Below are 72,089 nucleotides of genomic sequence, written 5' to 3' on the forward strand. Positions count from 1 at the left end.
CATTATGCTAAATAGCAAATCCCGTATTGTTGAGGAATCATACAGGTTGTGAAAATGCTTGGAGTAACAACCTCTAAACTGTGGACTTTCTGATTAAATGCTAGCTGACCATGCCAGGAGAAGGATTTTCTAATTAGGCCAACTAGATGTCCTCGGGTTCAAATAAAGGTACACACATTTATTTCACATGGCCAATGACATCAAATTGCATACTAATGTAAATTGGAAATATCATAAAATTGTGTCCTCAAATTTTTAAAAAAATAATACATTTAGATAATCAGAACAGCCTTAGAAAATCCACACTAGATTTCCACTGGATATACATTTATTGTACATACATCCAATATATAGAATTTACAAATAATTGATTATTCTTAATTGTCCCTCCTAAATTAAATGGCAAACTAGTATAAACTTAGAATAGTAGAAACATGGAAAATAATTGTCTTTTCTGATGTTCCCGGATGCCAGTGGTTCTCAAAACTATAACAAAAAGTATTGGTGTCAAATACAAGATGCTGTTTTACAAAAATGTTGTGAGAAGAGTTGTCCATAGGAGTAGACGTACCAAATGTGTTTTTCAAAAGTTGTTATTTCTTGTAAAACTAATGTGGCTAAAATTTGTGACGGTTTACTTATTCCAGACACTATTCTATGAGCTTTTATATGCATTAATTTATTCATCCCTCAAAATAATTCCATAAATTAGACAATATTATTAATATTTGTGCAGTTAAGGCAGAGAACTATTAAGTAACTTTCCAAAGGCCAAACAGCTAGAACATTAATTAAATAGCATTAAAGCATAGACATTTGGCTCTGGAGTTCATCTTTTCAGCTAGTACAGTATAGTGACTCTATCATGGTGGGTAGCCAAGGCTGGCTTCCTGGACATATGCCCTGTGCAGTCACATAGGGTCCCATACTTAGAAGGGAACTGGACTTGGTTTAATACTCACATTGCTTAGTTCATACTTAGTTAATAACATCCATACCTGCATCATAGTCACACTGTTCTTGAGTCCATTAAGCAAGGGTATGGGAGATTGTGGAAGGAGGCTGGCTATCAACAGAATAGTCATGTTGTTCATATGCTTCGTATGATCCTGCTGTGAACCAGAATATTTTCTAGCTATTAATGCTGCATAACAAACTACCCTAAAATTTAGTAGCATGAAACAAATCTTATTTTAACTAATTTTTTGCCCCTGTCTCATTTCCTGATGTCTAGGACTTTGCTTGGAGACCCAATGCCTGGGAATGACGCTATAGCCAGGAGCAGGTATAATGTGGATGTGTCTTTACTTGTGTATCTGGTGATCCAAGCTAGATATTCACTGGAAATTCAGCTGAGGTCATTGAAGAAAGCACTTATGAATGGTCTCTCACTGTAGCCTGGGCTTCCTCAAAGCATACAGGCTTCAGAGTATTTATCCTTCTTACATCTGACTTCTTACAGACTTCTAACATAAGTGAGTGCTCCAAGACAACTAGGCAAAAACAGCTTAACTTTAAAAACATAGGTTCAGAGGTCACTAAGATTTATTTCTGCCGTACGCCATTGTTACGGAGCAGTGACCAACTAGCCCAAATTCAAGGGGAAAAGACAAAAGTCCTCCTTCTTAATAGAAGCAGGTATCTATTTCCTATAAACTCAGAAAAAGCAGGACTATCTATCCATGACATGTGTTGAAAAGTTTCTATATATTTGCTATGGATCTATTTGCAATGAATCTGTCTGTACAACGATTGTGATGTAAAACACTGACTTTTATTTTATTTTATTTTATTTTATTTTATTTTATTTTATTATTTTTTTTGAGATGGAGTCTCGCTCTGTCGGCCAGGCTGGAGTACAATGGTGCAATCTTGGCTCACTGCAACCTCCACCTCCCAGGCCCCTGCCCTCAGCCTCCTGAGTAGCTGGGATTACAGACTCAAGCCACCGTACCCAGCTAATTTTTGTATTTTTAGTTTTCATCATGTTGCCCAGGCTGGTCTTAAACTGCTGACCTCAGGTGATCCATCCGCCTCAGCCTCCTAAAGTGTTGGGATTACAGGCGTGAGCCACCGCTCCGGGCCAACACAGACTTTTCCATAGGATCGTAGCTGACGTTCAAAACTTAGCACAGCACTTGACACCTAATGGGTGCTGAATAAATATTTGCTGTGGTTGAAATAACATCTGCATTATCATTATCGTACTGAACAGTCATAAAGGAATAATACGAGAGGAGTTATATCTTGCCTATGGTTTATAAAGGTAATTAGAGGATCAGAAAATGTAAGGTTGATTAGCAGAGATCTTTCCAGTAATAACAGATTTAAATAAAATCACAGGAAATAGATAGTAATAGGGGAAATTGTTCTCTGAGATAGTATAGTGGAAATTGTAGTCAAGTAGAAAATTACGGATTTATTAAACAATTATATGACTTGTTTACAAAAGGCAAAAGAGAATTGACTTTCACTGGATCCAATTTCAGTTAATTCTATTTCTAAATGTAGGCAGATACAAAATACAAAATCTAAAAGAATCTTAGTAGGAGAAATGTTTATTATATGACTTCCAAAACGGATTTTCTATCTGTTGTTTTAAATGTAATAAATTAAACTCTCACAAAACTGAATTTAAAACTCAGTTTCATCAAGAATTCCTATGCATCATTTTATAAACATTTTTGGTTGTGTTATTTATGTCAAATTGGCAAATTCAGAAAATTTAGCCATATTTATGAAAACAAAGGAAAGAATTGAGACAAGTCTTTCAATTAAACATACAATCCAATTGACCGGGCTGTGATTGTCATTCCAGAAGCTACTATTGAGACATAATATTATGGTAATAATTCTAGGCATCTTTATAGCTTATCAAACAAGTAACACATAATTTCTATATTGCCCAACTCTCAATTTTACTTTCCATGAGATACTATTCCTATTCTGAGTTAAAAAAGGCAACTGAATTTTCTTTTCCAAATATGTATAACATTCAAAGAAAAACACAAACTTATTCTTCAGGCATAATCGTTTTGTCAGAAGTTAAATACAGAAGCACATCAGAATGTAGTAATTAAATTAGAGAACTCAGAAATCATTTACTTTTTTCCTTTGTTATATTCTTATGGATTGTTTATGATATATAATGCACACAGTTATGGGTATTATGGACACCACCATTGGTAACGTCCAGCCCTGACTTTACAATATTCTCTGAAAACAAATAAATCAATGGTTAGAATAAACGGAGAGGTGGATGATACAGTTTGATAATAATTCTAGGCCATGTTGGAGGGGCATTTTAACCAGACAGAGGGATTTAAAGAAAACTTCCTAGAGTATGTCAATTTGTGCTGAGACATAATTAATGTAAAAAAGGACTTTCTTGCTAACTGGTTCAGTGTTTTATGGTTGAGAACATTTTTAAAAAATTATGAAGATTCATAAATGATTGCAGAGCATTTTTTATGGAACTACTATAGATAACATACGTAACCACTGAAGTAGAAATTTTGAACAACAAAAAAGATGCAAAATTTAGCGTATAACATCTGCTTCTTCAATTTAAATCAGGTCTCCTTGACGAAAGCTTTAAACAGAATAGCACAACTGATCCCCAAATCTTTGCTGGTCTCAGTTCTGTGTGTTAAAAAGCTCATAGGGTATTGGATCTAAATAGAATTACATGGAAAATTTTTAAACATTTAGGTATTTTTTTCTGATTTTAATAGCAATGCATGATAATCATTTAAAATTTGTAACGTACTAATACAACACAAACAGCATACAGGAAAATGGTACTTAGACTTTTCCCACCTACGGTAGTAATGACTAACCATTGTATATAGTTAAACATATATGCTGTGCAATTTTTTTAAAAAATTAAAATTTCAAATTCCTGGACTCCCAATATTTTAGCAGTCTAATCTTATCTCACCAACTAATGGAGAAAAAGATCCTCATTTCCCTTTATTTCTGAGGCCACACCAACCTGTTAGTACAGATAGTACCCCCTTTGCCTTAATATCCTAATTATTCTGGCAGGTTAGTCCTTCTGAAACACAGGTTATTAGGCCAATTTATGAAGGTCTTCCAATTTTCCTGATCTTGGCTGTGCAGAGTTTCTCACACATTTATCTGCTCCAGCTTCTTTATATAAACACACTCTACATAACTCTGTGCTCTAGTCTCTGCAGTAGATACCTCCATAGACATGGCCTTTTTTCCATGGCAACAGCCATTGCTTTGCTTCCAGTTTACATCTGTAGCATGAACTGCCAGTGTTTTCTATAGAGAAATGAGGTTATTGCCTCTTTTCCAGTCAGTGTTGAACCTTGTCATCTTAACCTCAGTGTGGCTTATTATATATGAGGCTCTTCATTAAATAAAGAACCTTTGAATCTGGATGTATATTTTCTTTCATATTTTCTTTCCATAGATGTGGAAAGAAGAACTAAATATAATACATATTCCTGCTTCACCTTTCATCTTAGCTTGAGGTTCCTCTCCATAAATCCATTCCCCCTTCTGTCAACCCCAGATACACCAAGGGAAACTCCTTTGCAAATCCAATAAAGAAATTACATGCATGCACATTGAAGAAGAGAGAAGAGTATTCCTCTTCCAACTGAAACCCTGTTTAGGCTCAGTCTCAACAGCATGCTAAGCACAGAAAAAAACATTTCTAAAACAACGCAAGTATGTAATAATAAATGGGTAGAAAGCCATCAAAAAATAAACAAAAATCTTCCTAATGTTTTAAATTCTGAAATTGTTAGAAGCACTTTTATTAAACATCAAAAAGAGGAGATGACAAAGCAGGCTGCCTTTTCAAAAATAAGAAGTTGTACTAAGGTTGTTATACTGTGGGTAAAAAAACAAACATTGTTCTAGGTCTGAAAACTAAGGGAGTTCAGTAAGTTCATTATCAGTTCAGTTACATGTAAATAAATTAACATAAGTACAATTTCTAAATTATTTCTAGTTTCTACATATGTGTGCTTTGTGAATGTCCATAATTATCTAACACATACTTCATCAATCATCTACCTTTAACAGCATACAGTAAAGTAACAAATAAATTTTCCCAGAAGTCAAAAATAATTTCACAGAAAAAAAGAGTCTTATTTTTTGATTAAATGACAAGGAATCACAACAGAAAAGCCTTTCAATTATGATGGGGATCAAATCATAATACAATTTTAATTTGGTTTAAGACCTAATTAATTAAGCTGGGATTCTTTATTTAAACAACTAAGTTATACATTCAGTTTAAGGGTAAAAAAAAAATAAGAGATTTTTACCTACAGTACTTAGATGACTCAAGTAGATTATTACATAGTATTTGTTTGTTCAGCTTTGTTCTGTTTACCACAGGGCACTATATCCAGTAACTATGACCTTGATTCTCCCATAAAGGTTGGGATTAGGAATGAACCCTCTCACCAAATATAGAGTTGAAAGGACAGTGACTTCTCCTACTATAATATCTAATGAACAGGCATTGTTCTTTATGTCCTCATAACTCTGGATTCTGCTTGAGTTCTGCTAGAGTTTCAGTACTCAGAGGGGGAACATTCCCAACAAGGGGCCTAGAATGTTACCAGTATATTAGAAATTGAGATAATCCCTGTCCACTTAATGCTTATTGTTCCATTCAAAACATAACAAAGAAAACAAAAAGTAAAGGAGCTAGAGTTTTGGCAGGTATACGGCTCTAAATTTCATGAGGAAATCAAGTGACTGCTACAAAATAGAGCAAAAATAGTAAGAAGCTATTGAAGCTGAAATCCCACAGAGGTAAAATCCTCAAGGACTTGGATCTCTCAGGGAAGATTAGATCAATCTACAACGCGAAAAAAAAACAAAAACAAAAACAAAAAACACCAAAGCATCTGAGGTGGAGCCAAGACTAAAAGGAATGTGGAAAGTGATCAAGAAAGTGAACAATAAGTGGATATAATGCCTCAAAATCAATTGCAAAAGTGCAAAAGTGAGGAATGCAATATTTACTCATTTAACCCTATGTTGAATACATATTTTGTATATGTTAGCTATTTTACATATATTTGTGTATGTTAATTTTTTTCTTTTTGTACTTCTAATCTCCTGCTATATTCTATAATATGTGTGAGTGATGGTGAATTTTGTACTAGTAGTTCACAGATTGCAGAATACTGAGGTAGAATGAAGAGAGAATTATAGGAAGAAGAGATGGCACACAGAGATTATAGGCTTCGAGTTCAATAAGAAATTTCATAAGCTGGGGTTCTTCCCATTTGGGGATAGAATTAAGTTTTTAATAACAGAAGAGACTGTTTTGCTGTGGGTTCTTCACATTTGGGAATACAATTAAGTTTTTAATGATAGAAGAGACTGTTGTGTTAGGCAGAGGCATTATTGTTGCTCTTGCGATTGTTTATTGTGAGAATTTTGAGTATGGAATAAAAGCATATGCTGCTATTATATAGCTGATATAATAGACCATACATTTATTTTAATACATATGGCTGTCTATAATACTGAAAAACTCTGTATAAGTTTGAGAATTTTCTGGATTTCATTACTTTCTGCCTCCCTATGTTTGAGTCAGAAATATACTTTCCTTTCCTTTCTTTCAGGCCCCTGCTCTGAAACTCTATTAATCTGAACCATTTATAGCAACATCAAAAGAGATGCAAGAAATCAAATAAGTAGGCTTGTAGTTGAATGTCCTGTGATGAATGTGATGTCAAGTATAGCTGCTCAGAAGTGGGAGTGTCATCGGTTTTAGGAAGAGTATCTTGTAGGCCGACTTCTTGATGTTAACAGTGATATCCATGAACAGTGATGATTGTGCAAGGATCTTCTTTAAAGAGACCATCTCTCTAGATTGGACAAGTCTCCTGGCTGTGTAACTTCCTACTCTGGTCATTAGCCTTTTGGGAAATTCTAAGGGCTATCAAATATCCTTTCCAATTTTTTTTTCCAGCTAAAATTAGTTACTGATGTTCTCTCCTGTTTACAATTATGGACAATAGTCATTATTGGTTGTGTTTAGAAAATCTCTTATTAGAGCTCTGCAGATGTTCCCAAAGTAACAGAGCACAATGCTATATCTCATTTCTTAAATGAGGAATGTACAAAAACTGGAAACAAAAGAATCCATTATTTCCTCTTCTTCTATAGCAGTAAATATAAAATATACATTCATATATCAAGAAGTAATCATTCCTGTGAATGGAAGCCTTCATGTATCAAAGAGGGAGTCTCATTTAAACCTAATCCCAAATCACCCGACTTAATTTTAAATAAAATGTGTAAATGCCAATATTTTCAGAAAAAAATGGAAAGAAATTAAATTTTAAAATGTGTCTAAAAACCGTGTGAATCCTGAATGGCACTCTTTTCAAGACATGAAGTAATTTTAGATTTGAATGGCTGCTGCTGCAAGTCAAAAGCATCTAAGAAAACAACATAGGGTTCCTATTTCTCCACATCCTCTCCAGCACTTTTACACTGTTGGTGGGATTGTAAACTAGTTCAACCATTATGGAAAACAGTATGGCGATTCCTCAACGATCTAGAACTAGAAGTACCATATGACCCAGCCATCCCATTACTGGGTATGTACCCAAAGGATTATAAATCATGCTGCTATAAAGACACATGCACACGTATGTTTATTGTGGCACTATTCACAATAGCAAAGACTTGGAATCAACCCAAATGTCCATCAGTGACAGACTGGATTAAGAAAATGTGGCACATATACACCATGGAATACTATGCAGCCATAAAAGAGGATGAGTTTGTGTCCTTTGTAGGGACATGGATGCAGCTGGAAACCATCATTCTCAGCAAACTATCGCAAGAACAGAAAACCAAACACCGCATGTTCTCACTCATAGGTGGGAACTGAACAATGAGATCACTTGGACTTGGGAACGGGAACATCACACACCAGGGCCTATCATGGGGAGGGGGGAGTGGGGAGGGATTGCATTGGGAGTTATACCTGATGTAAATGACTAGTCGATGGGTGCTGACGAGTTGATGGGTGCAGCACGCCAACATGGCACAGGTATACATATGTAACAAACCTGCACGTTATGCACATGTACCCTAGAACTTAAAGTATAATAATAAAAAATAAAAATAAAAAATAAATAAATAAAAAAAGAAAACAACTTGGGGATAAAAAACAATCCCTTCTTACACAAGAAGAAGAAGAGAGAGAAAAAGGAGAAGAGTACCTGCAGCGATTCAACATAATTAGGTCTAGATAGTAATGCAGAACAAGTCTTAGCGTCTGAAAAAAACCAAAAGCATTGAAAAGAAACATAGAGAAAGATGGAGTGAAGTTGCATGGTTCCAGAGTTGCAAACACAGTGTGGCAATTTGCGGTGTTTCCTCTGTTGGAACAGGTGTGTCAAATGTGATCTGTAGCTGTAAAGAGGTATCCCAATAAAGATGCATTACTTTCCTGCTCTGCAAGGGACACAGTATATGGACACTCTTTCAGTGACTTGGTAACTCACAGAGACAATCAGTTTCCAGAAATTAAAATGTAGGTACTTAGCAAATTTCCTCATACAGAAATTTCCCACAAGAGTCAGGGCTAAAAGATTGGCAGACCATGAGATTTAGAGATAATTTGGATGAATCAGCAAATAAGAATCGGGGCTACATTTGCCTTGCATTCTGTATTTGGATCAGATTGTAGAGCTGTTCTAGGATATAAGATGTTTCTGAGAAGACTCCTCCTATTTTCTGAGTCAAAGGCAGTTCCCTAACAAAAATCCACCTCATGTCATTCAGTTTTCTTAAGGAATGTTAGGCGTTCAAAATACAAATCCAGACATCTATGCCTACGTCTCCTTTTTTTTTTTTTTTCCCCTTGAAAATCTTACCACACCAGTTCCAAAGGTCCAGGAAGATTTAATAGAGGATGAGGTGTTTGATTTTTTAAAAAATGAGTCACTTCTCTTGTCTATTAAAAAAGTAACAACATTTTTAAAAAGAAAATTCTATTATTCATGATTCTATGTGATATTACAGAGAGATGTTAATTTGCTTTTAAAGCATTTAAGTATTTGATTCCTTAAAACCTCTCTAAAGCTGCAAAATTGTACATTAGCATTGAGAAACATTTAAAGCAGTTTCATTTTCAATTTATATTCATATATGCAAGTATAGCTAAAGTAAATCTTTCAGCAGGATTTTGAGCTATTCTAGCAGTGTGGAGAAAAAACTCTTTCTGAGTTAGTGAGTTTCTTATTACATAGAAAGTAGCATATTATTTCGGTATTGTGAATTAGACAAAAATCCTGGACTCCCCTCAAAATGAGTTACTCTAGTGAGATTTAGAAGCATGTGGTCTCAAGATAGAACCAGCAATCTTATGGCGGCAACAATTGAAGACAAATGATTTTAAAAGTCTTTCTATTATTTTAATCCTCACCAAGAATATATTTAATAAACTCTTGATCTATGTGAGGCTCCATCTTAGATACCTTAGAAGAAATCAAAACGTCATTATTTCCACATCTAGGAAGAATATGAAATGAAATGGGTGTAAAAATAAAAATACATATTTGAGTGTGGAGTAAGCGAGTTAACATGTGGTGCCACAAAGAAAGTGTTGCCTGAGGTAGCAGAGGCTTCATGGAAATATCAGCATTTTATCTCTGCCAGAAGGCAGTAGATAGATGATTGATAGATAAGAGAGACCAGCTGTGTGTGTGCATGGGCGAAAGAGACAAAGAGAGAGATAGAAAGAGAGAGATATACAGAAAGGAAGATTTTAAAAATAATGAAAGATTGGAAAACACCCTCAACATACTTGATATAATCTTGTACATAATCCTTTGCATTCTGTCAGGATAGAAAAAGGTTTTGGTTTAGGAAATCTATGGGTTGAACATGAGTAGTATTCAGAGAGACAAACAGAAACAATCAGATTTATTACAAATGTACATAAGTAGCATTTGAATATATGAATTTACAATAAGGAATATTTATTTTGTTCCTCAGATAGAAACATTACGGGATTTTGAAAAGTATTCTCCAATATGTAGTTAGAGAATGATTTGAAAACTATATATACAAACTTAAATGGTCTATGTGTCCAATTAAAAAATTTGAACAGTTTGTTCTTTATCATTCCAATTGATCAAAATAGAAAAATATCTTGCCAGCTGTGGTGGCTAACGCCTGTAATCCCAGCACTTTGGGAGGCCCAGGTGGGCAAATCACCTGAGGTCAGGAGTTCAAGACCAGCCTGACCAAAAAAATTAATAATAATAGAAAAATATTATAAAAATATATTGCAGAGAAACAAACAAAAAACTGGCATTTGAAAAATGTTGGACTGTAGTGAACCACATATGTAAGTGAAATTCTTCCTGTTGTACATCTCGATTGTATCTATGAATGACAAGTAACATGACGCGTGTATCCATAATGACACATGTATCCATAAATGTACTGACAGAAATTTTAATAACAATGGGAAAAACTTCTGAATACAAAACTTAATATAACTTAAAGATATTTTCACTGAATTTTAAATATTTGCAATTCACAACCTATTTTTAATGTTAACATAATTAATGATATTTTATACAGTAAACTGAAGCTTTTTGCTGATTATTATAGAAGAAAATATTGGAGTATCTCATTTGTAATTAATTCTTGTATTGTCTTTTAAATATATTCTTTCAGTCAGGTAAATGGCACTGTTAAATACATAATTAAAGTAGCAAAGAAATCGTGGCTGATTATTTAAGAAATAAACTTACTGCTTAAGTATGAATTAAATCTACATATTTAGAGCAAAAATATGGTTACTTTACTATTTTTAATTGAGATTCCATATATAGTAAAGGAGCAAAAGTAGAAGCAAAAGGAAGCTAAATGCCACAGGAGAATTAAGTAGTGTCATCATTGTAAATAAGTGGCTATCATAATATATTTAATAATAGATTTGAAAGAAAATATATGCTGTTCATTTGGAAAGTTTTGTCAAATAAAAACTAAACACAAGCTATATTTATCACTTAATTTTACTCTCCTTTATATGTTCTGCAGTGCATGTCTGTTATATTTTCAGTTAAGCTGAGTGGCTCTTGACAGAAAACCTCCCATTAGTAGATTTATAGTGTTTAATTGTACTCTTGCAAAACTAAGAAACCCTCTCTGCAACGCCCTCCACTCCATCAAATTTGATAGAGGCAGATAGATAGATAGAGATGTGAGATATATAAATAGATAGTTTCAGTTTAAATGTATATATAACAGACATGAAGAACAATGAAATTATAATGAAATACTTTAAATCTATGACTTCCTTAGAGTTAATTTGGTTGTTGTCAGTAGTTTAATTAGTGGTTGTTTTATAAAAGACACTCTACAACATAAATAATTGAATATCCACCTGTACTACAGACAAATCACATTTCTTAAAAAATTCTGTAGATTTAAAATTTAGAAACTCTGCTTCATATAAAGGCTACTTTGGACAGAAATTTGTTTATGTATATAAACACACACAACTACATAAATATGCACATACACATACACATACACGTGAACGCACATATTTATTCCATTTTCTAATCCCATTCTTCTTCATCCCTTCCAAGAAGCAATAACTTTTGATAATCTATATGTGTAATATTAGTACACGTTTCATATTGTTTGCAGAAGAGAAAGAGGCACCAAATGCGACGGTGATCAGTCCAAAGCACTTATTAGAGGAATATACTTATGGAACACTACAGCTCATCCTCCCAACAGACCATGAAAAAGAAGAAAGTGCTACCTAGGTGTGACTACGGCAAGGGATCAGGGTATTCAGTTTGTAAAGGGGTAGTTAAGAAATTTTGCTCAGGGCTGCGGTTAGCTTCAGAGTTTGGGGCAAAAATCTAAATACCTTTATCAGTACCTGGGAACATTCAAACCACTGGCTTGGATGCAAACCTGCAGTGAAAAGCACAGCTGGCCTAGTCACAGAGCAGTTAAAGCACTCTGTGCTTCTCATTTGGGACAGTAAGAAAAGTGGAGGAACCTGGGAACCCCACATTTTATTATTTCTTTCAGAGATAAATTGTGAGTTATAAATAGTCCGACTTTCTCTAAATTTTTTAAAAATTATTTTCTCAAGCCTGTAATCCCAGCACTTTGGGAGGCCGAGACGGGTGGATCACGACGTCAGGAGATCGAGACCATCCTGGCTAACACGGTGAAACCCCGTCTCTACTAAAAAATACAAAAAACTAGCCGGGCGAGGTGGTGGGTGCCTGTAGTCCCAGCTACTCAGGAGGCTGAGGCAGGAGAATGGTGTAAACCCGGGATGCAGAGCTTGCAGTGAGCTGAGATCCAGCCACTGCACTGCAGCCTGGGTGACAGAGTGAGACTCTGTCTCAAAAAAAAAAAAAAAAAAAAATTATTTTCTTAAATATTAGTTTAGCTAACCACACTTTTAGCTAATTATTGAATATGTTATTCTATTACCTTCTTATATTTATGATTATTGATAAGAAGCATTCTGACACTCTAATTACCATTCCTTTGATGTATACCATTTTAATATATCTTTAATATTTTCTATTTGTCTTTCATGTATGAAATTTTTCTATATCTAGATATGCGTTTTTTTAACATACTTCCTTAATCTTAAAACATACCATCATTCGAGATATTATTACATTTGTGATTCTTTTTACTCTCTCCTTGTAGAATTCTTATTTGCTGTATGTCAGATAGATACTTTAATTCCATATTCCAAGTCTTTTAACTACATTTTATAATATGGTATATATTTTTATCTGTCTATGATGCATTTGGGTGATCTTTCAATTCACCAATTCTATTTTAAGCTGTATGTTATCATATTTTAATCAATCAAACATCTTTTTTATTTTATTAACCTTCTTTTATTGTTTTCATTTCAAGTTCATCTAGTATTTTTGGTGACTTTTCTTTCATCATTGTTCCCATACCACATTTAACTTTTAATCATTGTAAATATTATTTTAAAATGTTATTTCAAACTTTTTTTTTTCAGCCCGTGGTACACTATTTTATGTCTCATGTATTTTTTTCAGTTTTTCAAATATCATACTCATTTAGGATTCAGACATTGTCCTCTGGAGCATGCAAAGCTTTGATAGTCAAGGCCCAAATAAGTTATATTACTGGATACAGGAATTGAATGATCTATTTTCCCTCCACCCAACAGCCTGGACTGTAATAAATAATAGTTTCTCTTGTGGGAAATGTGGGTTCTGTTAAGAAACAAAAACAGTAGGATTCAGGTGGATGATAATAAAAATGTCCACTTATATAAAATTTTGTTTGATTTCTAGAATCAATTCTGTTTTCTTTTGATAACAGCCCCAATTTTCATATGTGGATGTATTTTATCCATTATTAGGCCAGACACAGATGTAGAACACATGATCCAGACTAAGCCAGCTATTCTCCTGTCCACACTGACTGATTCGAGTTTGGCTTGTGATCTAAGCCAGATGATCATCATGGATATTAGGAAGTCTTGGGAAATTTATTCTTTTCTGGTGCATTCACATTTTAAAGAATGTAGTCATAAGAAGTAAGAGCAGGATCGATTGTGAAAAAAGAGAAGCTAATAAATCCACGGTGAGAATGTCATTTCTGGATATATAAATTGAACCAAGCCATATGGAAATTAAACCTGTCCCTGCCCGGTTACAGGAATCTGTAGTCGCCTTCATGCTTCAACTACTTCAAATAGTGATTTTATTAATTGCAAAAAAAGTAGGGAAGGAGATCCCAAACTGCTATGATCTACTACATTTTAAAATATAAAACCATTTTTCATGGGTTAGCCTCTTGAATTCAGGTGATGATATTTTCTGATATTGTAATTTGGGGCACATTACTTCTTTTAACCTCAAGTTCTCTATTTTAAATTGAAATAAAATAGGAATGTGTTGGAGGAATAAAACAAACCAGTTTTCTAACTGTAAATATTAAATATGGATGATAGGAAACCCATGAAATCCTCCAGTAGACAGTAGGAATTGTGGGAGTGGAAATAATGATGGTGTAAGTTGTCAGTTTTATACAATATTTAAAATAAAAACTGTAAATGAGATTAAGTTGGCACAATATATCTTCCTAAAAGAAAAGAGGACACATTTTTCAGAAGTCACAGGCCAATTATTCTGCATTTTACATTATGACATGTCTGTTATCATAATGCCTCACATCAATTAAGGATCCATCTACCTACAAATGATCAGAAAACAAATAATTACCAAATTTAGAACACAGGCAGAAATAAAGGAGGTAATTTAACACTAAGAAAGAACAGTATGTGAGATAGAAATAATAAGAGTGCAGTTTATTATCATAAACTGATTTTGAGAGTTTCAACAAAATGGAGTGTACATCTCTGGAAAATTTACCAGGAAAGCATAATAAAATGAGAAAAAAAATAAGCCATTTTGGGAGAAAAGTATTTGCAAAAGACGTATCTGATAAAGACTATCATCCAAAATATACACGGAATTCTTGAAACTCAACAATAAGAAAACAAATATCCCAATTTCAAGAAATAGGCAAAAGATCTGAACATAACCACCTGAGGAAGATATACAAATGACTTGTAAACATATAAAAAGATATTCAATGTCATCTGACATTAGGAAATTTCAAATTAAAACAACAGCGTGATGCCACAACACACCTGTTAGAAAGGCCAAAATTCAAAATAATGAAAACATTAGGGATAAAAGACTACACACTGGGTCCAGTGTACACTGCTCAGGTGATGGGTACACACTGTATTTTTAGGGCAGTAAAACTATTTTCTGAGAAATGGTAATGGTGATTATATGTCATCGTGTATTTGTCAAAATCCATAGAAAATATACCAAGAGTAAACCTTAATGTAAACTTTTGAGTTTAGGTAATAATATGTCAATATAGATTCATTCATTGTAACAATATACCACTGTGGTATGTGATGTCAATGTTGAGGGTGGTTGTGGAAGTGTAGGACAGAAAGTGAATGAAGACTTGTTGTACTTTCTACTCATTTTTTCTGATAATCTAAAACTTATCTAAAATAATAAAGTTTTTTTAAAAAGAAATAAGCCAGGCCAGGCATGGCGGCTCACGCCTGTAATCCCAGCACTTTGGGAGGCCAAGGCGGGCAGATCATGAGGTCAGGAGTTCGAGACCATTCTGGCTAACATGGTGAAACCCCATCTCTACTAAAAGTACAAAAAATTAGCCAGATGTGGTGGCGGGCACCTGTAGTCCCTGCTACTCAAGAGGCTGAGGCAGGAGAATGGCATGAACCCGGGAGGTGGAGCTTGCAGTGAGCCGAGATCGCGCCACTGCACTCCAGGGTGGGAAACAGAGTGAGACTCCATCTCAAACAAAACAAAACAAAACAAAACAAAAAAACCAAACCAAACCATTTCTTTTGGCAATTACAACCTCCTCCAAGGAATTTTGTGAAATATAGGAAAGCTGTGAGAAACAAAATACAATGGATTAAAGATTAAATTTAAAATATTGGTGATATTTTTTCATTAACGACTAATGCCTTCGACTCACTATTTTACTAACATTCACATTTTTCTTTGAACAGTCCTTCAAGTTTACTGTTGCTGATGTTGATTTTTTCTTAAAGTTTTGTTTAAAACATCAAATGCTGGCAAAGGCAGGAAGAAAAAGAGTCACTCATAAATTGCTGGTAGGAATGTAAAATGGCATAGTCATTCAATAAAAGAGTATGGCAATTTCTTCCAAAAACTAAACATAGACTTACCATAGCTCCCAGCAAATACTTGGGCATTTGCCCCAGAGAAATAAAAAATTATATATATTTCACACAGAAACCTGTACAAACATGTTCATAGCAACTTTATTAATTATAACCCCAAACCAAAACAACCCAAATCCCATTCCATGCATAAATGACCAAACACATATCTATACCATGGAATAGTATACAGCAATGAAACGAAATGCAATCTTAATACATGCAACAACTTAGATGAATCTCAACAGAAACGTGCTGAAGGAAAAAAAAAAAAAGCCAGTCTCAAAAGTTTGCACACTGTATGATCTCATCCGTATAGCTTTTTTTTTTTCAGGAGTCTCACATTGTCACCCAGACTGGAGTGCAGTGGCAAGATATCATCTCACTGCAACCTCTGCCTCTCCGGTTCAAATGAACCCCCTGCTTCAGGCTCCCAAGTAGCTAGGACCACAGATGCACTACCTGACCCTGCTAATTTTTTATATTTTTGGTAGAGACAGGTTTTTGTCATGTTCCCCAGGCTGGTCTCCAACTCCTGAGCTCAAGCTATCTGCCCAACTTGGCCTCCCAAAGTACTAGGATTACCAGTGTCAGTCATGATGCCCAGCTTGCCTAGCATTTTTGAAATAACAAAATTATAGACATGAGAAAAATATTAGTAGTTGTCAGGCCTTGCAGCGGTGTTGAAGAAGAAGAGTATAGCTATAAAAGGGTAGCAGAAGGAATCCTTCTGATGGACCTGTTCTGTATCTTGACTGGTCATGGTCACATCTAAAGGTGAGGTAAAACTGCATAGATCTAGCTAACCACACACACAGACACAAATGAATGCATGAAAAAGGCATTAAATCTAACCAAGATTAATGGAATATATTAATATAAATAAACTGTGGTGATACTGCATTGTAGATATGCAAAACATCACTGCTGGGGGAAACTGGATGAAGGAAATAGAGGATATAGCTGTATTAATTGTTACATTTCCTTGGAAACCTAAAATTATGTAAGTAAATATTGCTATTTTTTCTATCCATAGCCTCTTAACAAATTTAAATATGTGTCTGAAGGTAATTATATGTTTGGGGTTTATATACAGTTGCATTGCATTTATTTTCCACTTTGCACACTTTTCCATTTGCACACTTTTCCACTGGTTTTCCACCTTTCCAAAAAGCTTTGAGATAAAAAAAATGTTTTCTCCACAAACAAATCAATCATTAATTTTGGGTGCAGAAACTATTTCAACTGTCATTGTTTTACATCTCTTCCTATATTACTTACCTTCCATCTGGCAATATTTTTCCATGAATGATGAATAGTTTTTAGAGTTTCGTTGTGTATGGAGTTGCTCGTACTGAATTATCTCAGTTTTGACTTCATCTTGAGTAACAATGTTAATGTGTATGAATTCTACATTGGGCTATGTTTGTCAACATTTCTAAGAAATTACTTCAATTTATCTGTCTTCTAATGTTTCTAGTTCCATTTAAGCTGTCATTCTCAGTCAACTTTTTGTTCCTTTGAGGATAATCTTTTTGGTGCCCATGTTAGTAGTTTTCTAGATTTGTTCTTTGTTTTCCTCTTTTAATCAGATTTACTATCATATGCTCAAATGTAATATTCTTTTAATTTAGATGTTTTGATCTTATTATAATGGCAGCAATACATGGATATTTTATCGATATTGAAAGGTTATGAGCTTCTATACTTTAAAATATATTGTTTTTATTGTATTCTCTTTCTTGCTATTCAGACACCAGTTCGACTTTGCAGACTTTATGTCAGCTTTGGTTAGGCTATAGAACAGTTAAAAAATGATCCAAAATATATGGTTTACAAAAACTATTTTATCTTTCCTGTTAATATCAGCCACTTGCTAGCTATAGTACTACTCCATGTATATTCTTCATTCTGGTAGCCAATCTGAAGGATCCTCTGTCTCTGGAAAATGCTCTTCTTATGTCAGAGGGTAAAGAAAAATTGCAGAGCCACGTCCTATCTCTTCAAACTTCTGGTTAGGAATAAGAAATATTAATTCTGATCAAATTCTATTGGCCAAAGTCAGTTACAAACCAAGTTTACATATAAGATCAGAAAGCATAATCTCATCAAAAGAAGGCCTATAAATTAACCATCAAAAATAATACTACTGACCACTCACCTTCACATAATACCTTTACATCTTTTATCTTTTCATTTTTTTCTTTTTGGAAATGGGGTCTTCCTGCATCACCCAGGCTGCAGTGCAATGGCGAGATCATGGCTCACTGTAGCCTTGAACCTCCTGGGCTCAAGCGATCCTCCCAGCTCTAGGACTACAGGTACATGCGACCACACCTGGATAATTGTTATTTTTTATTATTATTATTTTTGTAAAGACTGGGTCTCACTGTGTTTCCTAGGCTGGTCTCAAATTCCTGGGTTCAAGTGGTCCTCCCTTCTTGGCCTCCCAATGTGTTGGGATTACAGGTGTGAGCCACTGAAGCTGGCCACTTGTCTTATTTTTTTTGTTTTTCCATGCTTCTTTATTAATATTTTGACTAAGTTAATTTAGTAATTCTCTTATCAACTATATCTAGTATGCTGTTAATCATATCCTTTGAATTAATAATTTGACTACTATATATATACTCCAGTTCTAGAATTCTATTTAATTTTGTTCTCACCTAATAGGTCACTTATTTTTTTCCAGTTCTCAGCCAAATTGTTCAAGCCTGAATTCATCTCTTTGAACATGTTCAACATAGTTTCTACCATCTGTCTCTGATAATTCCTCTAACTGAGGTTCTGTGCATCTGTTTCTGTTGTTTGCTATTTCTGCATGTTTTCAATTCATATCTCTTCTCCTTATGTGGATGCCTATCTTTACGTATGTGATGGACTCTGGACTTAAAAGAAAAAGAATGAGTTCATGTACTTTGCAGGGACATGGATGAAGTTGGAAACCATCATTTTCAGCAAGCTAACACAGGAACAGAAAACCAAACAATGAGTGTTGTCACTCATAAGTGGGAGTTAAACAAGGAGGACATATGGGCACAGGGAGGGGAACATCACACATTGGGCCTGTCAGAGGGTTAGGGGCAACAGGAGGGACAGCATTAGAAGAAATACCTAATGTAGATGATGGGTTGATGGGAGCAGCAAACCACAATGGCGCATGTATTCCTATGTAACAAATCTGCACATTCTGCAAATGTATCCCAGAACTTAAAGCATAATAAAAAATGTTTTTAAAGAAATAATTTTAAAACACGAATGGTGTAATTTTTCTCAAGATGTTTGCTTCTATCAGGTTTATGGGGAAATAGTAACATAAGATCATTCAAATCCAAATTCAGAGTATACGACTTTTGTGCGAATGACTACTGAGAGGACCCAAAGCTGGACAGCAGTTCCCAAGAGGGTTGGTTTACTTCATTATTTTATCTTATCCTGAGGGTGCATCCCTCTACCCTTCACTCTTACTTTACCCTGGTCTCCAATTTTTGCTCCCTGATCCTACAAGTCTATCAAAAATATTGCTCGTATTCCCTGTGCTTATTTGGAATTAGTAAAGTCCCAGGAGTAAATGAGCTCTCTCAAGGCCAAACTTATGTCTATACAAAAAGTCTTATCTCGGTTTTCCCTACTGATTCTTATCTTCATTTGTAGCTTTTTGAATATTTTATATTTTTCTAAAATATTTTTCTGTATTTTTTGTTGTCTCCAATTGGAAAATTGATTTGAATTATATATTCTGACATACTAATTTATCAGGTTTGATCTGTCATATTGATTCATATAAAACATTTACTTGAGGTACTTTGGTGGCAACATTTAGTTTTTGTCTAAACTTGTTATCTAAAAATTGTATAGAGAGGTCAGGCACTGTGGTTCACACCTATAATCCCAGCATTTTTGTAGGCCAACGCAGGAAGATTGCTGGAGCCCAGGAATTCAAGACCAGCCTGGGCAACATGGAGAGACTCTGTCTCTACAAAATATTTAAAAAATTAACTGCATATGCCTGTAGTCTCAGCTACTTAGGAGGCTGAGGCAGGAAGATTTCTTGAGTCTGGGAGGTTGAGGCTGCAGCGAGCCATAATTTCACCAATGCTCTCCAGTCTGGGTGACAGATGAGACCCTATCTCAATATATAAAATAAAATGTTATATAGAATATTATCCCCCAGGCCGGGCGCGGTGGCTCAAGCCTATAATTCCAGCACTTTGGGAGGCCGAGACGGGCGGATCACGAGGTCAGGAGATCGAGACCATCCTGGCTAACACAGTGAAACCCCGTCTCTACTAAAAAAATACAAAAAAATACTAGCCGGGCGAGGTGGTGGGCGCCTGTAGTCCCAGCTACTCGGGAGGCTGAGGCAGGAGAATGGCGTGAACCCGGGATGCGGAGCTTGCAGTTAGCTGAGATCCGGCCACTGCACTGCAGCCTGGGTGATAGAGCGAGACTCCGTCTCAAAAAAAAAGAAGAATATTATCCCCCAAATTACAATCTTCTTCATATAGATAAACTCTACAGTTTCAACTTGTAGCCATCTCAGCCTCCAGAAAATGCAGTCTTAGCGTGTTCATTATCAAGGAGTTTATTGCTCTTTTTTTTAAGTTTCCTCTCCTGCTCTTGGATTCTCGACATTCCTTCCTCTCAGAAGCTAGGATGACTTTAGAGTTCTTTTTTTTTTTTTTTAATTTTCTCAGGGATCGGAGTGCTGTATTATCCATTATACAATGCCTGAAAACAACACTTTCATATACAGCCAGCTCCCAACTTAAACTTAAATTTTTTTTAACTTTATGATGCTGTGAAAGCTTTATGATGCTCTGAAATCAATGATGATGTTTCACATTAAGTAGAAACCGTAATTTGAATTTGAATTCAAAATTCTTTATAATAATTTTATTATAAAATAGGCTTTGTTTTAGAGGATTTTCCTCAACTGTAAACTATTATAAGTGTTCTGAGCATGTTTAAGGTAGGCTAGGCTAAACTATGATGCTTGGTAAATTAGGTGTATTAAATGCATTTTTGATTTACAATATTTTCAACTCACAATAAATTTGTCAGGACGTAATCTTATTGAAAGTTGAAGAGCATCTGTAGTTTGTTCAATTTTCTAGCTATTTCTGACTTGAGATTAAATTCAATGTTAGTTACGTCATCCTGGCAATTTTTTCCCATTAAAAAAAAGGTATTGCTTTGACTATTTAAATTGTAGGAAATTTTTATCTGGTTTGAATATAAATTGTCAGAAATATACATGCACAGATTTTCAGTCAATTTGTGGCTTCACATTAATTTTCTTAATGATATCTTTTCATCAGTAGATTTTTAGAACATGGATAAAATTCAGTGATAAATTGTGTATCTGTAATAAACTTAGTTTCATAATATATTGCCTGTTTGTTTGTTTGTTTTTCCTGCTGGACTACTGAAACCAAATAAGTCCACTTATCATTTTGGATATGTGATTTTTCCTGTTTTATACTTTCTAAAAATTAATATCATACATAGATTTGTACATATTTCTATTTTGCTCTTCAAAGTAAAGAACTCTTAAATCAGCGTCAATTTAGAAGGAAGATTCTGTAGATCTGCTGAGAATTTTGCTCTGTACTCAAAGGAGAAACTCAGTTTGACTAAACAGCCACTTAAGATATTTTTTGGATGTTTTTAAGTAAATAATTGTAATTAGAAACACCACTGATGCAATCCATCATAGGTATATTGATCTTCAATTATTAATAAAACTGCCTACATTGGCCAAATATAAGCAAGAAAAATATCTGTTTATGAGTGCATTACAGATGTATCTATATCATTAATTTCAGATCTGTCAAGAGTTCACAAATAAAGATGGCTTAGATTGCTACAGTTTTTTTTTTTTTAGTAAAAGTCAAAATGTCAAAACTGTAACAGAAAAAGAAACGAATCCAAAAGAGGAGCCAGATTTGTTCAGATTAAATACTTTCTACCTTTGAAATCTTTAAAGCAACTTGAAGCAAATATTTTTATAATGAAAAACTTTTGATTTTAAATTATAAATTATGTTTTTGATAAAACTTAAAACTAGATTTCAGCAGCTCTGGGCTCTTTGCTTAGATCTGCTACTTGATTTTTCCTGGATTGAATGAATTTTTTTATTTCAAAGCTTTCAGGGTTTCCATTTCAGTGTCTACTACTTTCAAAACTCTAAAATAAACATTGTAGAAAAAATAATAATCAAACTAAATTGTCTGCAACTTAAAAAGGAATTTGTGTTTCATGCAAGGCCAATTAAAGTAGAGAAAATTTGCTATGTTTTACTTAAAAAAAAAAAATACTTATTTTTAAGAGAATAGTCACTCTGTTTACTTGTCTTCATTTTGAAAATCTTAATGTATCCCCTGGTGTGGATGCTATGAATATCTTGGCCTTAATCTTTCAGTACTCATCTCTGCCAACTAAAGACTGTTTACTGGAAACACCTGTGACTCTGCCTGCCAGCTTTTTGCTACATGTGACAAGTTAAAGCTCCCTGAGAAATCCTTAACCCATGATGAACTGTGAGTTGATGAATAAATACCCTAGCTTACTTTGACCAAAGCTGAGAAAACTGAGAGACATGGTTTGCACTGTTTCCCAGAAATTCGCAAAGGTGACTTACTTGATAGTCCCCTCTTTGTTGGCTGCCTTGCCTTTCCTGTCTTACTTCTCCACTCTCGCCCTAGTGTTTAGGGATTACTTTCCCCCAAAATGACTTCCATTTGGATCTTTGTTTCAATCTTGACTTTCGAGGAAACTCAACCTAATTTTTTTTCAAAAATATATAACATCCTGTTTACCATGCAGACTTTGAACACAAAGTCCCATTTATTTCAACCCAATAAAATGATAGATAAAACTTTTTTAATACAGAAATTTTAAATCAGCCTTCTTAGAATTTCATCAGATTAGATAATTTATACACCTCAAGATATCAAGTTTATAGTTTTACCATGATAACAAGAAATAAATCTAAAGTATTAGATAATCATACATGTTTTATTTTCAAATGCAAAGCTTTATCTTTGGATTAAATTTCAAAACAGCAGAAGAGTGGATGATAACTTCTTAGTCTGTTTTCAGACCATGTAGATATTAATCTGAACAAAATATTTTCTCTACTGTTGTTGTAGTATAATTTTCATGAAACGGCTAATAAGGAGAAAAATTGTTTAAAATTGCTGGACATCCCCACTGCGTCATTGTTACCTCTGCCCAAAATGCCTCTAGGAAAAAGAGAAATCACTGTGTGTGTTTTCCTTCCAGTCCTTTTAATGGAAATATTCAGTATAGTAGATACCCCAACCAATTTTGCTCTGTATCCCACTTGCATGTGATTTGATTGTCATATTTCTTGAACAGATTTGGAGGTATTAATCAAGGAACATAGGCTAGGCACAGTGACTCATTCCTGTAATCCCAGCACTTTGGGAGGCTGAGGTGGGCAGATCATTTGAGATCAGCCATTTCAGAACAGCCTGGCTAACATGGTGAAACCCCGTATCTACTAAAAATACAAAAATTAGCCGCGTGTGGTGGTGGTGGGTGCTTGTAATCCCAGCTACTTGGGAGGCTGAGGCAGGAGAATCGTTTGAGCCCAGGAGGTGGAGGTTGCAGTAAGCTGAGATCCCGCCAGTGCACTCCAGCCTGGACAATAGAGCAAGACTACATCTTAAAAAAAAAAAAAAAAAAAAAACCACACACACAAGGAACATATTTAGAAGGTCTCTAATAGTGCTTTTCTGAGCTTTTATTTTATTTTATTTTATTCAGTATTTCCTCAGTAACAGATACAAATCCCTTGGTAACACATTTCCTTCTGTGTTTGTATTACTTGTGAGTAAAATAGGCTCAAGGGTTTTGCTACGTTGCAAAAATCAAACTTTTAAAATAACTAACATTCAACTCATCAATTTAGTAGGATTCCATTCTGGTTTTAGTTGAAAAAGTCAATGGATAATTATAAAAAACTTGTAGGGATTAATATAGGTACTATAAACTCAACCAACTTGGTGATATCATATGTGAGGGAAGTAGGCCTTTTGATTTTTTGGTGTTTAGGTTAGAATAAAACCTCTTGAAAGAAGAAATCTTGTTTGTATCACCTAACATTACTTCCCTATATGTTGAATAAATGAATGAAAGAAAGGATAAATGAATGAAAGTATGGCTTTTGTATGTAGATGGGATGAGGATGACCCCTAATTTCTTTTATTTTTTCCTTGTTTTTATTTTATTTACATATTTGTTTACATAAGCCCAAAGTTTCATTTTAGACTGATTTGTTACTTGTAGCTTCTATCCACTTCAGCCGCATTTCCATTTTTGTATTTTGAGTTTACAAGGTTTTAACTTTAAACTTTCTTCATGCTGTGATCTGAACTTCCTTCAAGTCAGATACATGCTGTGAACAAGTTGGTTTCTTTATTTGTAAAAATCATGTTAAAATCTTTATTATTTTTATTACTTATCTACATTCTACATTGCAATTTAATAGCCTGTACAAAGTAAATGCATGGGAATTTGAGATTATCCCACAAATAATTTTTGGAGAAAAATTTCTAAATTATTTATGAATAATTGCATGAAGAATAATGATAGAACTTTAAAAAGTTTAGAAAATTTAGCTTTGGGGAAAGTTGTTGCCCTACCTCATTATAACCTCTAAACTATTTTACTGTCTACTTCAAATATTTCAGGGTTTTTTTCACACCAAAAAAGGTGTTTTTTTTGTTGTTGTTAAGAACTTACAATGCAAAATATTTTAATCATTTATTTCATTTATAGTACCATTCATTGACTTCCAAATACAGTAAACTTCATTAAACTATGTGCATATATATCTGATTTTAAAATAATATATTTTCCTCTGACTAAAGACTTGCTTTTGAATTTTACTTTGATTCATGTTTTTAAATGCAACAGGGCACTCCAGTTGAAAGTTCTAATAAATTGTGAAATGTCAGATTTCTGAGACTTAACCTGTGTCTTTTTGATAACATTTTAAAAATGCTACAGATATATAATCTTGTGTATCTGTAAGCAGTGGCAATAGTAGATCCCTGCTCCACTGACACTCATAAGGTTCTCAGCTGCTGCCGTGTGAGCCAGTGTGGCAGGTCTTTTGTCAAGATGGCTGATTTAAACAGAATTAATCAAGTAGGCTTTGGCTCCTGCTCCAGGGATTAATTGTGGGCTTGGGTAAGCATCACGTGACTGACAGCTCTCAATCATAATGCATAATAAGAAAGTCATTTCCTGGTATCCCTCTTACTTCCTTTGAAAAGCTGCCCATATGCCAACTTGGAAACTTAATAATCAAAATCTTATCTTCATATCCATCATCGTGAAAAGCTTTAAGAGAGAATATTTTCTTATAGTTGCCCATTTTAATGGACTTCTTTAGGATCAAAACAATATGGTTGATTTTCTTATTTATAAGCTGTTTATATGACTATATCATAGCCTGGAGATTAACATAATAGCATTGCATGTTTCGTCACCTTTATAGATTAACACACACACAAACATATGTGTGTGTGTGTATATATGTTTATATACATAAACAGACAGATGGATATACAAGAGAGAGAATTGCTATTCTTCTTGGAAACATGCAAATTGATATAACGAGCCAAAGTTCATATGTTAGAACACTGAGACTAAAATTTGCAGTAGTTTATCCCCAGACCTTGTACTAGTCCATTCTCATGCTGCTGTGAAGAACTGCCTGAGACTGGGTCACATATAAAGAAAAGAGGTTTACTTGATTCACAGTTCTACAGGGCTGCGGGGTGGCCTCAGGAAACTTAAAATCATGGCAGAAGGGGAAGCAAACATCCTTCTTCACATGGCAGCAGGAAAGAGAAGTGCCAAACAAAGGAGGAAAAGCCCCTTATAAAACCATCAGATCTCATGAGAACTCACTCACTATCATGAGAACAGCTTGGGGGTAACTGCCCCCATGATTCAATTACATCCCACTGGGTTCTTCCCATGACATGTGGGGACTATGAGAACTATATTTCAAGATGAGATTTGGGTGGGGACACAACCAAACCATATTAGACCTGGAAGAAGAATCATATCTGTAAAAACTAACTTCAAACCTTGTTTCACTTCACCAAATCTCATGTAGGTAACCGAGTAGTAGAAGCTACATGTTTTTCAAACCTGCTTGTATTTTATGTGTGTGTGTGTGTGTGTGTATGTATGAATAACCAGCCCAAAATTGTTACCCAGGATGCACAAGAAGCTGCATATTTTAATGTACTTGTAGGAGAATAACAACTTTTAAACAGTTAAATGACTGTCCTTCAATGTGTGCAAATTCAAAAGGTATCAAATGACTGGCCTTCAATGTGTACAAATTCAAAAGGTATCTGTGGTAGAATTATCACCCCCAGGAAGGTTCCTTCCCTTAATCCTCACAACTGTGAAAAAGATGATATATGGTGCCAGTAAGTAAGTTAATTTACATAACAAAAGGACATTAATTGCAGGTAAAATTGAATTTACTGATCAGTTGACCTTAAAATAGATTATTCTTCTATTATCTAGGTGAGCCTAATGTAATCATTTGAGCCTTTTAATCACATGCAAAGAAGAGTAAATCATCAGAAGGTGGAATGAAAAAGATATGGCAGAAAAGGAAGGCAGACAAATTCAAAGCTCGGCAATGACTCCTTGACACTCTATTGCAAACCTGGAGGTGGAGGGGGCCAAGAGGAAACCATGAGAAATAATGCAAATAATCTCTAGGAGCAAAGATTGCTCCCCACTGACAGCCAGCAAAAGGCAGAGATCTTCGTCTTGTACTGCATTGAAATAAATTCTGCCAGCTGGATGATCTTGGAACAAGAAACTTTCCCAGAGCCTCCAGCAAGAAACTCAGTTCTGTTGAAATCCTGACTTTCGGCCTTCTAAGGCCCTAAGGAGAGGACCCACTATGCCATCCTGTGCCCAGATTTCTGACTCCTAAAAACGGTAAGATCATAAATATATGTTGTTTTAAGCTATGAAATGTTGTGGTAATTTTTCAAAGCATCAATAGAAAACTAATACAATATCTCCTGAAAATATTTCTTTTTAAAAAATTGAAATCCTTTACTACAGAGCTAGTATAGCTAAAGTATGTTATTTATAATTAATATTATATATAAATTAGGGCATAATAATACAGTTTATTTATTTGTAATTTTTTTGTTGCTGTTTTGCTTTCCCCCCGCCCCCCCACTGGATGACTAAGATATCTGTGAAGAAAATCTTGGTCTAGGCTAGGTGGAAAAGTTTCTTCCAAGGCCTATTACATAAAAATATATTTTCTATGAACCATTTCACTTATAATTTCAACAGAATTATTCACATTGAGATTTATAACAATTGCCTTAGGAGTAAAAGATAGGCCTAATTTTAATCAGTATTATAAAGATTTATTAAAGTTCTATTTTATAATTAGCAAATGCCTTTTTTTTTTTTGATGAAAATAACCAATGGAACATTTCTGCAAACGTTAAAATATTTTACAGTTGATGGAAACAGAAGTTGATCAGTTGATTTTTTAGGAAATGTTCCATTATTTTATAGATAATTGAAAAATAATTCAGAAAATAAAAAATAAGAGGTAGTATTTGTATTTCCACTACAATTTATCACTTGTTATCTATTGAGATATTAACCTTATAATCTTATTTTTCTTGTGTATGAAATATCTATATCTATCTCTCTCTCTCTCTCTTTATATATATATGTATAGCAATACCCATCTTACAGAGTTGTTTTGACAAATGGAAACAATATTAGTAAAGGTATGAAAACCTCTTATAAATATCAAGAAATTTCATAGAACCAACCCATATGATGGTACTTTTACTTGTACTACTAATTCTTGAGAAAATAAGTACTCAAAGACCTCTTACCCTCTGCAAAAGTCATCGGTTTCTATAGGGGTCTACTGTTGTGAACCACCGGGATCCAATTTTTACTTAGTAATTTTTTTTCACCAATGTATGGATAGAAATTGCTCAGTGGAACTAATTCTGTTCTTGATTATGAGAAATAAAATGTCTCAATATTTGGTTATATTTAGACACTCACTTTATATCCCTTTAAATATCCTAGATAAACTTTTTAATTTGAAAACGGAATTAGATCAATGAGGTCTACCAGATGTCTTTTTGATCAGTAAAAATAAGCCTTCTCTTATTTTGTGGTGATAAGTTACATTGAATTAGTAATGTGAATTCTGCCAATATGGAATTTAGTACTTCTGAAAAACAACCAGGAAATTATTTTTCAAAGTTTAGTTGAGACCATATAATCTCTCTTCCTCTCAGAACCCTCATATGCACAATACTTATAAAAATAAGAATGAACATTTCATCTGTCCATAATATAAAATAAGGCAAATGATATGGTATTATATTTACTACTGCCAAGGTAGATGGACTTCAACTGCTGAAAGTTTTAAATATTCTTTGTTTTGCCAGTACAGAAAAGTAGGTTGGTTTGTTTGGTATTTTCTAATTTTAATTTTAGATTTTCTGATCCAAATAAACTGTGCTGAATTGGGCTCGATTCAAAGACTAGATTTGTAAAAACTAGATTAAGTCAGATGGACATATAATTTTTTATTCACAACTTTTAGGTTGTGTTTTATTTTTTAGATGATGGGATTGGAGTCAGAAAATATTTACAAGTCAAGGTACTATGGGTATTACTGCATGATACTGGCTTTAAAATAATTAGCTGTGCCAACAAGATGGAATATGAATATAAGAAGGAAGAGAGAGGCTTGAATGAGAGACAATGTAATGAATGTTTTGCAGGAGGCTAAGTAGAAGATGATAAAAATCTGAATGAGGAGAAGCTTGTGGAGATGATAAAATGTGGTAGAATTTGCAACTTTTTGGAAGATAAAATGGGTAGGAGTTGAATATGTGAGATGAAAGTAGCATGTGTGAAGGAAAAAGTAAGAAATGCATTCCATTACTCTAAGTGGATAAGTTCTAAAATGGAGCTATCAAGGAGACAAAAAATACAAAAGAAGTAGATCTGAAGAAAAATGATGAGTTCTGTTCAGAGTATAAGGACTTAGAGAAAACTCTGTGGTATACAGACATGTACACCACATGATAATAACCATGAAAAAAGTTCTAAAACAAACATAGCAATTATTTGAAGAGAAAATTAATGTGTATGACACAGTTTGGATGTTTGTCTCCTCCAGTCTCATGTTGAAATGTGATCTTCATTATTGGAGGTGGGACCTGGAGGGAGGTGCTTAGGTCATGGGGGTGGATCCTTCATGAATGACTGGGTACCATCCTTGTGGTAATGAGTGAGTTCACATAAAAGTTAGTTGTTTAAAAGAGCCTGGCCCCTCTCTGGCCTTGCAAGTCATCTGCTCACTATTCGCCTTCTGCCGTGAGTAAACAATTCCTAAGGCCTCACCAGAAACTAGGCAGATGATGGTGCCATGCTTATATAGCCTGCAGAATCATGAGCCCAACAAACCTGTTTTCTTTATAAATTACTAGTCTTAGGTATTCTTTTATAGCAACGCAAAAATGACTAGTACAGTGTATTGTTTATTAGTAATGGAGGGAGAAATTGTTGTTGAGAGGAGAGTCAGGTGAGAATAAATCTACCACAGCTCTTTCCATGGTGATTATGTATTTGATTATTATCATAACCACTAGAAAGAACTTAAACTAAACTATATCTCAAGCACGTTTTCTCAGCTTGCCTGTTCAAATTCAACATATCTCAAACTAAATTTCTGATTCCATCCCAAAGCTCTTCTGCATGTTTAACATCCTCATTTCAGTTCATGGCAGGCAGCTGCTTCTTCCTTGTTGCTCAGGCCAAAATTTTGGAACCATTATTTACTCCCATTTTTCTCTCTCACCCAAGATCTAGTCCATTAGGAAATCAAGTTGACTCCACATTGAGTTTATCTATAATCAGTCTTCTTCTCACCACCCTCACTATTACTACCTTATTCTGAGCCACCATCTTCTTGTCTAGGCATTTGGAATAGCCTTGTTTTCCTGGCTTCTAAAATAATAAAGAAATGCTTCTATGATTGAAGTCAGATCATCTCACTGATATATTCAAAACTCTCCCAAAAATTATCACTGGAAGCAGGGCCAGAGTCCTTATAATGGCCCACAAAGCCCCATCTCTCTGACCTGTCTCAACCCCTTCTCTCATTTCATCTACTCTCTGCCTTAGTCATACTTGGATCCTTGCTTTCATTTTTCAGTTAAGTCATGTGTCTTAGTGCATTCCTACTACTACAACAAAATATTTTAGACTGGGCAATTTTTAAATAGTATAAATTTATTTCTGTTATCTCTATAGTTCTGGATGCTTGGAAATTTGAGATCAAGATCTGATGACTGGTAAAGGCTGGCTCTCTGATTCATAGCTGGCACCTTGTTGCAGCACCCTCACATGGAGGAAGAGCTGAAGGGCAAAAAGGATCTAAGAGACTTCCTCAAACACTTTTAAAAGGAGACTGATTACCTCCTAAAGGACCTATCTCTTAAAACTGTTATGCTGGGGATTAAGTTTCAACATGACATTTGGAATGACACTAACATTCGAAGCATAGCAGTATGCTTGCACCATAGGAAATTTGTACTGGCTTTTTCTACCTGGAACACTTTTTCTTCAGATATCAATATGGTTAACTCTCTCACCTCCTTACCCTTTGCTCACATGTCACCTTTCCAATACAGCCTACTTTGACCACCGCTTAGTGCTGAAAATTGACATTACCCCGGTCTCTATGCTGTCAACTTTATTTTCTCCATGACATCACGATCCATTTTATTTATGTTGCTTACAATTTATTGTCTGTCATTTTTACCAGAAAATAAGTAGACTCTCAGTAGTTATTTGTTAATTAATGCATACTGCTGGCTTCTCCAATAATTATTCTTAATGACTAATTATAATGTTCTATGTTTTGTCTTATTAATATAATTAACAATATGAAAATGAGTAAGTTTAGTATTATACAGTTACTAAGGAACTAGGAGAATGCTTTAATAACTATAATAATATAACAAAAATGATATAACAACTATTATACACTTATTAAAGCATTTTTCTACTTGTTATTTCAATTTTATTCCATCTGTATAATTTATTCTTATTGCCACATAGTGGACAAAAACTTGTCATTCCTTAAGGCTTTAATGCTGAAGTTATTATCTCTTAAACTTTATCTTTTATGGAAGTATTTCTTATGTATCACAAAATATTTCCCTGCTTCTCTCCTCTTCTTGGTACATTTTAAAAATTTTCTTCCCTTTCCCGTTCACCAAATGACTTGTTTTGGTCAAGGAAGTGTAAGGATAGTGTTGTGTGTCACTGAGTAGAAAAATTATAAGCCGTTGCTTGACTTGCCACTTTATCTTATTTTGTTTGCCACAACAGCAAGGCATATTCAACAGTGGCTGCTCCATCAGCCTGGGTACCAAGAAAAAACAATGTGAAAGAGAATCCTAGCCAATTAATAATCAATATACAACTTGAGTGGAAGAAAATATTAATGTTTTAACCACTAAGATTTTACAGTTAATTATTACTTCAACATAAGCTAGATCATAGTGGTTAATATTTCCTTTCATCTTGCCAATTACTTTATCTCCATATAATTTTCTCTTCAAATTTTTGACTGTATATCTTTCTCTACTGAATCTAAAACTTGCATTCAATATTTTAAACCGTATTTTTTAATGGATAAATTATTTATTTCCCCATTTGTGGTTTTATTTATTTATGCAACACTTATTAACTTGTGGATAAAATGGGCAAAACACTTTATGAGACAGTCATGTGGGATGCAAATAAAATCTGCAAATGTTAACTGTTTTAAATATTACAAAGAATAAGTGTAGAACATATAAGAACTATAAAGCAGTGATTTGACTTTTTCAAGGAGATCGGATAAAATTTTATGGTGGAATTAAAGATGGATTTGAGAAATGAATAAAGGATAAGTATTAACAGAATAAGAGGGAAAGAAAAGCATTAGAAGAGGGATATTTGTGAGTATGAGAAACCCAAAGACGAGAATAAACAGGACAAGAAAACAGATAAGCTTGATACAAAATGAGGTTAAAAATGTAAGGAACGTATAGCATATAGGACCTTCATATAGTCCCTGATGCGTATTGGTTTAATTTTAAAAGAAAAAAATCTCTTGAAAGATTATTAACTGGGAAGAAACACAGATATGTAATTGGAAAGTATTGCTGTGGCTGCATCAAGGAAAAGAGATTATAATTCAGCAAGAGTGAAGGCAAGTAGTCTGGTAAGTGCCTATGGTATTAATCCAAGTGAAAGGTGAAGGTGGCTTAGATCAGACTTATGTTACAGTTTTAATGAGAAGCAAATGGATTTTATGGGTATCAGGGAGACAGAATTCGCTTAGCCTTAGTGAGAGATGGTCCAATGGAGTGAAGGAGAAGGACTAGTTATGGTAATTTGCAGATTTCTAAATTGTATAAGTGAATGAAATGTGTTGCACTTCATTGAGATAAGGAAAATTAGAAAAGGTCCACATTAGGAGAGAAAGATAGTGAACTCCCAAGAATCTCACACACTTCTGAATTCTTGTAATTCTTTTTGAATTACATTTTTTTTTTTCAATTAGTGTATACAATCTTTATGGCCAGGGCTAGATGACTTATTTATTTATCCTAACATATACAGTGTATCAATAGATTCCTTGGTGTTTTGCTGTAATATGAAAGGAAGAGACAAGTGCACCAAGAATAAGTACTGCACAATTTCTAAATAAAGTAAGTGGTAAAAGGAATTATACAATGATACTTTACCAGGATGAGATCACCACGCTAGTGTTTAGCATTGGGCAAAGATAAGAGAATGTCATAATTGAAAGAAAAACTAAATTTTTCACTATCTTTCCTACCTGCTCTTTTCTGCTAAACAGAGTAGTTGCCATTCATAGAAATTGTTTATATTTATTATAACCATATATTGATATATTTTCTCCTAACTTGCATAAGAGGAAACTGATTACTTTTTAGGTAACCTGAGAACCACATTGTTCCCTGGCTATGGGGATAAAGGATGAAATTCAACCAATAGTAGTTTTTGTTGTTTTTTGTTTGTTTAGGGGGCTTTAAAAAATCACTATTCATCATGTAATGTCTGCCTTACAACACTTATTTGGTTGATTTTTTTCTCCTAACTATTTGATGAAATACCATGCATTTTATTGAAACATATGGTGATAGAGTACTCGAGTCTAAACATGGGCATCTGACAGATCTTGTTCCTTGCTGAGAAACAATTATTTCAATATAGCTTGACAACATGGCTTTTTCCCAGGCATTCTGTGCTTCATTTTTCCCCTGAAGTAAGCATGCTGTTAAGAAAATTTATTCACACAGGATCCTTTATTCAACCTACACAACCTACAGCCATAACAATAAACTTTCTTTCTCCTAAATCCCTCTCAGATTTCCCTCTAGTGACAATAACGATACACTGCATCTACCAATTCAATATTGTTTAAAATTTTAATGCTTGAGCTCATTCTTTTTTGTAATCATTACATCTTAATAGTTGAATGCATCTAGAGCATCTATTTTAGCTTGCTACATAAATGTCTTTCAATAATAATATTTGCTATTAATCTTATCCGTTTTATGTGCCAATATTTGTGTTTGTAGAATGATTTTGATCAATTATTTTGTCGGCTTTCTTTGAGCTTTATATCCAATGGCATTCTATGTTTTTCTTCAAAATATGTTTAATACCAGTTCATTCTATCCTCTCTATTCAATCAAGGAAATTGTATTTCAAAACTTGATTCAGGTTTATTTTTCTAACAGATTGAAATGTGTTTATCAAAATATTTCACACACTCTAAATGAAATATAAAAATTAAAGTTATCATTATTCTGTCAAATACTTCCACATGAAACTTTGGGTCTCTGATAGGTTATCGTGATTCATTTTGTTTGCTTGCATTATGCCTTAAGTAATGGATTCTTTTTCTCAATATATAATATTTTACCCACTTTAAATATGTTTCTCTGTATGTCTAAATTTATTCCCAAACCTCAATTTAACACTTATGTGGCAATATTCGATTCTGTGACATCTAATCCATATACGAGATTGGGAAGAAAACGTCTACTTTTCCCAATGTATTGAAAAACTGTTCCATCCTATCACATTTGTCTGGAGTCTTTTCTATTGTGTTTCCTCCACAACTACAAAGGTTTTAACTGGTGTTTCCTACACAACTACAAAAGTTTTAACCAGAACAGTGTATATAGTAGGTGTTCAGTCAACACATGAAACTGAACTGACCTGCATAAGAGTCTGTACAGTTTCCTTATGATGATGAAAATATACCCAAAATAAATTAATTTAGAGGATGTTTGCATGAGTATTATGACTGAAATACAGGTTATGTATGGAAGTAAAGAAACAACAGTGGATCATACCATCCCTTACTAATTATTATTCAGTGTCTCTGTGTTGATTGCTACAAACATATGTTATAAAACAATGCAGACATATTTCTTATATTTTGCAAGTATTCTCTCCAAGATGTTCATAAATTTATTAATATTATTAATTCCATGGATACAGACTAGGCCAGAGGAGGAGACCCTGATGGACAAATCTTTATTGCCAACTTCTATACCTAGAAGAGGCAGATATTTTATTTTAGGAATGCTATTTCAAGTCATGTTGGGACATGAAACCAATAAATGGATATTAGGGTTATGGTACTACTCAGTTTTCCAAAGTAATGAATGGATTGAAACACAGCTTTTCCTATCTAGGCTGGGCTTAAATAGGCAGCTCTGTTTAAGTCAAAGTAGCTGTTGTGCCTTTATTTCTTGCTGCATATTTCTGCATTTAATGTGGCCAAATAATTTTCTACAGGACCCAAGCACCTTCTGAGGATAGCAACTATAAGGTATGGGAGAAAATATGAAGACATTGAGGGGTGAACAAAAATTATCAGATTCTGGAGGGAAGTTACATCTTGGATAAAGGAAGAAGGAATATGGTTAGTTTCTTAATTTTCAGCTTTTAGTGAGAAGGCAAACTGAACTCGATACCAAACAACTAAAATTTTGATAGAAAACACTAAATAATTCTGGAATGAAGAATTATGGAACAGATATTAAGGCAACCCTTGCTATTGGAAAATTAGATGGCATTTCACAAAGCAGAGAAAACAAAGAGAGAGTCACAAATTCTGCATCTGAATGAAGAATGTGTGGGTAGACTTAAAGCGTGTCAAGTATGAACTAAGTGCCAAACAGAGACCAAGTTGCCACTCAAAAGATAGAAAATGCAGTGAGAGTTCAACCATGTTATTTTTCTACTAACACAAAATACAACACTCTTTGGGAGACTATAATTAGAATCTTTACACTTTAACATTTTATAGCAGTTGAAGAATGGATACTACTTGATCTTCAGATTTACTAATTGCTACAGTAGTCAAGAAAATGTTTCACTTGCATAAGGATATAAAGTAAATCAAGGAAACAAACTAGATATTATAAATTGATCTTCGCCTTTATTATTTTAAGAAAAAATTCATTTTACAAAACAAAGTTATTTCAATCAATAATTGATTATACCATATGGAAAAAAATGAACATTAACAACTATGTTATACCATAAAAATTAATACGAAATGGATCGGAAACTTTAATGCAAAAGCTTTTAAAAGATATTAAAAAAACGTAGGTATTTGGGGGCAGACAAAAGTTCCTGAACAGGTTTTTAAAAGACAGAAACATAAAATTAAAAAAAAATACACTCCATCAAAACTAAGATCTTTGGTAAACATATCTCACAAATTGCCGGTACTAAGGATACAAGTTTTTTAAAATTTCCTAAAACAACCTCCTGTCTGCTTTCTCCCTTTATCTCCCTTGGCCTCTCAGAACATGTTCTTTATTCAGACTTTTTCATCTCGGGTAATAACTTTATTTGCCCATTTGTTCTAACCAAAACTTCTGGGGTCATTTATCACTTTTCTACATCCAATGTGAAATTCATCAGTAAATATATTTGCAGATGCCTTTCAATAAATTGAGAATATTGCCAGGTTCCGTAACTCATCCCTGTAATCCCAGGGATTACTTTGGGGGGCTGAGGCAAGAGAATTATTTGAGCCTAGGAGTTTGGAGACCAGCCTGGAAAACAAACTGAGACCCCGTTTCTCCAAAAAGCATTAAAATAAATGAGCCAGCCATGGCGTTATGTACCTGTCATCTCAGCTACTTGGAAGACTGAGGAGAGAGGATGGCTTGAGCCCAGGAGGTGAGGCTGCAGTGAGACATGATTGTGACACTGCACTCCAGTCTGGGCAAAAGAGCAAAGAGCAAGACCCTTTCTAAAAAAGAAAAAAAAAAAATTAAAAATTAAAATATTGCAGAGTACAACAACTTCACTAATACTACCATAATTGAAGCCGCCCTTTCCCCTAAACTGTTTATTCTAGGCTGGCAGAGTTAGATATGCATCCATGGAATGATCATACCATTCTTTGTTTAAAAATATCTAATCAATATTCATCACGCTGAGAATGTAAGCTCTTCAACAAGACCTGTGTGGCCCTATGTGATTCACTTCTGGGAAAAGAGACTTCTAGTTAGAGAGTATAGAATATGAAGAGGCTGAGAGACAAGAAGTATTATTTAATAATACTAGATATTATAAATTGATCTTCTTCACTTTTATTATTTTAAGAAAATCACCAAGAAATTCATTTTACAAAACAAAGTTATTTCAATCAATAATTGATTATACCATATGGAAAAAAATGAACATTAACAACTACATTATACCATAAAAATTATCATGAAATGGATCAGAAGATGCTGGATATTTCTGAAGGATACTGAAGAATTGTGTTATTGGAAAAAAATAGAGAAAATAATAAAAGATAAGGTTACCAGGTAAAAATATACTCTCTTAATGGCATTATGGATAAATAGATATTTTTAATTTTAATAAAGATATTTTACACATATTTTGATTATAGTTAATGTGTTATTTGTTCTGTTTAAAACATCTTTGCTCTGTAAAAATCATAAAGTTCTACTGTGTTTTCCTAAAACATTCACATTTATCTTTCATTCTGTAATATGTCCGAAATTACTTTTCGTTTTATTTAGGACATAAAGTAGGGCAAAGTTACTTCCTTTTTTTGTAAAAGAAAACATCTTATTGATGTATGGCAGAGCTATGATTTGTGTACATTAATTTTGTATCCTGAAACTTTGCTGAATTCATTTATCAGTTCTAGGAGCTTTTTGGAGGATTCTTTAGGGTTTTCTAGGTATATGATTAGATCATCAGCAAACAGCAACAGTTTGACTTTCTCTTTACCGATTTGGATGTATTTTATTTCTTGCTCTTGTGTAATTGCTGGAGCTAGGACTTCCAGTGCTATGTTGAATAGAAGTGGTGAGAGTGGGCATCCTTGTCGTGCTCCAGTTCTCAGAGGGAGTGTTTTCAATTTTTCCCTGTTTAGTATTATGTTGGCTGTGGGTTTGTCATAGCTGGCTTTGATTACTTTGAGGTATGTCCCTTGTATGCTGATTTTGCTGAGGATTTTAATAATAAAGAAATGTTTGATTTTGTCAAATACTTTTTCTACATCTATTGAGATGATCATGTGATTTTTGTTTTTAATTCTATTTATGTGGTGTGTCACATTTATTGACTTACATATGTTAAACCGTCCCTGCATCCCTGAGTATGAAACCCACTTGATCATTGTGGATTATCTTTTTGATATGCTGTCAGATTCTGATATCTAGTATTTTGTTAAGGATTTTTCCATCTATTTTCATCAAGGATATTAGTCTGCAGTTTTCTTTTTTTTTTTTTTGGTGTGTCCTTTCCTGGTTTTGGTATTGGGGTGATACTGGCTTCATAGGATGATTTAGTGAGGATTCCCTATTTCTCTATCTAGTGAAATAGTGTCAGTAGGATTGATTCTAACTCTTTGAATATCTGAGACAATTCAGCTGTGAATTCATCTAGTCCTGGACTTTTTTCTTGTTAGTCATTTTTTATTACCTTTTCAATCTTGCTGCTTGTTATTGGTCTGGGAATATACCTAACCAAGGAGGTGAAAGGCCTCTACATAGAAATCTAAAAAACACAGCTGAAAGAAATCATAGAAACAAAAACAATGAAAACACATCCCATGCTCATGAATAAGTAGAATCAATATTGTGAAAATGACCATACTTCCAAAAGCAATCTACAAATTCAATGCAATTTCCATCAAAATACTGCCATCATTCTTCACAGAACTAGAAAAAAACAATCCTAAAATGGATATGGAAGAAAATCAAAACAAACAAACAAACAAAAGAGATGGCATAGCCAAGCAGGACAGAGCAAAGAGAAGAAATCTGGAGGCATTAACATTACCTGTTTTCAAAGTATACTATAAGGCCGTAGTCACCAAGACAGCATGCTACTAATGTACAAATAGGCACATAGACCAATAGAACAGAATGGGGAACTCAGAAATAAACCCTAATACTTACAACCAACTGATCTTTGACAAAGCAAACAAAAGCAAAGTGGGGGAAAGGACACCTTATTCAACAAATGGTGCTGGGATAATTGGCTAATCACATGTAGGAGATTGAAACTGGATCCTCATCACACACCTTATACAAAAATCAACTCAAGATGGATCAAGGACTTAAATCTGAGACCTGAAATTATAAAAATTCTAGAAGATAACATCAGAAAACCCTTCTGTACATTGGTTTAGGCAAAGACTTCATAGCAAAGAACCTAAAAGCAAATGCAACAGAAACAAAGATTAATAGGTGGGATTTAATTAAACTAAGGGGCTTCTGAACAGAAAAAGGAACAGTCAGCAGAATACACAGACAACCCACAGAATGGGAAAAATCTTGACAATCTATACATCTGACAAAAGGACTAATATCCAGAATCCACAAGGAACTCAAATCAGCAAGTAAAAAACAAACAATTCCACCAAAAAGTGGGCTAAGGATGTGAATAGACAATTTTCTAAAGAAGATATACAAAGGGCCAACAAACATATGAAAAAATGCTCAACATTACTAATGATCAGGGCAATGCAAATCAAAACCACAATGAGATATCATCTTACTCCTGAAAGAATGGCCATAATCAAAAAATCAACAAATAATAGATACTGGCATGGATGTGGGGAAAAGGGAACATTTCTACACTGCTGTTGGGAATGTAAGCTAGTACAACCACTATGGAAAACTGGAGATTTCTTAAAGAGTTAAAAGTAGAACTACCATTTTATCCTTCAATCCCACTACTGGGTATCTACCCAGAGGAAAAGAAATCATTATACAAAATGACACTTGCACATGCATGTTTATAGCAACTCAATTCACGAAATATGGAACCAGCCCAAATGCCCATCAATAAACAAGTGGATAAAGAAATTGTTATAGATAGATAGATAAAGAGATAGATAGATAGATAGATAGTAGACATTATAGATATAGATATAGATGATGGAATAGTACACAGTCTTGAAAACAATTGATAGCATTTGCAGCAACCTAGATGTAACTGCAGATTATTATTCTAAATGAGGTAACTCAGGAATGGAAAACCAAACATTGTATGTTCTCACTCATAAGTGGGAGCTAAGCTATGACGATGCAAAATATAAGAATGATACATGAGAAGGGAGTGAAGGATAAAAGACTACAAATTGAGTTCAGCGTATACTGCTCCAGTGATGAGTGCAGCAAAATCTCACAAATCAGCACTAAAGAACTTACTCATATAACCAAATATCACCTTGTCCCCCAAAAACCTAAAAAAAAAAATCTTATAAAAGATGTAGAAGCCAAGAAAAAAAAGTAAAAGGAAAGAAAACATCTTATTGAGCAAGCATCATTTACAACAGCTCCCACTCATCTTTATGGAATATATTTGAAGATCCTCCAATGGATGTCTGAAACCACAGAATACCGAATCCTATATGTGTAATGTTTTCCCCCCCATATATACCTATGATAATGTTTAATGTACAAGTTAGGCACAGTAAGAGATTAACAACAATAACTAATCATGAACTAGATCAATTATAACAATATACTATTATACAAACTATGTTAATGTGGTCTTTCTCTTTGTCTCTCTTCTCTCTCTCTCTCTCAAAATATTTTATTGTATTCTACTGTTCTTGTGAGGATGTGAGGTGATAAAATGCCTCTGTGCTAAGATGAAGTGAGGTGAATGACAGAAGCATTTTGTCATAGTCTTAGGCTACTACTGTCCTTCTCTTAATATGTCAGAAGGAGGATTATCTGTTTTTGATAATCCTTGATCATCAAGCCAAAATGATATCTATGGTTGGATGTGAGAAACAGACTATGTTGATGACTGACAGGTTACAGGCAGGTAGCAGACACAGTGTAGATACACTGGACAAAGGGATAATTCATGTCCCGTGTGGTGTTGGGGTGATCAGACACAACACCAGGCTGTGGGGCTACAAAGTCTGGTGGAGTCAAAGGAATGAGAAAAGACAAGTTAAGAGTGCATAAGATGGGTCCAGGGGACCAACGCTGGTATGGAGGCTGCGAAGGCCCCGGGCTCTGGGAGCCCACACTATTTATTGATGATCAAACAACCAAGCAAGTGGTGTGAACATCCAGATGCGGGGGTAAACAGGTGGGGGCCTGAGGACATGGGGGTAGAAAGGTAGTGGTGCATCAAGCATAGCTCTGATGGTTTAGCATTTTCTTTGATGCATGTAGAATATGTTCTACTGCTTGAGATAATGGAGAACATGTTTTATGAGCCTGGGAGAGCAACCAACAAGACTGTGCACATTGCAGAGGCTATGAGGGGTTTTATGCCCTGAACCCTGGATTCCATCCAACACGAGGGGTCTTATGCCCTGAGCTTAGATTTGTGGTGTGGCAGGGCAGTCTTCCACCCTTTGGCACAGAGCTTGGTGTTCCAAAGGCCATGAAGGGCTTTAGACTGTGGACCCCGGACATCTTCCAAGACTCTTTTATATTATGACAGACAAGCCAGTCCTGCCTTAGTTCTTCTACCAACATGTGGAAAGCAAGACAGTGCAAGATTTCATCATATTACTTACAAGACTGTTAAATTTAAAACTTATAAATTTTTATTTCTGGAATTTTCCATTTAAGATTTTCAGACCCAGGTTGACTGCAGGTAACTGAAACTGAAAAGTGAAGCAGCCAGTTAGAAGGGACTTCTGTAATGAAAAGATCATCATTTTTCCACGGCACTGCAATACCACCTTTGTAATATCAGGTGAACAAATAGGTGTTAAGAAATATATAAATATGCATAGAGCTGAGTGCATTTCTGATCAGATCCTATCAATTAAAGGAATATTTTAAATTTTATTGGATCAACTAAGTTGTGAGATCAGGAATGGTAAAAAATGTATACAGATAAGTAGGATTGAGAAAGCTGGACACAATTGTTTTCTTTAGAAATTGCTTCTTTTCTTGGCTTTTAAATGGAATGACTGGGCAAATGCATGCTACCATTATTCATTGAATCTACAGTGTATATTTTATCTAATTTATTATTTATCAAATTAGCTACACTATACAATCAATGACATCTTACAAGTAAATAGTATTATTTTTCTTACTTATAGGTATATGAAATAATGGTGTAGCTTAAAATTGATCGTGTCAAAAATTTGATGACATACAGTTTATAATTCTTATCTCTCTGGCCAGAGATTACTAACTTGTACACATGACCCAAGATCGTTTAGAAACCAAAGATTGTCTCTCTCCAGCATGTGTACTAACTCATACAATGCATTAGTAAGTTGTGTTGTGCAACATTAGGTTGTCTTGGGAATAACATCAGAATCAGGCCATGCAAATGAACAATAGGCTATTTGAGAGAATGAGAGAAAACTGTAAGAGAATGTCAAAGATAAGAAATCATGAGACTCCTAAGAGAGTAATAGAGTGCAGCTTTTCTTTTTTTCTTAGAGGCTACTTGGCTCTGGTTCTCATGAAGCATGCCTCTATTTTAGTACTTATATTCTCAATATTACCTTCAATATTGTAGAAGAAAGTCTCTACACTTGAGTTAGCTTGAATAGGTTTCTCTATAATTTCAGGGGCACTGACTAACACAAAGTGTATTCGTATTTCCAATTTCAGTAGGTCTTATATTTAAGTAGGACAAAGGTATAAATTACTTTCAAGCATGACAAGGATATAATCTATGTCATTGCACAGTATTTTTTTCAATCTTTTGCTTATAAAATTAGTGTGGAAGATTCAAATATCAGTATATATGAATGTGTTACACTTTGTGCTTACTGTGCTTAAAGGGTCAACTGCATAAATCAGGTTGTCTGTAGTATATAGTGTTTATTTGCTTTTCCATTTGGCAAAATAAATCTTCGACTTTCAAATTTGTTATTGAATATATTTCATTAAATATCATAGTTTTAAAACTATTTTAGAGGTATATATAATCAATGATTCTATCTTATGAATAAGACAACTTATATATAAAACTGAATAAAATACTGAGGGATAGCTTTCTTAGTCCATGTATTATTTACAAATAAACCAGATATAAAATGATAAAAGACTTCCAAGGGCACAGAAATTTCTCTAAAGAAAATGCAAGTAATATGATTAAATGAACACAGCACATTAGCATACATTGTAGTTGATTTACTCTTTGTTATTTTCAACCCAGATTAGCCTCAGGGCCATATATTCAACCATGTGGGTATTATTTATTTGAATGACATGCTTTCCCCCAGTTGTACAGTTAGAAATTGAACATTAGCCCCAGGTTCCCTTGTAACTTTCACACTACTCACAAATTCCTATACAGTCTATCTCATACATATCTTTCTAATTCAACTATTTTACTCAACTCCAACTTTCCTTTCATCAGAGAAACAATATTTATTTTTAGTCCTACAATCTCAAAGATATTCTCAAAGATATTCAAACTATGTATTGCCAGAAAAATCTTTAAAAATTATAGATTGTATCCTGTAATTCTACTCCTTAAGATATTTTAATGGGACTCTCATTTTAATGAGGATAAAAATCTACAATATCCATCAAGACTTATAAAGCATTATATGATCTTCACTCTGTTTCCTTCCAATGATTATGTATTGTTATGTGCCTCCTTTGTTTTACTTTTCAACATATATGTTGCTTCCCCAAGGCTTCTTGCTTGGCTCCGCCATTCTGGGTTTGTCTCTATCGTGTGTGTTCCATGACACATTATATCCCCTAACTCCTTTGCTGTGTTGCACTTCTCTGCATCTTTACACTTGAAACTCTATATAATTTATTAAACACTACATTTTTATCACTTCTTGTATTGCCTGAAACCATACAAACATTAATTAAAGTTGCTTGAGTACATTAGTAAATAAATATCTCCTTTGCTTTAAAAAAATCTGTTTTGACTTAGGAAGACATATTTCTGATACAATAAATATTTGGAGAAATAAATTTGCTTCAGGTAATATTTATAAGGTACTTAAATGGTTTGTTTTCTCATACTGAGAGGTAATATTTTATAATAAAACCTACTCAAACATTGCATTGAATTGACTTGTGATCCCACCTTACTTTTCAACACCTTTTTAAAAATTAGCCTGGTATAAGGGATTATGCCAAATCAGAGTGGTCTTTGAGAAACTCAGTCAACAAAAGAGAATGCCATGAAAAGCACACTCATTGTCATTTCTAAGTCTTTGATTCCTTTACGTTGAAAGTATGTTGACTTTTGAGTAATTTTCAGAAAAGCTATTATTATTCAAGTGTATAACCAATAAAGACTGAGGGTATTTTTCCTTAGAAGAAAGTTGGAAATGAATTTTAATTGTGACTTAACACTTGCAACATTTTCTTTCCTCATGTTTGCTCCTCAGCTCCCCGTGCTGTCCGTAAAAATATGTCCTGTTTGCTATCATAACAATGGTTTAGCAACAAATGCTTTCAATAGAACACACCTCTTCAATTTCTAAAATTGTTCACTTTCCTGTGCTAATCTGTCTTAACTATAACAGCCTTAAAACATATCTTAATATCTGATAGAGAAAATCTAGCGGTGGTTTTCAGTAAAGTCTTGGCCATTTTTAGCCCTTTATTGTGAATTTTGATTAAATTTACTAAGCGCTACAGAAACAACAACAAACAACAGTTAAAATAGTCAGAAGACTTCTAAAATTAGAATTGCAATGAATGAAATCAATTTGGAGATCACGGACATTTTACGATAGCTAGTCTTTCTATTCAAGAAAATATGTCTGTCTTTTAATGACTCCCATATATTTTCATTTTTTTTCTCCAGAAAGTTTTCCACATATTTTATTAGATTTATTCCTAGAAATATTTTGTTCTTCCAAAATACATATTTCCGTAATAGGAATTACCTCATGTATGACTAGTAACTTTGATAATGGCACTAATAGAATATAGAAGTCAAGTTGATTCATTTTCTTCAACAGAAGCTAAACACAAACACAACTTAAAACAGAAGATCACTGAGGAAGATAGTAGTTATGAAAAGTCACAGTCCTCTCCTTGGCTCAGTTTTGCTTATTATTGTCGTTGTTATTATTATCAAGAGTGAAGATGTTAAGGAACTGTCTCACAGAGAGGGTCTTTCTATGAGAGAACCAGAAAACCCGTGTTACTGAGTGACAACAGGAGACAAAAGGGTGAAAAAAAATTGCAGCAGGCTATCAATGAGGGCACAAGTCAGTTATCACCTGTCTTAAATGTGATAAGAAATGTGACTGTGAGTAGAAGACATGATCACAGTGTGGCATGCAGCAGGGCTGAACTTGATGGCATTGGATTAGGTGCTCTGTAAAGCCAATAAGCAAGTCCTATGTGAAGCCATGTCAGCATTTTTTATTTACAGTTTATTAATTAATGAGGAAAGGGGCAAAAAATAAATAAATAAATAAAGAGAGAAATGATGTGAGCTAATGGAAAGAAACAAATTCCAGACAATAAGCCAGATCATCAATCTTTGGCAGCATGTTATTTTCCCAGTTGAGCTACTGATGAAGACAGCTTTCTCAGCTTGTCCCCCTGAAGAACAGCGACATTCTTCCTTAGATACCATTCATCAAGTAACATTTACCATTTAAAAATTATCTATACATATGCTATAATATTCCTTTAATAGGAAGAATGTGGCATGCCTTTTAAAATATGTTAATATTTTATTAGAATTGTCATTAATTTTCAGTGCTCTGTTTATAAAGTCGCAAGGGATTTGAATGATTGATCCTTGATCTTTTATTTTTCCCATAACCATATTCTTCTCTGGGAATAACACATGATTTTTCCAAAATATGAGGTTATTTAGGACCATGTATAAGAGTTGTATAAATTATAAACATGCCAATGTTATTTATCTATTTTTTAGAAACTCTATTTTATTTGTGTTTGTATATAGACACGAACTTGTTTGGTTTTGGTTTTGTGTCCTGCAAATTTGCTACATTCTAATAGTATATCTACTAATATTTGTAACATCATCTAGTCCTTATACATAGCTTATATTTGTGCCATGTAAACAATCATTTGCAAAAACACATTGATATCCCTGCTATTCCACCATTTTATACCCTGTCACCCTTTAATTGATATTACTTGCTAAATCTTCCATTAAAATAGTGAACATTAATGGTAATATGATATTAGAGGAAATGTTTTCATAATTTTAAATTTTAACAGTATATTAAGAATGTGTAGATTCTTCTTTATGATGTCAAGTAACTTCCTTTTTATTTTCAGTATTAGAATTTTGTTATAAATGTCTGTTTAATTTTAGGTAGTATTTCACTGAATCTATTGAGATAACCACATGATATTTCTCCTTTTTGAGATAAAATAGTATGTTTCTTCATATATCAGTTTTAATAACTTGTATTTTCAAAACTAATCTCCTAAGTTTTCAAATATATGCCATACTTCTCTGTTAGTCCAGCTCATGATACATTTAATGTCTGTGAACTTTATTTCCATTGTTCTTTCTAATATTATTTATTTTTGCTTTCTTTCGAACTCTTTTGTTTTAAGTAATCTGGCAGAATTTTTTTCTTTTTAAGAATTTTACCAGTCTTTTCAGTCCACCATATTTTTCCTTCTTTACTCCTTCTGTTTTATGCAATTTCTTTCTCTTTTAAAACTAATTCTGTTTTTATTACTTGCTTGTTTCTGATGTCTTTGGGTTTAATTGACTAGAGTTCTAATTTCTGCCAAAGTTTGATTTTCAAAGGTTTAAAATATTATCCTCAAACACTGTAGAAAAATGTATTTCAAAGGTTTATTAAGTCATTTGTGAAGGAACCAACAGAAAATTGAAGCTGCCTCAAAAGGCATTTCCGTTAGTGAGCCATGACAAGCATGCTGAAATATGTATTGTAAATTCAAGACAAATAGGTTAATGTCCTATAGGCAACTAAAATTGCAACATTTTAAATTATCTTTTCTTCTAGACATAACTTATTTGCATTTACAGCGGCAAAAATTCTATAAATTCATGTGTAACTTCACAGAGAAAATCTAATATATAATAAATATTAATTCAAACAAAGGTGCATTCCTCTGGAAAATTAAATATTTTAGGGGTGGGCCTTTAGTCAATGTTCCAATATAACACAGAAGTATCATGTGAACAGCTTTTTGTCTTACTAATTTTCACTTTTGCAAAAATGTCTTAACTTTATTAAGGAGAATGATTACTAATTTTTTAACTTTCCTCTTTTTGCTTGTATAATCAATAAATTTTTTATTGATGATAAATATAATCAATACATTTTCCTCTAAATAAAGTCTTAACTGTATATCCATTTTTATCACATAGTATTTTTCATATAATTTACTTCAAAGCATTTTAAAATTTCCTTTATAATGTCTTATTTCATCTATAAATTTTTGATTCTTTTAAATGAATATTCAAATATATTGGGATTTTCTAGGTAGTTATTGATATTGAATTATGAGTACTAAATATTTTTACTAAACAAATAAAAATAATTGCATTGTACTGATTACAGCCTAAATATTGCCAACATTTGTTAGAATGATCTAGTTTTATATGATGAGTTTAAAAAAATATTTAATGTTTGCTTCAAAATAATATCATTTGCCAAATTGTTGGTGCAATGTTTTATATATGTCAATGAGATCAGTATATTTTATTAGATTAGTTTTGATTAGTTTATTAGAGCATTACTGTTGATTAATTTTTTGTTCATTTGTTTATCTACTCCAAGATTTTTTATACATCTTTTGAATACTGAGAGACATACATTTAAAAGTTCTTATTACAATGGTAAATTTGTCAATATTTTCTCATAATTCTATTATTTTTTATTTTGTATGAGACCATGTTAATAGGCAGATATAAAATTAGAATTAATATCTCTTCCTGATGAATTTAAAGCTCTTTATGTTTAAGCCAAGTGTGGGGGCTCATGCCTGTAATCCCGACTACTTGAGAGGGTGAAGCAAGAGCACAGTTTGACTCCAGAAGTTCAAGAACAGACTGGTCACCATAGGAAAACCTCTGTCTCAAAAATGAATAAAGACATGAGTAAGTAGATACATAAAATAAAGCTATATCTTTAACAGTAATCTCTTTAGGACTAATACTGCTCTTTACCCTAGAGGTATTTTGCCTGATACTAACATAGCCACAGCATTTTTTGGTTAATATTTGCCTGAAACATTTTAACTTTATGTCCTTTTTTGGTTTCTGTTTCTTATAAAAATAATATACCCATAATCTGAAAAACTGTGTTAGATTTATCTATAAGTTTACGGTTAACTTTTTTCATCATTCCTTGTTGAACTTAAATCTTCCATCTCCATGAAATACGTTAGAAATTCTTTCAGCGAAGGACTGCTTTATCTCCTTGTTAGTTTGAACTATCTTTATCTGTGCCTGCTTTATACTTAGTTTTGGTTCTAGTAAAAGACTAAGTTGACACTATTTTCTTTCAAAACCTGGAAGATATTATTTTAATCTTATCTCATTTCCAATTTGCTGTGGAGAAATAAGATGTCACTTTCGTGGCTGGTTTTGTTGCAGAGATCTTTTTGTTGACATTTAAGGTTTTATCCTTTTGTTTGTGATTAGAGGTACATTCAGACGTCTATTGTGTTAATTTCTCCCAGAACTTTTTCAACATTGAACTACTGTTGAAAAATTTCAGGCACTATTTTCTTAACTACTACCGCTTCATTCTATATTGTCTTTTCCTGGAAATATTATTTAAAATGTTATCATTTTTATTCTGTTCTCCATTTTTCTTAACCTCTCATTCATGTTTTCCATACATTTGTCTTTCTGAGTTGCATTTGGATTCTATTTTAGGACCTTTCTGTTTACCCACTCCATTGTTCTTTAAACTACCCATTAGGTTTTGAAATATTTATTATTGTAGTTTCATTTCTGGACATCCCTTTTTGTTTTTAGTTATAGTATTATTCTGACTGCCATTCTTCATTATTTCTTCTTCTTTTATCTTTTTCCTGGCTCTTAATGTATTCTTATATACAGGTAGCATAGTTATTTTATACTCAAAGCCTGATAACTGATAATTAACCTGAATGTGGGTTTCTGCTCATCCTCATTTGTGAAGCCAGATTTTGTTCCTTAAAGTTTTCTTTTCTTTTCTTTTATCTGTGCAACATGCTACCTATGGAATTTTATTTTATTCACAGCAATTCTTCGAGGCTTGGGTTAAAATTATTTTACTTCAGGAGATTTTCTTTCGATTCTTTACCTGGGGCTTTATACTTCAGGATACTGAGGGGTTCTTTTGTTGTGCTATTTTATTGTGAATTACAATGTTGTTCAGAATTCACTTTCTCCCACTCCGCCTCAATATTAATGGGAGGAGTGCACTTCCGTAACTCACTAATATGTATTTGGCCATGTGATCTTCTTTCTTTTTTTTTTTTTTTGCCTGTTTTGTTTTATTTCTCAGGATGTACACAATTCAGGACAAAATCTCATGTAGGAACTAGCACCAGAGTCAAAATAGGAAGTTTTCTATGTTGCCCTCCCTTTACTAACTTTATTTCTCACTTTCTTTTCCTTTGAAATTGACAACCTTTAGGGTACTACCTTTATGTGGGGTTCTCCTGCTGTAGTTCCCCACTGTGGGCCATCTCTAGCTTTCATTCTTGTCCCTGTATTCATTGTATATATTAAAGTAGGAACTCAAGAATCCAAAATTTGGCAGAAGTCTCAGTGTAAAAGGCAATTATAATTATAGTACTCTTTACTTCCTAATGTTCCCATTTTCACTTTTTTTGGTTTGTTTTAGTGAATCTTACCTCAAAACTGATTAAGCTATCATCTATTCATCCAACAATTCATCCATCCTATCAAAATTAAAAATCTCAAATGATTTATTTTTAAAGTGGACTCAAAAGCATTTTTAATCATGGATGAAAGAGTTTGTAAGCAAATTCAAATCTAGCTGCTTTTTAATGAAATGCCCAACGTTTTCACCTTCCAACTTTATTTGATTATAAAAGATGTTCAAATATAAAATGGATTTCCTACTGAAGAATTCTCAAGAGATGTTTGTTACCTGGAGACCACCATTTCAAATTTATTCTTCAAACGATAATAGTATATTAATGAGTGCTAGGAATATTTCTATTAAAATATATTCTATGTTCAAGCAGAAAATGGGAATTTCATCTGGTTCAAGTATTTCCATAGACACAATAGAACAGTCGAGTCTTTTAAGGCTGTAGGAGTCCTAATTCATCCCAACTAGAGAAGTAAATATCCCATCCACATTATAAAACATATCTGAAACTTTCTTTCTCCTAAGATATCCTTTCTATTAGGACATGAAAGGCCAGTCAAGACATTCTCCAGAAAAGTTAATTTTATATTTTTCTGTCTCTATAGAAAATACTGATGATTATCTTATATGCATAGTGGTTATGATATAAAAATAATTACAATAACAATAATAATAAATTTATTTAGTCAGCATATGTTTACAAACAACTAATTTATCTATCTTAAAATCTGATTATCATAGATCTTTTATAGTTTCTTTACCCAGTTTCTTTTCCTCATAATTTTTATTTACCCCAGTTGATGATGGTGGAATACCAATTAATTTGACACATAATTATCAAACCTTTCTCTTTTTTGCATTAACAATACATATATACTCAAAACAGACAAAAATTTCCACTGCAGAATATCTTACTTGCAATGGCCAAATACAGATCAAACAAAACAAATGAATTATCAGCATATTAAAAGGTAATGAATACTGTGGAAAAAAAGCAGAAAGGTTGGTTAGAACATAAGAGGGATGATTACAATTTTAAATAGGGTAGTCAGGGAAGACCTCATTGAAGCAAGAAAAACTTGTAGGTAAAAGAACAGGATACTGGAAGGATGAATAAGAATAACTGATACATAACAGATGGCATGGAAAGCCTCCCTTTTGAACTAAGATCTGAGTTAATATGGAATGTTTGAAAAGAATGAATAAGGGTTGCATCAACAGTGAGGTGAATGTCCCAGTTTGGGAGACAGTGTGTGTGCAGGCCTACAATATGAGAAAGTGCACCCACACAAAGACACATGTACACTTGTCATCAAAATTCTGTATTTTCTCTTCTTTTTCAGGTTTGGAAGTTTTGTTAGTATACTGGAGTTTTGTTTTGTTATTTCAGTAATTCCAGATATCTTTGCTTGTTAAAAGCCTGGAAAATAGAATCATTTAATGAAACAAAGTGTTCCTATGAATTCAGATACCTGAGACTTCATTTATCATTCTGCCAAATAATAATTAACTAAATTTTTATCTTATTAACTGTATAAAAATAAATTAATATATAGGTGCAACTTTAAATGAAATAGACTAATAAAAATAGAACAAAATACTTGTTACATGCAGGACGTTTATATATATATATGTGTGTGTGTGTGTGTATATATATATATATATATTTTTTTTTTGAGATAGTGTCTTGCTCTGTCACCCAGGCTGGAGTGCAGTGGTGCGATTTTGGCTCCCTGCAACCTCTGCCTCCCAGGTTCAAGTAACTCTCCTGCCTCAGCCTCCCTAGTAGCTGGGATTACCTGCACCCACCACTATGCCTGGCTAATTTTTGTATTTTTAGTAGACATGAGGTTTCCTTATGTTGGTTAGGCTGGTCTCAAACCTCTGACCTAAAATGCTCTACCCACCTCAGCCTTCCAAAGGGCTGGGATTACAGACATGAGCCCACTGTGTCAGGCCCACACAGGGCGTTTATAATCAATTTTTAAATACGAGGCTTGCAAATAACAAGATAAGGAAACAAGCTAAGAGAAAGTTTTTTCCCCTCAAAGGTCATATAATCTCAATGTCATATTAGACTGCTAGGTTTTGACACTTCTGTGTATACATTCTGTGTATACCAGCATCAGCCAAATAGAAACTCCAACTCACAGGACCGGGTTTCATACCTACAGTCTTTTATTCAAACTCAAAGACAGCAACATTAGCCAAATTATGTCTCCTCATTAGTGATACCTGCTCATCAGAATTTGATGTTCAGCTCTACGGAGATTCTTCTTCTTCTTCTTTTTTTTTTTTTTTTTGAGACGGAGTCTCGCTCTGTCGCCCAGGCTGGAGTGCAGTGGCCGGATCTCAGCTCACTGTAAGCTCCGCCTCCCGGGTTCCCGCCATTCTCCTGCCTCAGCCTCCCGAGTAGCTGGGACTACAGGCGCCCGCCACCTTGCCTGGCTAGGTTTTTGTATTTTTTTAGTAGAGACGGTGTTTCACCGTGTTAGACAGGATGGTCTCGATCTCCTGACCTCGTGATCCGCCCGTCTCGGCCTCCCAAAGTGCTAGGATTACAGGCTTGAGCCACCGCGCCCGGCCTCTACGGAGATTCTTATGGTAAGCTTCTGATTTTTCCCTTATCACCTTTGTCTTCTTACCTCAAGGCGGGTAACAGCTCCCTACAGTTACTACCTCCAGAACACCTTGGATTTGTTTAAATTTTTCTTATCAACTTATCTGTTTATCTCCAAGCTGAAAGTCCCAGAAATTTTTTGAGGGAGACAGATTTTGTTTTGATTTTGATATCATACGTCCGTGACCATAGTATACAATCCTCTTCTCTTTTGAGACATTTTCCTTATTACTTGGTTCTGACAAAGGTACTTATTTCTCACTCAGCTCTTCATTAACTCCATCTGCTTGGGGAGAAAAAGTGGAAATTTTATTGTTTCGTAAATATTTCTTCTATATTTCCTTCTTCTCAGAGTAATCTTACACTTGGAAATTAATGGGAGTCCTCTGTCTTCTAGACCAACAGCTTCAGATTTGTCTTTACTTAAAAGTTATAACAGAGGTCAGATCTTCCACTGACACCAGAAAATAGGGGCAGCACTGAGATTTTGTCTGCAAAAGTAAAGGGAACTAATCATAAAATGATTAACTCTTAATGTTAACAGCAATTCATTTTAAAGCCTCTTATTAAGTCAAACATGCTTTCTCATTATCAGCCTAGAATAATGCAACGACCTGCTACACTTTATTATTTTTTAGATGAACTGGGAAAGACAGAAACAAATAATTTAGAGTATATTTAATCCGTAAGTTCATTAGTCTTTTTCTAATTTGAAAATAATGCAAAGAACTAGTAGTATGGAAGCCCTCTCCCTTTAATCATTGGTTGCATGTTACCTCTGACAAATTGGTATTTTTGTGGTTTGGGGAATGGGTAAGTTTGAGAGAAATAACTTTGTAAGTAACCACAAGTTCTATATCCTAGTTATTTTTCCCCAAAATAAGAAGCTAGACCAGGGCTTCCCAAAAGTGCCTTTGATTTTATTTGAGAAGTTTGAGTTTGAGGCATATACATTTGTATTTTTTAAAAAGCACCTTGGGTGATTTGTATAGCCAAAGTTTGCAAAACATTGGAATAAATCAATAAGTTTCTACCTTTCAAGAATCAGAATAAACTTAAGAAACTTCTTTTTAAAGAATACCCAGAGGCGAGATTCCAAAGATTTTGATTTAGTAGGTTTGTGTTAAAGTCTAGACAGTTTGTTTTTTTTTTTAAAACATTGTATTCTGATGTGCATTTGGGACTGCAAACTACTGAATTAGAGCTTCTGGGAAAGACAATTGCAGCTGGATTCTGAACTTAGAACTCCACTGCTCAAAAGCAGCTGTCTCAGTCTCTGTGGCAATACAAAATAACACTTCGTAGGAAGGAATAATATGGTCATCACAGTTTCTGGCATCAAGGAGCCCATACAGGAACTGATAATGTATCTGGAATAAGAACGTTTCCTCTAAGTTTGGTCAGAGATCTATTGTTTCCCTCGGTTCCCAAGAAATTTCTCTTCATCCTGAGTCAAGGACCTCAGAAAACCAAGTAAACTGTCATTGTGTCCTTACTGGTCTCTCAATCCTTCTACTGTCTCCTCCTAGTCTCTAAGAAAAGCACTTCTAAAGGAAATATACATTAATCAAGGAGTTAAAAGGCACACTTCTCTTAATCCTGTCAATACACTGTCAGAAAAATTAATGGAGTTAATAGAAGAAAAACTTCTGTTGTTGGAAATATGACCAATTAAGTAGCAATAAAAACCACACATTTAGAAAATATCCAAAAATAATGAACAAGAAAAGGCATGTATCTTTTCAGTTAAAATATGATTTTCCAAAAGTTAAAAGTAGACCTCTCATAAATATGTAAAATGAACTTGCATCAAAAATTTATTAACAAACAGATTGAAGTATGCAGTAAAATAGTAATGATCCAAAGAACATTTGAGGAAGAAGGATTTATGTATTCCAACAGGAAATATATTTAAAAAAATATTAAAACAGCATTACATAAAAATTAAAGTAAAAATATCAATAAATTATAGTCAATGGCATTATCTATTCTACCGAACAAAAATTATTTGTATTGCCATGTGACAATAATTTTTTAATTGCATTTGATTTTCTGTATGTTAACTCTTCCTATCCTTAAAGAGTTGTAAAATAGTTGAATCAATAGTGAGTAGAAGGTGAAATACATATATTTACCCCTAGAGATTCAGATAAAACCTGCTAGCCAATGACAGCACTAGAATGAAAGAAATATATATATACACACACCCAGGAGTCCATTTTGCAAATTTCCAAGCTGTGTATATATTTAAATTTTTACCATTTTTATTATAAATAATCCTCAAAAATTATTCCCTGAAAAGATGGTCTTATTATATTCTTTATAAAGGTGTGCCAAGAATTACCAACATGTTGAAACTTATACACTGGTCAGCTACTGCAGAGACATTGGGTGGTAAGCAACTGCTAGGTTAGAAAATTAATATCTATCTAAAGATTTTAGAAGAAATCTAAGATTGTGTTTTTGCTAGGATTTATTACTTGGTCTTCTACGTGAGGTTCAGCAACTAAGCCCAAAAATACGCTTACATTTCAGGTCCCCAAATTTACCAAAGGTCCTGGCCTGCAAGGAAGTTATTTTTCTTTACCATCTGTGAGACTTGGACTCCACAACTCATAGAATAGGTAACATGCCAATTTCCTGTGATAGCTTTGTCAGCATTGTCTCCACATATAAGGAACAACACTTGATCCTTAATGGTGGACCTTTCATACCTAATTATATAAATGTCATTCTCAAGTATATCACTCATGGCCTTGGTTACATCATTTACTATGTAGTTATATCCTGTTCAAAAGGAGGACATATTCTAATTGTAAAAATTTGAATAGTTATATTTCTGTGAAAATAAGAAATACTCAGTAAAAACGTTAATTTTGAATTTTGAGTGATCAATGAAACATATAACATTTAAAATGTTTTATTTCAGTTTGCAAGAGCAATACCATAATTTGTGGGATAAAGATAAAAAAAGAAAGAAATCACTTCCTTATTTACTCATCAAAAAACAGGCTATTAAAATAATATCAACTGTTTTACAAAATGATTAACTGCATTTATAGGTCTCTAATCAGTTTATACAGTGCTTTGTAATTAATCCTTATTTTGTTTAGTCTTTGATCAGCAATGAGGTTGTCTATGTCTAGACTAAAAAGAGCCATGGAAATCATGATTCAGTTTCTTAGTACAATCTTATAATTGTTAAAGAGATACTAGTGCACAGGTCTGTACCCAAAGCTCTCATTTAAAGTATCAATGATTACCAGTTGTTGAACTAATATTTTTTCAGGAAGAGCCACTTTCTACCTTCACATTTCTAGCAGAGTTTTCAAGTAATAATGAGAAAAATGAACCACTAGTTTGATAAGATAATCCTGTCCTAAAAGCCTACTCTTTCCAGTGTTCTCAACATATTTTCTTAATAGATTTGAGTTTAAAAACAAATATAAACAATAATAACAACAAAATAGAAAAAAACTAAACAAGACTTATTCCCTTTCTGTTCTCACTCAATAGAGAATACATTTCCATTTCTGCTAATAGAGATCACTAAAAGATCTGAACACAAAGTCAGATTTCCATTGCTGCAACTAGTGAACACAGAGTCAAAAACAAAAACCAGAATAAAACTTGGCCAAGAATCACAGAAAAAGAAATCCATAAAATTCAGAACCTATCAGCCTCTGTTGGGAATCACCCAGATAGGTGGGAATAGATATATCTGGAATTAAACAGTGCATGAAGTGTCTTCTTAACATTTTGGGTGGCATATTATTTGCCCCTGGCTGCTTAGTTACTATGAATATCTTGACAGAAAGTCCCAAGCCTTTATAATATTTCAAAAGGTAAAAACATAGCATTCAAATACATGTAAAATTAACACGTTAAAAATTTATAAAATGTCACATTAATAAGGAAGCCAGTAAGATGGCAAAATTGGTGAAAGGCATTTGTGAGCAGAGGTTTATATAGTCCATTAGGAAAGTTATTTTTATTTTTATTTTTATAAATGATAGAACAAGATTGCCGAATTAAATACAAAACTAGTAAATGTTCTTTGAGACAATAAAGGATAACCCCTGAGATTATCTTTTTAACAGAACTGCAATCATTTGCATTAGACTGAGACAACAGTGATTTGCATTGTAGTAAGTTTTCCACCACTACAGAGTTGTAAAATTCCTAACACATAGGGAATAAAAAGTCAAATGAGATGCACAGCACTAGAAAATCAGACATTCTAAGCACTGTACTGAACAGATATCCAGTAAAACCTTTTGTATATCCTCAGATTTTTGGTAATTTTTCTTAAAATTTTAAATACACACTCATTTTTTACACAGGGTAAGTGAAAATACTCAGTGTTCCCATTCTCCAAAAAATGACTGATAGGGTATTGTTACTTTGCTAGGAGCACCACACATGAATACAGTAGACTAGGTATCTTAGCAAAAATTTATTTTCTCATGACCGTGGAGGCTAGAAGTCCAAGATTAAGTGTCAGCAGGTTTGGTTTCCCCTCTATACTTATCTTTGTGTAAAGCATGTCTGGTGTCTCTTCTTTTTCTTATAAAGACAGGAGTCATATTTGATTAGTGCTCCATCCTTATGACCTCATTAACCATTCACTTATTTAAAGGATGTATCTCATTATGGAATTAAGCTCTAACATCAATTTTTTTGGGAAAAAGTTCAATCCATAACAGATAGAGTTAAAAATGATAAAACTGAAGCTTCATGTGATTTGTTGGCTTTTGACTAAATAGGCTTGCTTTTATTTTATTTTATTTTATTTTATTTTATTTTATTTTAAGTTCCGGATACATGTGCAGGACATGCAGGACACACAGGTTTGTTACATAGGTAAACATGTGCTATGGTGGTTTGCTGCACCTAACAACCCATCAAGTAGTATTAAGTCCAGCATGCATTAGCTATATTTTTCCTGATGGTCTCCCTCCCCGACTGCCCCAGCAAGCTCAAGTGTGTTGTTCTACTCAATAAGCTTGCATTTTAAGTTTCCCCAAAAAAGGATTCGAGGCCAAGAATTCCAACAAGATGGAGAACTGCAACTGAGAATGCTGCAAATAGCCAATGCCCTCAAGCTTTTTACTGGGCAAAAAAAGAAGAAAACAAATTGACACAGCAATAGGCAAGAAAACTTCTCTGAGCCTCGATTCTATGTTTAAAAACAATAGTCCACTCAGACATAGACTTACTTTCACAGGGGTTCAGGAGTCATATTTTTACTCTCAGTATAGCTCAGGAATAGCCAAACTAATAAATTGGAATAAAATGATCTCAATTTGGGAATACCACTGGATGAAAATTCAAAACAAAAAAAATGCTCTCTGGTTGGAAACACTCTTAATCCAGATATATTAGTAATCATATTAACTCATATCCTCAAATTACAGAACACACTAGCGAACAGTCAGTAATAAAACAATAAGAAATTATGACAAGAAAACTTCTAAATATAATTATCAAAGGTTGACTATAATGTAAGTGTGTTTACCATATTTAAGAAATACTCAAAAAAGTTAAGGAAATAAAATTCTATTTTAAAAAATTATAAAGATTAAAAATCAATAGATTTCTAGAAATAAAGAGTATAATATTAAAATTAGAAACTCAAGGTATGGGTTAAACAGTATCGTAGACATGGCTTAAGGAGAATTCGTACTTGTAAGAGAGCTCAGAAAAAAATAGCCCAGTGAAACCTAGAGAATACAAAAGAAAATGTAAAATTATTAAGTAGAGGTTAAGGAATCTGGACAATGCAATAAAACTAATATTCATTCCACTAGAGATCTGGAAGAAGAGAGAAAGCAGTAACATTTAAAGATAAAATGACTGAGAATTTTCTAGAATTGGTGAAAAAATATATATTCAAATTTGGTAAGCACAATGAATTCTAAGCACAATAAATAAAAAGATATTCAGACCTAGACACGTATGATTCTAAAACAAGGAAAGACCAAAGAAAATTAAATGAAAACAGCTGGGAAGAAAAGATGGATAATTTACAAAGCAATTGCAGTTAGATTGTCAGCAAGCTTCTCGACAAGAGTTAACTCCAAAACACCATGATATAATATCTTCAAAGCTGAGAGGAAATAACTGTCAACTTCGATTTCTTCATTCTAGAAAAGTTCTCATTCAAGTCTGAGTAACTGAACAGCTGTTTCTGCTCATGGACATCAAGGATATGATACTTACAAACCATATTATTTTAAATAAAATAAACTCTTTTATAATATTAGAAAAAAATAATACTAAGAAAATTTATGTTGTGGAAATATTAGATTATAAAAATTTTGTTCTTGAATACATACTGGGGACTAAATCAGAATAAAGCAGCTTTAACTAGAAAACACTTAAAATGGTGAAATTTTTGATGCAGCCTTAATTTTTATGTAGGAGCCAATCAGGATCTTTCCCAGAGACTATTAGAAATAATCAAGTCTGCTCTCACTCAGTATGCATAAGACCTATTTGAACATTGCTCAAAGAATCTGCATCCTAATTCAGGTCTCCTTTGCCTAGAACATTCCATGAATTTAGTTTTGACTCTCACAACAGTCTCTAGTGATCTTTTTGTCTTATCAACAATTATTAGATCAAATGATAGATATACATTTTCAGATAAACAAAATCAAGCAATGGTGATATTAACACATCTAGGCTACAGACGGGTGGCCCAGGAGGACTTTTTATGTAAAGGAAATGTTTCCTGTCTGCACTGTCTATACAGTAACCACTAACCACATCTTTATTCAGTGCTTGGAATATAACTAATATTACAAGAATTTTAAAGTTTATTTCATTTTAATTATTTAAATTTTAATAGCCAAGTGTGGCTAGCAGTTAGCATATGAGACACCTGCAAACTGTTAAAGATTGTTTTTTGAAAAATAACCCCAAAATGAAGACATGAGATAAGGAAAGAAGAGTATACAAAAATTTTGGTAAACATCTGGATTAAGTCATTAATTGCATATTTCAAAAGATCAATATTGGTGATAAAAAATGGTAGACAAAATAGATGATAACAATACAAATAAAGTTAAGATTGCTAACATTCAAGATAATCACAATGTTTTATATTCAAGTAGAGATACTGATTAATTTATATTTTGTTTGTGTATATATATATATATATGCATTCACACATGCGTGGATGCACACACGCACACATACACCTATGTATGCATTTTCAGGGAATAGAGGGAAAAATAGTCAAACATGACAATAACAGATGAAAAAGGAGTTGAGACCCCAAAATTGGATTTTTATTTTCTTTCCAGAGAAACATGAATAATTTAGTAAAATAAAAGTATCTATCTTTTGGATCTCTCCAAACAACATCCCAACTACTTTTTATCTTGCTTCTCCTTTTCTCTCTGGTAATGTACACAACTATTCCTCTCCTATCATTTTCTCTGATCTTTTTCCTTTCATTCTAGTAAACCTCAAACCTTGAAAAGTTGATTGCTACTTTAAGTTAAACCATTCAAAATAAGAGAAAGGTATTTACAGTTGATTTTAAATCTTCCAAATCTACATTGAGAGGCGATTTTCATTCTTTCGATTGTTGAGATAGAAGAGATAACAATAAACAGAATAATTTAAAATAAGCTGAAGGACATACAATACAGGTCTGTGAAATATATATCAATTGTTTCATGTGTTATTAGGAAACTTGGATTAAAAATAAGGGGTGAGAGAACGGAATAGGCAGATAAGGAAGACTCTGAGGGGGACCTACAGGACTCAAAGTGAAAATTCCATAGGGTGTCAGTGGTGTTGAGAAAAGCTATGGTATTTTGACAAAATCTTTTTGAAGTCTTTCCTTGAAATTAGATTACACCTTAATCCGGTCCTGAAGCAAAGATAAATCCACTGGATAGACGTCAGAGGATTCTTCAGCACCTTTAGATAAGATCCACGAGTAGTTCCTGACTCTGTTACGACCCTGACTCTGTTCTCCCTTTGTGTGAATGCCTTTAACCAAAAATAGGGAATTTGATATACCTTCAGTACTGGAATAAAAAAATACCATTGCTGAATTCATAACAATTTGCTGAAGATTTTGAATGAGTCTTAGAAGCAGAATATGACCCATAATAAATTGATAGCTTTACAGATGAAATATGTTTCATACTTCCATATAGGTGAAAACTATCAGAGGTGGGCATCTTTAAAGGCACTCATAGATGTTTAAGAAAAAACTAAGTTGGAAAAATAATTGTACTGTATTAGCTAAGAAAATGAAGGGAAAACAAATAACTAGGTCAACAATAAAGATTGTCAATAAAAGGAGACCCACATGCCCAATTTCTCTGTTTTACTCAAACTCACAAGAAAAATGTCACAAATGCCAAAATATTTGCAAACTTTTGGCTAAATATTTTTACAATATTTCATTTAAACACTTGAACTGTTATACAACTTTTCCCAAACTGCCTATGTAGTAGACAACTATAACCTTGGCATTCCTGATGTCTAAACCCACAAGCCTCACCCTTAAACCTGTAATCAAGGAATACTCTTTTGTGAAATTCACTAATTTAGACAGGGTGTGTTACAATCAACTTGCACTATCTTTTGAAAGCTGATTGTGCACATTTCTTCCCCATTCTTCATTCAGAGACATCATGTTGCTAAATTCAAATTTAGTATTACAGCATGGAAATCAGAACTTTATAAAAATAAGACCTAACTGTTAAACATATATTATGATGCAAACAAAATGTTGTATTATGTGGTCTACTGAAGGCATCTTCCTGGAGAACTCCATAGATCACATTATTTACAGTCTAGTCACAGATTATTTAGACTGACTTACTGATATCCTTGTGCCAAAATCAAACCTAAACTGAAGATTTTTAGAAGCTACTAGACTATTACTCATTTCTAAAAGAGGAGTAGATGTGGGTCCAAACCTATCAAGGTTCTAGTTAACCCATTTTAAACTCGACTCAAACCATGCAAACCTATCAAGTTTCTAGTCAACCCATTTAAAACTTGACTCAAGCTATGCATTGCTCTCTGAAACTCAAAGAAAGACTAAAGCCAATATCTGCCATATCTCTTATCTCTTTCCTCTTAGGCAGCTAGACTGCATCAGACCTGTCAGAGTTCTTGTATTGAAAAGATATATGCTAGTTCTGTGAGGAGCTCCAGACGAGTCATATGGGTCGCTTCTTTCCCTCTCCAGGATAAAGCTGACTGCTGGAATTATTTTTTTTTTAACCACTTGCTCTGTGCTGAGTGGCGGGAGATGCATACCTGCCTAGGCTGCCATCTCAGCTCTCCCCTGGGCATATGGACCGTGTCTTAGTTGTCAAAATACCAGGAAGGTAAAACAAAAGCCAATTCCCTAAGGAGTTCTCTCAGAAAAGTTGGAGTTTTAGATGCACAAGCCAACCTTTTTCCTACTTTGGGTGAAACTGCAAGCTAGAATGACTCTTTTTCATAGTATGGTGCTGCACTGGGGAAAAAAAAATCTCCAGTGAGAGGTATCCCAACTCTAGCTACCCGCTAAGTTTAGTCTGGTTTCTCATTCTCCTAGGGTGGATAAGTCTTTTAATTAGTTTATTTCCTCCCAAAGGCAATTTGTCCATGAATCATTGCTAAATAGTGGGTTTGTTGGGGAAAGAAGGGCCTAAGCTTTCTCAATCTGCCATCTGCCATTTCATTGATATATGGAAAGGATTTTGTTTTATACACTAATGACTGTTTTTAGATATTTTCTGACATCATCCATCATTCAGTTTGGTCCACTGACCGCTAAAAAAATAAAATAAAATAAAAATTAGATAGCAATTCAAGGCTATGGTTCAGAGCTTGACAAGGAAGCCCAGATAATGCCAGAGTTCATGGAATTATTCTGCAGCGAAAGTCATGAGGTTAGACGGGAATGGGGTCACAATAGAACAACCCTGAACATAATATTGATTTCTCAAAGTGGAGCATATGGTCTCTTCCAAAAATAATCTGTGCATTTATTTCTGTAGGCTTTTCTGAGACCTTTGATATTACCAAAAGTAAGATCTTGGAACCAAAGATTGTTAAAAGAGTCCTTCTATAAACAGAAATGATGAGATATTTATACTACCATCTTGTTCAGCCATTGCCTAGAAGTCACAATGAGAAGGACATTGCCTTTGCTACCTGTGTTCAATTCTTTCATGGGGCAAAGATTCCCTTGAAAAGAGTTTGACACAGCATTTCAGCTAACCATACTCCTAACACATGGCCAACAAGTTCTTTTCATGAGGGTTGGTCTTGCTGGAACATGTATTTGTCTTCCACACTAACAAATGTGAAAAATTAAATTATTGTTCTCTTCAGCATGATCAAAATTGTAGCTTATGTAGATTAAATGTTTAAACATAAAAATCAAAATTTTAAACCTTTTAGAAGAAAATGTGAAAATACCACTTTATGTTAAGCATATAGGTAAGAGTTTCTTAAATAATAACAGCCAACAGAAACTTTGAGAAACATGACTGTACAAAAATTACTTTTAAATGTTTGTACATCTAAAACACAATATATAAAGTTAAAAAAAGACATTTAAATTAATATAAGCAATAAAGCTTTCATAGCCAAACTATGTAAAGGAAAATTCAATGTTATAGAAAAATAGATAAAACATATGAATATATAAATCTATGATAAAACCATAAAGTAACACAATTTATAATCATATACTTATAAAATTTAAAATTTATAAGGAAGTAGAAATACATCTAGTACTCTCCTGGTGAAAGTATGAATTGCTACAACCATTTTGCAGAGCAAATTATTAATTTGAAGATGCACACAGTCTATAATTTAGAAATTTTATTCCTACCAATATATCCCAGAACAGCTGTTTTCAATCCAGGTCATTGATTAAATTTATATGAGGAGTTTCTAGAAAATAAAAATAAATAACAAATTCTTAACCCAAACCAATTAAATTAGAATCTCTAGAAATGAAAATTTGCTATTTTTGTCATAATCTCCAGATAATTCTAATGCACAGGAAACTTTGAGAAACAATGCAATGGAAATGTGTTTATAGTAGCACTCTCTATAATACAGGTATATGGCAAATATATAATTATATATGGTAAATATTTGAGGAAAAATAAATGACTATTACAAAAGGATAGAACATGGAAGCATGTTTTATTTATGTAATTATATTAAGTAGTATTATGGAATTTAATGAACTAATAATACACATGTAAATTAAGCTCATAAACTTTAGTGTGTAAAAATAACTTGTAGAAGAAAACATGGCATAATATAGTTTATAAAAATGTTTCAAATATGTAGAATATTTCTTACTTTGCAAAATTCCAATATGTATGAATTTCATTTAACATGGTTTTGTCAAAAAATATCTGCCACTCTACAATGTAATTCAAATTTCAGTTACTATGATGTATATCAACCATAAATAATTATGTGAAGTACAAACTTCAGTGCTAGCTCTTCTGATTACAATTCACTGAAATGTATATCATGATCAATGACTTACACAATTCAAACTTTAGCTACCATGGCATATGAGCCATCAATAATTACATAAAGTGAAAACTTTCCTGCTACTTGTTTTGTCCATGATTTAGCATGTAAATACCAAATGTGCATCCTGATCAGTGACCAATCACATCACTTCTTTCAAAATATGTGTGTGATTGGTCACTGTGCATTTGTTACTCAGTTTGTGCGGAGACAACGAAATGCAGAGTTGGGTAGTCTTTTTGTATTCAAGTGATAAACTCACATGACATTTTACAAAAATGGATAATCTTGAAAGAGAATCAGCAAATAATCATAAAAGTGCAGCTAATAAATAAAATGTAATACTCTTGGAAGTAAAATTCAAATACAGTTTTAAAAGAAATAAATAACCATGGGAGTGTTGACAGTTCTGCCTTTTAAGGGACTCTGGACTCTGTATATGAACCTAGAGAAATGGGGTGAAAGCAAACTTCTTAAAACAAATGAAAAAAATTGATTGTGAGGAAAACAATGTAGATCTCTCAGAGGAAGTGACACCAGCCAATACCTTCACATTAAGGCAAATTGTTTAGATATTTTATGACATTTATAATCCAATAAACAAAAAATAAAATGTCAGAAGTTGATTTGGCTTTAAAATGTGACAGTTGCCAAGACATATAAAAGATGCTTACTCTGTATCATAATCTATGTAATGAGAAGAATGCTAGTGCTTCTCAAAGCCTATTTTTAATACAGAAATAAAGCACTTTTAATTATCAATGTTTCTTGTCTTTTAAACTACACTGTTGTAAATTAATATTTGTTTTACTAGCTTTTATCATTTCCCTACACATTTGTCACCAACAGTAGACAAAATTTAAATGTTGTGACAAAAATTTTTTAAAAATTGTGAAAAAATTATACTGCTTCTATTGATTATAAAGATTGCTTTCATGGTTTCAGTCTGTAGAGCCATTATTATGGCCCTACACTGTCATACAAAATGACAGTTACACATATAGGTATATGCAGGTATATATGTATGGATGGATATATGTGTATTAATCAAATATTTATTAAAATTTTTCAATGTACATAAAATTTTTAAATATCATGGGAAATATCAAATTCAGAATAATATATATTTGCAAATTGTGACTTTAAATGGGTGGAAACCAGTTAATTAGTATTGAGAAGAGAAACACACATAGATTCTATTGCATTTTTCATTTTTTATCTTATTATGATTATACCAATATGATTACACCAATGTTCATTATACTATTCTTTATGCATTTTGGAGTTTCTAAATTATTGTGTAATTTTTGTTGAGAAAATAAAATAGAAAAATAGGGTTGTCTTCTTTCAGTCATTTTACTCTTTGTGTATATACCATTAATACAAGAGCCTAATTACTTTGTTCTATATTTTCAATGATAATCAAAATCACTAATATAAGAGGTTTCAGTGACTAATCTAGTTAATTTTTTTTTTCAAATTAAAAGGATGTAGTTTGATGTCTTGAGTTGAATTTTGCTGAAGTAATGCTCATTCTTTAGTACCCCAAATAGGAAAAGTATAGTACTTTAAAAAGAGAAGAAGAAAATGAAGAAAATTTTTAAAAATGAGGAATTGTGGGGAATGTTTTCATTTCTTTAGTTGTAATGAAGAACAAACATAATGGTGTTATCATAATCTACAGTCTAATGTTTAAAAAACTAATCTATGCTTATAATTCTAAAACTCTAGACATAAGGTTTCCTCAAAGGTAGAAAAATAATCATAGTCAGTGGCTTAAATATTTTCACTTAGAATTTGAAGAATATTATTGCTTTGACTTTGGAAAGAGAGTCTCAGAAATTGTCACATAATTAAAAAAAAATGTGACGTACTTGATCAGGACCAAAATTTTGAGAAAGAAAAGTCAGAAGACACTAACATATAATAAACAGACTGTCCATATACATGGTGAAGAACCCAACTAACAAACTGAATTATGTTAACAACTGGGCTAGTCCTTCATGAAAGGTACAGAAAAACTCTAGAGTGAAATAGAATATCAGAAAGTTGTGCAACTGAAAAGAGAAAAATGATAATTTGAAATATCTGAAAAAGTACGAACAAAAAAGATACCATGTAAAAGAAGGTAAGAAAAAAGGGTGTTAGTTTTGTTACAGTAGTGGAGAGGTTTGCTCAATGTCTTCACAGTAATTTTAAATCTAGTAAAGGAAAAATATTCACGAGAGATCAGTCACTTTTGGATATATCAGTTTTATTTGGGACTTTGGAACAGTAGCTTTGGTAGAACAAACAATAATAGCTGAGAATAAGAACTAAAGAAAGATTTTCCAACTTTGGTAAATGTGGAATTAAGTTGGAAGATCCAACTGGGAGTCAAGGATTAGGCAAAGATTTTGGGAAGGAGGTAGGGGCAGAATCCAGATGGCAGGTGCGACAAATCAGTAGAAGAATCAAAGATTTTGCTAGGGCTGAAGAAATGCAGAGAGAAGAACAAGGAGTGACTTGGGGAAAATTGTCTCTATCTGTCTGTCTATCTATCTATCTATCTATCTATCTATCTATCTATCTATCTATCTATCATCTATCTATCTAATCTATCTATCGTAGGGGAAAAAATTTCATGGAGAAGTGAAATTAAAAGAGAAAAATTTTTTAATTAACTCTATTTCTCAAGCTCCACAAAGTTCAAGACACTTTTGTAAGCGATGGTGCTAGCCATTAAATATATCCCTAAAGATGAGAGTCCTGGGAATTTAACCATGTCAATGCAGTCTTTTTTATATTATTGATTGAGGAAAAATGAATTTCTTTTAAAGATTTTTTAAGATTAGGAAAAAAAGTCAGAAGGAGACAAATCTGGATGGCAAAATGTACACCAAAGGATTTCCCAGTGAAACTTTAAAAGCGCTCTTGTTTGATGGAAGAATGAGCAGCAGCATTGTCATAGTGGAGAACAACTTTCTTTCGATGCTTTCTCAGACATTTTTCAGTTAAAGCTTCAGCTAATTTTCTCAAAACATTGTCATAATAAGCAGATATTATACTGTTCTTCGGCCCTGCAGAGAGTTCACAAGCCAAATTCCTTGAGCATCCCAGAATAACTGTTGCCATGAACTTTGCTCAGGACCAGTCTACTTTTGCTTTAACTAGACCACTTCACCTCTTGGTAGTAGTCACGGCTTTGATTGTGCTTTGTCTTTAGGATTGTGCTAGTAAAGCCATGTTTCATCTCTTGTTACAATTCTTGGATGCTTCAAGGTCTTGATCTCATTTGTGTAAAATTTCCATTGAAAACTTTGCTGTTGTCTGCAGCTGATTTTGGTCCTATGGCTTTAGCATACCTGGAATGGAAAATCTGAACAACTTTAATTTTTTAGTCAGAGTTGTATAACCCCAACCAGTGGAGATGTCTCTGGTGTTGGCTATTGTTTCTGCTGTTAATCATCACTCTTTTTCCATTTGAGTGTGAACAAGATGAATATTTTCTTTGCAGATTGATGTAAATGGTGCACCACTGCAGGCTTCACCTTCAACATTGTTTCAGCCCTTCTTAAAATGAGTTATCTATTTCAAAACTGTTTATTTCTGGGGTATTGTCCCTATAAATGTTTGTAAGGTGTCGATGATGTCAGCATTGTTTTACCCAAGTTTCACCATCAATTTGATGTTTGTTCTTGCTTAAATTTTAGCAGATATATTAGGCTGTTCTTGCATTGCTATAAAGATATACCTGAAACTAGGTAATTCATAAAGAAAAATGGTTTAATTGTCCAACTGTTCTGCAGAAATTACAGGATGCCTGGTGCTGACATCTGCTCAGCTTCTGGAGAGATTTCAGGAAGCTTAAAATCATGGCAGAAGGTGAAGCAAGAGCAGGCAGATCATATGGCAAAAGCAGGAGAGAGAGAGAGAGAGAGTAATGAGGAGGAGGTGCCACACGCTTTTAAATAACCAGATCTCATGTGAACTCAGAGCAAGAGCTCACTCATCACCAAGGGTGGTCTAAGCCATTCATGAGGGATCTGCCCCATGATCCAAACAGCTCCCACCAGGCACCACCTCCAACACTGATGATTACAATGCACCATGAGATTTGAGTAGGGATAAATATCCAAACATTTTTTAGCAGAATTTATGTTCCTCTGAGAGAAGCTCTTTTCAGATTGAGGTCTTATCCTTATCAGTGCCTCAAACTAACTCCTGTTCAGACTTATAACAAGTTAGTACTAGTTTATTTTGTTGTAAAACATGTTTGAAATTCATGCATGGTTTTATCATAATATACGTTTTCCATGAATTTTCAAAAACCCTTCATTTTTCATGACCTTTTTGAAGACTCTTCATGTATATGCATGTGTGTGATATATATATATATGTATGGGCTTGTTTTAAATATGGCATTCAATTATTTCAATTATTGGAAATTAAATTATCAGTGTTGATTGGACTATGCTTCTAGACACATCTAACAAAATTAAAAATTCAGCCTCAAAATGGAAATCCCAGAACATAGAAACTTCCCCATAGTAAAGGTCAACACTTTAAATACATAAAATTGAAACCAAAAATAAGAAATGAGCCCCAATAAGAGTCCGAGGCTTGGAGATCTCATCTTTTCAATTAAAAAAAATGCAAAGCAAGATTATTTAATATAAGCCTCTAAGGAGAAGAATTAAATGTATGTGGTTTTTTGTTCCCCAAGGCATGGCAGTCTTAGAAAGATAATTATCCTCTTGACAGGAAAATTATTCTTAATGAGCTTTAAGTACACACATGATAGGATTAGGCTGGAACACTTCTTTTTGTCCTTCTCTCTTTCTTTCTCTCATTTTCTTTTATTATAAGCCTTGCCCTAACTTTTACTCTCTTTGTTCCATTTCCGCTTTATAGGTATTTCCTACAATTTTTTTTTTTTTTTTAGTAGCCATCTGGGCACAGAATATAAATTATGCATGTAATTTTGACCTCTTTTTTTAGTTAGATACTGTTGCACAAGAAAATAGATAATATGATTATGCAGTGGTCATGTTGAGTTTAACAAATTGCTGATGATTTTCTCAATTTTTTGGTGTTGGTTATTTATATTTTTCCATGTGCTCTTTGTATTTTGCAAAATTGAAATGAGAGAACATGACATGGTTTGACGGTGTCCCCACCAAATCTCATCTTGAGTTGTAACTCCCACAATTCTCACATGTTGTGGTGTGGGAGGAACCTGGTGGGAGGTAATTGAATTATTGGGGCGGGTCTTTCCTGCATTGTTCTCGTGATAGTCAATGAGTCTCATGAAATATGATGATTTTGAAAAGATGAATTCCCACAAGCTCTCTTTTTGCCTGCTGCCATCCATGTAAGATGTGACTTGCTGCTCCTTCCCTTCCAACATGATTGTGAAGCCTCCCCAGTCTTGTGGAACTTTAAGTCCAATAAATCTCTTTCTTTTGTACATTGCCCAGAGTTGGGTATGTCTTTATCAGTAGTGTGAAAAAGGGCTAATACAGGACACGTGACATGGGGATATGCAAGTTAGAAATTGCTTAAGGAGCAGTTCCAAGATGGCCAAATAGGAACAGCTCCAGTCTGCAGCTCCCAGCGTGAGCGATGCAGAAGACGGGTGATGTCTGCATTTCCAGCTGAGGTACTGGGTTCATGTCACTGGGGCTTATTGGACGGCAGGTGCAGGACAATGGGTGCAGCCCACCGAGTGTGAGCCTAAGCAGGGCAAGGCATTGCCTCACCTGGGAAGTGCAAGGGGTCAGGGAATTCCCTTTCCTAACCAAGTGAAACTGTGACAGAGGGCACATGGAAAATTGGGTAACTCCCATCCTAATACTGCGCTTTTCCAATGGTCTTAGCAAACGGCACAACAGGAGAATATATCCCGTGCCTGGCTCAGAGGGTCCCACGCCTACGGAGCCTTGCTCACTGCTAGCACAGCAGTCTGAGAAGGAACTGCAAGGTGTCAGCGAGGCTGGGGGAGGGACGCCCGCCATTGCTGAGGCTTGAGTAGGTAAACAAAGTGGGCCAGGAAGCTCGAACTGGGTGGAGCCCACCACAGCTCAAGTAGGCCTGCCTCGCTCTGTAGACTCCATCTCTGCGGGCAGGGCATAGCCGAACAAAAGGCAGCAGAAACCTCTGCAGACTTAAATGTCCCTGTCTGACAGCTTTGAAGTGAGTAGGGGTTCTCCCAGCACAGAGTTTGAGATCTGAGAACGGTCAGACTGCCTCCTCAAGTGGGTCTCTGACCCCCGAGTCAGCTAACTGGGAGGCAGCCCCTAGTAGGGGCAGACTGACACTCCACATGGTCAGGTACTCCTCTGAGACAAAGCTTCCAGAGGAACGATCAGACAGCAATATCTGCTGTTCGGCAATATTTGCTGTTCTGCAGCCTTCGATGCTGATACTCAGGCAAACAGGGTCTGGTGTAGACCTACAGCAGACTCCAAAGACCTGTAACTGAGGGTCCTGACTGTTAGAAGGAAAACTAACAAACAGAAAGGACATCCACACCAAAACCCCATATGTACGTCACCATCATCAAAGACCAAAGGTAAATAAAACCACAAAGATGGAGGAAAAACAGAGCAGAAAAGCTAAAAATTCTAAAAATCAGGGAGCCTATTCCCCTCCAAAGGAACGCAGCTCCTCGCCAGCAATGGAACAAAGCTGGATGGAGAATGACTTTGACGAATCGAGAGAAGAAGGCTTCAGACGATCAAACTTCTCTGAGCTAAAGGAGGAGGTTTGAACCCATCGCAAAGAAGTTAAAAATCTTGAAAAAAGATTAGACAAATGGCTAACTAGAATAACCAGTGTAGGGAAGTCCTTAAATGAACTGATGGAGCTGAAAACCATAGCACGAGAACTACGTGATGAATGCACAAGCTTCAGTAGCCAATTCGATCAACTGGAAGAAAGGGTATCAGTGACTGAAGGTCAAATGAAAGAAATGAAGCAAGAAGAGAAGTTTAGAGAAAAAAGAGTAAAAAAAATGAACAAAGCCTCGAAGAAATATGGGACTATGTCAAAAGACCAAATCTACATTTGATTGGTGTACCTGAAAGTGACGGGGAGAATGGAACCAAGTTGGAAAACACTCTGCAGGATATTATCTTCCCCAACCTAGCAAGGCAGGCCAACATTCAAATTCAGGAAATACAGAGAACGCCACAAAGATACTCCTCAAAAAGAGCAACTCCAAACACATAATTGTCAGATTCACCAAAGTTGAAATGAAGGAAAAAATGTTAAGGGCAGCCAGAGAGAAAGGTCAGGTTACCCACAAAGGGAAGCCCATCAGATTAACAGCAGATCTCTCCGCAGAAACTCTACAAGCCAGAAGAGAGTGGGCCAATATTCAACACTATTCAAGAAAAGAATTTTCAACCCAAAATTTCATATCCAGCCAAACTAAGCTTCATAAGTGAAGGAGAAATAAAATCATTTACAGACAAGCAAATGCTAAGAGATTTTGTCACCACCAGGCCTGCCCTACAAGAGCTCCTGAAGGAAGCATTAACATGGAAATGAACAACTGGTATCAGCCATTGCAAAAACATGCCAAATTGTAAAGACCATCGATGCTAGGAAGAAACTGCATCAACTAACGAGCAACATAACCAGCTAATATCATAATAACAGGATCAAATTCACACATAACCATATTAACTTTAAATGTAAGTGGGCTAAATGCTGCAATTAAAAGACACAGACTGGCAAATTCGATAAAGAGTGAAGACCCATCAGTGTGCTGTATTCAGGAGACCCATCTCACATGCAGAGACACACATAGGCTCAAACTAAAAGGATGGAGGAAGATCTACCAAGCAAATGGAAAAGAAAAAACGCAGGGGTTGCAATCCTAGTCTCTGATAAAACAGACTTGAAACCAACAAAGATCAAAAGAGACAAAGAAGGCTATCACATAATGGTAAAGAGATCAATTCAACAAGAAGAGCTAACTGTCCTAAACACATATGCACCCAATACAGGAGCACCCAGATTCATAAAGCAAGTCCTGAGAGACCTAAGAAGAGACTTAGACTCCCATACAATAATAATGAGAGAGTTTAACACCCCACTGTCAACATTAGACAGATCAACGAGACGGAAAGTTAAAAAGGATATCCAGGAATTCAACTCAGCTCTGTACAAAGCGGACCTAATAGACATCTACAGCACTCTCCACCCCAAATCAACAGAATGTACATTCTTCTCAGTACCACATCGCACTTATTCCAAAATTGACCACATAGTTAGAAGTAAAGTACTCCTCAGCAAATGTAAAAGAACAGAAATTATAACAAACTATCTCTCAGACCACAGTGCCATCAGACTAGAACTCAGGATTAAGAAACTCACTCAAAACTGCTCAACTGCATGGAAACTGAACAACCTGCTCCTGAATGACTACTGGGAACATAACGAAATGAGGCAGAACTAAACATGTTTTTTGAAACCAATGTTAACAAAGGTACGACATACCAGAATCTCTGGGACACATTTAAAGCAGTATGTAGAGGGAAATTTATAACACTAAATGCCCACAAGAGAAAGCAGGAAAGATCTAAAATTGACACCCTAACATCACAATTAAAAGAACTAGAGAAGCAAGAGCAAACACATTCAAAAGCTAGCAGAAGGCAAGAAATAACTAAGATCAGAGCAGAACTGAAGGAGATAAAGACACAAAAAACCCTTCAAAA

This window comes from Papio anubis, chromosome 8 (assembly GCF_008728515.1).
Source record: "Papio anubis isolate 15944 chromosome 8, Panubis1.0, whole genome shotgun sequence".
In the NCBI taxonomy this organism is placed as follows: domain Eukaryota; kingdom Metazoa; phylum Chordata; class Mammalia; order Primates; family Cercopithecidae; genus Papio; species Papio anubis.